We start from the raw sequence: 65,524 nt of genomic DNA on the forward strand, positions 1-65,524 counted from the left end.
AAACTAGAGTTATTTCAAATCCCAATTATAAAACAGAAGAAAGGGAACTAGTGCCATTGGGAGTACCTAAAAGGAATGTGAAGCTATGTTTTAGGTCCCTCTAACATTTCCCTCTGTTTACTCACTGGTGATTTACAGGTCACATCCAGCCTCCCATGTTCCTTTATGTAATGTCTGTGACTGCTTTTGGACCACAGGAGTTAAGGTGAATAGTTGTAAGTAGAGACCATATAACCTGAAAATATTCATTAAATATGTTCCCTTATGAAAAGCCTGCTGACCCATGCACTAGCATGTTAACACCGTGGCCAGGCTTGGTGGCACGTCTGTAAGCCCAGCTACTCAGAAAGCAGGAGGATCACAAGTTTGAGATTGGCCTAGGTAATTTAGTGAGACCCTGTCTCAAAATAAAATGTAAAAATGGGCTGGGAATGTAGCTCAGAGGTGGAGTGCCTCTGGGTTCAGTACAGAAAAAAAAAAAAAGGAAAAAATGAAAGACAACATCATGAAGACAGAGTCTGGGTCTTGTTCACTGCTTTATTCCTAGTATATGGAGTGCTGGGCGCTCTTTGCTCTTCTTCTGCTGTTTCCTCTACCCCCTCCCTTCTCTCTTGCTCCTTTGCTTCTCTGATAGGTATAGGAGGATCAACTTAGTGGTCAGTAACATTTAAGACTAAAGAGACCACCAAGCTGTGCTGGAAACCAAGAACACCTCTGCGGCTGAACGGCATGCCTAAAATATTGTCTGGCCAGGTGCTGTGTCTGCAGAACTCTGTGAATGAAGTGACTCCTGAAATCACCATGACACAAGATCATGGGGTTTGACTACAACAGGCTGTGCTCCCTTGTGAAAGCTAACAATGTACAAAATCAAGAGGAATGCTCTGGTCTAGGCAAAGCTTTCCACATGGAAGACCACATTCAAGCCTTGATATATATGGACACACCTGTTCAGAAAGCTGAGCATGTGGCATGGTGAGCTTCGAGGATGACCCCAAGGAGAGCACATTTTGGGGGGATCCTCATGCTATACTGTCTCAGTAACTTATAGTTATAAACCAAGTGAACCAACTACTAAATAATGAACTTCATAATGACCGAGGTTCAAATGTCAACTTCTTGGTTTCCTTGGAGTTCTACCTTGGCCGATGGTGGTGCAAAGTGGGCTGCCCCATGGCTCCCTCTCCTTTCCTTCCCTCCCCTATTTTCACAGGGTTTCATGTACCATGTGCAGATATCAGTCTGCATGGTTGAGCTCACTCTTGCTTCAGAAAGGGCTTGGAAGCAGGCTTTACATCATTTGGACAGAAATTTCAAAGTTCTGGGATCAGAGGTCATGTCTCCTGGTACCTGTGAACTCTGCCTGTGAGAAAGAAGCAGCTGGAAGAGGACCAGATTGGGACCTGCAGGGAAGGCTAAATGACCAGTCCAGGAATTTAATTTTTCTCAGACTTTGTTTCATTATCAAGTAAAACAATGGAAACAAAACAATTATATGGATCTTAGTTTTTGAATGCTGAGGTATTTTCTAGCTCTATAAGCCTATTTTTGCAAATCTGAATCTTTTCCTACCTATACTTTCTCAAATCTGATGATCATTTTGGACAAAATATGGTAAATAACTTTTTACCCTGTAAATATTAGGAGTAATTAACTGTTATTCTCAGGACAACTGCTAAGACCCTAAACCACCATACTGAGGAAACTTGAGCCTCAATTGCCTGGGATTAGGGAGCTGAGTCTTTATGGTGCCTGAAACAGCTGTCCTTTAAGGCTGACACCCGCTGTTGCCAGGGGAAATATTCTCCCTTTCTCCACCACCCCACAGACCTGCTGGGGCAGAACTGCCTTCACAGGGGCAGCAGTGCAAGTCCTCAGGCCATCACAGAGACTCTTTCCTCCAAGCCCAGAGCTTTGGTGCCCCACTTTTTTCTTCCTGTCTCTTAGGAAAGCTGGAATGACAGGCACACATGAAGCTCTCTGTGAGCTCTTTATTCACACTGAAAGAAGCTCCTCCTTTGATTACAGCTATTGCAAAACTTGAGCTCCCCAAAGAAGAACTGGAGGCTTCAAAAATCTGAAGGCAAGTCATATGCCTGGAACATCTTTTATGTGGTCTTGTTTTCTGAATTAAATCTGTCCATTTCTTCCCCTCCTTTTTTATTTTTTAGTTGTAGTTGGACATAATACCTTTATTTCACTTGTTTATTTTTGTATGTGGTGCTAAGAATCGAACCCAGGGTCTCGCATGTGCGAGGTGAGTGTTCTACCTCTGAGCCACAACCCCAGCCCAAATCTTCCCCTCCTTTTTGTAAATCTTTACTAACCCAGATGGGGGGAATCTTTCAATAGGTTAATTCACTCACAGGGAGATTTAGGCTAACCTGCCAACTTGAGTACTCCTCAAACACAAGCACACTGGGTATGGGCACTATAAAGCCCATGTACATATCCTAGAGGGAAAACTGCCTTGGTAAAGAGTAAATTTGCTTTCCTCCTCCACAGTCTTTTCTGACTCTTGGTGTGCTTTTACATGCCCCATGACTCATTCCCTTCTGACACCACTGCATAGGAAATGCTTGTCAACACTATAGGAGTGGCATGGTATTGCATGAATGAGGCCTTGACTTCTAAATTTACAAAGACATGTCAGGTTTCATCCAACCAATGAGCCACTCCTACCTGTCCATGCTCTTTTTTTCCTGTCCTAATTATACCTATGAGGTAGGCACTCAAATGTACTGGGCAAACAGATGTGAAATGTGGGTTCAGATAATACCCACTGACAATGGACAGTGTTTACATGCATCACCAGATGGATGTCTTCTTCAAACCCTCTAAAGACTTGACATGCAACATAGACACTAGTCCATTCACTTCCACCTGTATTGCGGAAAGTACTCTGGTGGCAATAACTCTCATGGAGGCTTATGGCATGACATGGAGCTGCAAACTCCCACAGAAAATGTCTGAAACCATTCCAGATGGTGCACACCAGGGAGATCAGTGAATAGGGTGATTTGTGATTAGGCTGCATTTTTTTCCTCCTTGAAAATTAAACTCACCTCACCATCCACACACACCACACATACACAGAAGCAGATTCACTTGAAATAAGAGCAATATTGAGGCTAAAGTTACAGCAGGCTGGACTGGGATTCTACTCCCATGGTATGTATGGAAAGATTATTCTGTTTAGTGGGGTCAGTATCACCCTCAGGTGTTGCAGGTGTGCTCTCCCTCTGGTTTCCTTCTGAAAGAGCCTCCTCCTGAGTTCACTGTGTTCCTTGTATGTTTGTTTACTGTTGTAGTGGATCAGTTTCTTTTGGATGACCACATGGGCAAAGGCTCCTGCAGTCCTGCTGCCCAGCGTTCCTTTCACCATAGGGAAGAGCAGTGTGGAAGGAGGTTAGATAGACTCTTACCATCTAAGTTTTCTGAAGAACTGGAGTAGCTGCTTTTAGACATTACAAGTTCTTTGAAGGAAGCCCAGCTGAGAGAACTGTGGTTCTGTCATATCACTGAGGCTATGGGCCATGTTTGTTTCCTCCTCTGTGAGGAAACCCTGAAGGATTCCCAGCTCTTGAGATTCAGGGTGTCCATATTCCTTATGCACATGCACACCCTGGAGTGCATGCACACTGCTATCTTAGAGGGAAGCCACATCCTCCGTGCTACCCCCAAAGGATGCTATGGTGTCTTTTTTTATATATATTTATTTTTTAGGTGTAGTTGGACACAATGCCTATATTTTATTTATTTATTTTTATGTGGTGCTGAGGATCGAACCCAGGGCCTCACACATGCTAGGCAAGCACTCTACCACTGAGTTACGACCCCAGCCCTGCTATGGAGTCTTTTGATTTGCTTTTTAGTCCAAGGAAGTAACCATGCCCTTACTGTCTTAAAGGTCAAGAAATCACAAGAGTGATTTGAGCTGGGGTTCAGAATAGCAGGCTCCAGATCAAACTCAGGAACCAAGTCCATGCCCCTAGAGAAGAGAACACCAAGTGACCTTTCTAACTGGAGAGACTCCATTCCTAAAGTGCAGGTGGAATTCCTGAACCAATCCCTGCTACAAGTGTGAGGGAGTGTGGGAAGAAGAGCTAAAGGCAGACCTTCCCAGTTCATTCAAAATGTGGTTTATCCACTTTTCTGGGTTAAAATCACCCATTCTCTTAAGGCAATGACTACTGTTATTGTATTCAAGGTTCAGAACATGCTTTGAGGTGGTGCAATGAGGCATCAGGAACTTCTAAACAATGAAATTAGTTTCATAAGGAAATGAATGGATAAGATTAAAAGTGCAGCAGGGAAATTGCATCAGTGTGTGAAAATAAGGATCAGAAATTGATCTGAGTTGTTCCTGACTTTAGAAAGCAAAGATGACCACATACTTAGAACCCATTTAGGATGTTTTTAAGTTGTCTGATCATCTGTCACCTACTCATCTATCAAAACAATCCCCAACTGTTTTTATAAAGTAGATGATTGAGATAACATAAAGCCTAATCCTAAAAGATGTTTTCCAAGACTGAGTCCTCTGACAAACTTTAAAATGGCCTTGATAAGCAGGTCTCTAGACCTTGTGTAGGCCTTGCTCACAGCCTGGGGCTGTGAGGCCATCAGCCTGCTGAACTTCCTGAAGCTCAGCTCTCCCATTTGTTCAGAAGCAAGCTGTGAAGATTCTCTAGAATGCGTTCAGAGAAATTACCCTTTTCTGTAGAATACTTTAAGGATAATTATTATTTTCTAAATGTATAGTTGTAGATGGACACAAGTACTTTTATTTTATTTATTTATGTGGTGCTGAGGATTGAATCCAATGCCTCATGCATGCAAGGCAAGTGCTCTACCAATGAGCCACAACCCCAGCCCAAGGAAAATTATTTTAAATTGGTGTAATATGAACAAGAATGTAAGTAAGTATCTCTTTCATGACAGGTTTATTTACATACAAAGGAGTTTGCTAACCTTTGTAAAGATAGTATGTCATAAAATTAGAGATAGGGTTTGAATTTAAAAATTTATTATATATCACAGTAGGTTTTCTAATATTTGTGAGGTAAAATATGACAAACACAATTTAAAAATTATGTCTAACAAAGGGGAAAGTTTGAAATTAATTGATGTAGGTTATAGACCCTCAGTGCCCCTGGCCTTGCCCAGAGGTGATATGTTAGCCCTTTAAGATGGAGTATGCCAATGGAGGCTGGGGGTGGGGCATGGGTGGACCCTGGAAATTCTAGGATACAATTTTGCTACTCAACTATGTATCTATGTTATAAAAAGAATTCATAATTTCAAGTTGCTTTCAAAGAACAGTTTCCACTAGGATCAACAGCAACTGTAAGATTTATAAGTAAAGCTGGGCACAGTGGCGAACACTTATAATCCCAGCAGCTCAGGAGGTTGAAACAGGAGGATCCTGAGTTCAAAGACAGCCTCAGCAATTGCGAAGCACTAAGAAACCCATTGAGACCCTATCTCTAATAAAATACAAAATTGGGCGGGAATGTGGCTGAATGGTTGTGTGACCCTGAGTTCAATCCCTGGTACCCACCCCCCAAAAGAAATTTGTGAGAAATGATGACTAGAAAATCAGCAAAACTAACCTTCCCTGAACAATTCTCTTTACTTGGCATTTCCGGGGTTTCTGGGGACTGGGGAGACAAAGTCTACCTTGCCAAGTGTCCATAACGCCTCTACTGGTCAAAAGGAAGGGGAACCGTTCATCACAAGCCCTGTTTTGGAAAGCAGTATCTCAGTCATTCACTAGATTTGGTTTTTCTTGCAATCAAGAAATTGGTTGAGAGGAATGAGAAATCTATGGAAAATGAGATCTTGCATACTTATGCTTTTTGGAAAAATGCTTTGATTTGATTTGGTTTATTCTTCAGGTAAGTCAGGGGAGAAAGGCTGAGTCAACCCCCTCCCTTTAAAACCCCAGGCTTAAGTCAAGTCACCTGAGAACTGGCACCTCCATGCTTTCTCTAGCGATCTCTCCTTCTGGGGAACTTGGAGTTGGGGTGTGCTTCTCATATGGGCACTGTGCCAGGGCAGCTACCTGGACATACCCAAGAGTTATTGCAGGCCAGGATCCACACCTTCTATTGCTTCTTCGTCTGTCATCTTGATACTTTTATAAAGAACAAAGAGCCATCTTCCTAAAACAGACATGGCCCTTGATCTAACCAAATGTGCCCATCATTGAAACAGATGCTGGTTCACTCCCTTCCTTTGAAATTCCAATGCATGACCAGATGCAGATATCAAGTATCCCAACAGCCAAAATGTTTTCATATTCTCTCCTATCTTCCATGCTTCTTTCTTCTAAAATCAAAGGTATTTTTGTTGTAAGCAAAAACACATGGGAAAGTTATTCTAAAAAAAATGTTCTTCTAGGGCTGAGGATATAGCTGTTAGTAGAGTGCTTGCCTTGCATGCACAAGGCCCTGGGTTCAGTCACCAGCACCACACACACAAATACAAAATGCTCTCCCAGTAGGGCATGATGATGCATCCCTGCAATTCCAGCAGCTGGGAAGGCTGAGGTAGGATGATTGAAGGTTTGAAGCTAGCACTCAGCAATTTAGTGAGGCTTTAAGCAGTGTAGTGAGACCCTGTCTAAAAAAGAATAAAAAGAGCTGGGGATGTGGGTCAGGCTTTAAGTGTTCAATCCCTGGTATAATAATAATAATAATATAAAAATAAATAAAAATGCTAGGTACAGTGGCACATGCCTATAATCCCAGCAGCTTGGGAGGCTGAGGAAAGAGAATCACAAGTTCAAAGCCAGCCTCAGCAATGGAGAGGCACTTAGCAACTCAGTGAGACCCTGCTCTAAATAAAATACAAAATAGGGTTGAGTATGTGGCTTAGTGGTTGAGTGCCCCTGAATTCAATCCCCAGTACCAAAAATAAATAGATAGATTTAAAAAAATGTTCTTCCATACTATCCAAATGGTTTCCAGATTACAACAGGAACAACAAGACCTTCAGCGCAAAGTGGTGGGGATGTAGCAAGGATGTGGTAGGGGCATGGTATGAGTGGAGCTCTCAGCAAGGAGGTATGTGTGAGCCTTGGGGCACCTCAGGCGCAGTGGGCCAACTGGGTCTGGGAGCACAAGATCTGCTTCAAGGAGTGGACTGAGAAAGGGCAGCAGTACTTTGGCTCACCAAAATGTGCACTTAAAATGTGTACTTAAAATTATTAAGCTGGCTCCAGCAGCTCAAGGATACAAAGGAAGGTCATGAGGTTCCATCTGCTGTTCAGCAAAGTTCACAAACACCTGGAGTCAAAAGAAGAGCGAGAGTAAGTAGATGTCTCCAGAAAAACAGCACCCTATACCAATCTACCCACTTAACTCTGTATTTTCCAATTAACATACAGCCCTACTGGGGTGACTGGTGCCCTGATCAGGGGAGGCTGGTACACGCACACAAACCCAGCCACTGGTGCCCTAGACAGAGCTTGCATCTTAGATCCCCGAGCCAAGCCAAGGAAGTTCCTGCTAGAAGTTTCAAAGGACTTTGGGTACAGATGTTGGAGTAACCAAGGCAAGGCAAATTCTCAGAAAGTACCTTCCTAATCTGCTAAAGAAGGAACTAAGAAAAGGTAGTTGACTCTTTTCTGATCTTCATTCAATGTACATTGTGGCCACAACTCCTGCCTAAGGAATCCAGTTTGGCCTTCACCTGCTCCAGGCTAATAAGAAGGTACAAGTGAGCAGGTAAGCCAGTTCCTCTTCAAGGAGTAAAGGGTAACTTGCCTATTTCTACTTCTTTGTTGAATTATCTTTGAGGGTGTTTAGTAAAGAACAATAACACATTTTTAAAAAATAACACACAAACAAAAAAAAAACCCAGATGTCCACTGATGAATTAATAGAAGGATAAGCAAAATGTGGCATCTAAACCCAATAGATTATTATTCAGTCTTAAAAAGGAAGGAAATTCTGACACATGCTACAACGTGGATGGGCCACGAGGACATTATGCTTAATTAAATTGGCCAGTCCCAAAAGGACAAATTTTGCATGATTCCACTTCTGTGAGGTACACAGAATAGCCAGTTTCAAAGAATCATAAAAAAGAATGATATTTGCTAGTGGAAGCAGCAGAGTGGAGGAGGAAATGGAACAGTACAGTTTAATGGACACAGTTACAGTTTTGCAAGATGAAAAGAGCTTTGAAGATGGGTGGTGGTGATGGTAGTTAATACTCCTGAACTTCACACTTAGAAATGGTTAAGTGGTAAATTGTATATATTTTACACAAACATTTTTTACCACAATAAAAAGTGTGGTTACATTGTAAAAATGCACATGGAACATATTTATCAAAACTCACCAAAATGTGCACTTAAAATAGGTTTGTTTATTGTATGCAAATTATATACCAATAAAGTGGATTTGAAAAGAAAAAAAGCCACCACCAAACACAAGAAAAAATAACATGTAAAGGAAAAACAATCGGAAAAACAAAGTCAGTGAAGTTGGATGATGAGTAATTGTTAGAAAACAATTTCTGATTTATCAAGATTTATCCTAATGGTCAGAGACAAGAGTATGTTAAAAATCGGGAATGTCATGCCTGCCTCTTGTGTCAACTGCAGCCCATGTTGGCATTCTGGCACATTTGTCTTTGCACAGTCTTCTCTTCTGTGCCTGGTACACTGGGGTGGACTTGCCTGATCCACTGTGGCCTATGTGACTGAGTACTCCTCCATGAACAGGCTGTCCTTGTGAGAGAGGAGCAGCTGGAAGATCCCGGCCAGGGAGGAGGAAGAGACCTGGAACTAGAGCATGTTGTAATGCCTCTCCCTCTGCACACTGCCAGGGGAGTCCCCTGGAAGAACTGCTCCACCTGATTCAGGTCAGGACACAAGTCATCCTTTAGGGATTTGATTTTCATTGTGATAATGTAGCCATCTCCAAACCTAAGGGATGCACAGTGCAGTTCAGGCCTGTCAGTGGATGGGTCAAAGGCAATCCCAAAATAAGAAGACTCATCGCACACTGGGGTTAGGCCCACATCATTTGCCATCTGTGCGTGTTTAAAACTAGGAGAAAAAAATGTAGTAGTCCTTGGAGAAACCTTTTGGTACCAGTTTTTAAAGGTCTGAATGTGTGTGGTAAAGTGGCACAGATTCTGGGCTCTTGATAAGTGTGTTAAATAAAATCCACAACTATAAACCCACTCTTTCCCAGGTTAGAAGGCATGTCAGAATGCAAGGGAACCTGGCAATATTATGATAATCTTGTTTTAACTGGTTGTTAGCTTCAGCATACAAACTGTAAATAAGGAATTATTTACAACAATTTATGAGCACAGGATATTCTACTCAAAAGAGTCCTGGCATCGTTAGTTTCTTATGAAACATGTAGTTATTTTTCAAACTTAAATGCATACAATATTCTAGAGAAGAAATCTGGTTTCCAAGTTGTTTGGTCTCCTAATCATTTTTATATTGGTTGTGGACTGTCATGAAATAGGCCAGGGAGGTCTTGGATCTGTCAGGATAAGTGAGGTGACATTAAATCAGTGTTTTAACCACAAGAAATTAGCCCAATACAGAGGAACTTCTTATCAGCACAATGCTTTCTGCTACCACTAGCAGGTGGGATGAGGGGCAGCAGGATCCTCCCAAGCATCCACAGAGAACACAGGGCCTGGTTCAACCCCAAAAACGGTAGCAAAAAGGACTCCCCCACACACCAGGCCTGCTTACTTATACTTGTGGTGCTGAATGGTGCCCAGACACGAAAAGGTGCCCTTCACCATGATGCTCAGCCAGGTATACAGCACCTCACACTCTTTCATGCTGTGGTACAGGAGAGAGGAGGTGAGGCAGTAGGCAGGGACTCCCACCCACCTTCCCCACTCTGGGCATCTCTTGACTGTGAGAGGTGAGAACCATGGCTCTCCCTTCTCTGAGGATGCTCACGATGGTGTTCCACACACAGCATGCGGTGCGCCTGGGGATCCGTTCTGGTGGTGGGCTCATCCTATGGGGTGGGAGAGAGAGTGGGGCGTGTGGACTTGGAGTTGGCCTTTCTGGGTCACTGCAGCCCTGGTGTCTGAGAAGGATGAGCTGACAGATACCTTCTCAGCAGTTGCCCAGCTCAGCAAGATGGGGGAGGGGCGCCCGGGTGCAGCACATGGAAGGCTGGAGGTGAATCAGAGTAAAGAAACATGATATACACCTCTAGAGTCCTTCAGCCTGAGAGTTGGTTACAGTTGATATAGGCAATGGTAGAATTATCCTTTAAAAAGGCAAAAAACAAAAACAAACAAAAAACCCAAAAAATAAAACGGAAATAACATAAAACTACAAGTGTGTAAGGAGAGGGAGATAACCCAGGTAACTTTTCGGCTACCTCCATATCCTGTGACCCATGACCTCATGAACCTTAGACTGCAAGGTCTGATTTAGTGGGAGATCAGCACAGACTTTATATGTGAAGGTTCGGCTATGTGGGAAATCCTAAGGGAGTTTAAATTAAAGACACAGACTCTAATTACCTTTAAACCAGCTCTAGAGGGCTTCTCATACCTTCAGCCTCCAGCTACCTATTAAAGTAGCAAGGTTTACTGAAGAGGCTAGCGAGAGAGAGAGAGAGAGAGAGAGAGAGAGAGAGAGAGAAACACGCGCCAGGGAGTGAACTTTTATTGGGAAACAAAACATTCTGGGGAAAATCCCATCCAATGAAGATTAAGGGGGGCAGTGTCCCAAGGTCAGGTGAGACGATTGGATCTTCAAGGGCTGTGGCATTTTATCTGGATTGCACCCTGCACAGTTCCTTTTGAGCCATCAGCCCAGTGTTTGGTTTGTAACTTTCAGGCATGGTCTGACTAGGAGTTGCAGAGTGCAATCCAGATAAAACGCTGCAGGGTACATTCCATATAAAATTGCTGCAGAATTCAGGACACATTTTCCTGGCGAGAGAGATGCAGACTTGCTTGGCTCTTAGAGTTGCCCACCCACTTCCAGTTGCAGTGCCCTCACAAATAGGTTCTTTCCCCTGAAGAACCAACCAGAATGATCCAGATTGGACTAATTTGGTGTCTTAAAACAAGGAACTTGTTTTTCCTTCTCTTGAGCTGTAATATTAACTCAATAGTTTTAATAACTATAATGTATATGAACAAAATCTGTGATAAAGCGATTCCTGGAGACCTGAAGCCTAATTCTGTAAGCATTGAATTTTTGTTGTTGTTGTTGTTGTATTTTGACCATTTTGGACAGAAATCCTCTAAAAATGTATATTACCTGGCTGGGATTGTGGCTCAGTGGTAGAGCGCTTGCCTAGCACGGGCAGAATCCAGGTTCGATCCTCAGCAGCACATAAAAATAAAGGCATTGTGTTGTGTCCATCTACACCTAAAAATATAATAAATGTTTAAAAATGCATATTACCATAGTCCTTTGTTTTCTTTCTCTCTTTTTTTTTTTTTTCCTTTTGGGTCTTCTAGTAACCTCTGACTTTAAGCCATTGAAGTCCATAAGTCCTTTTCTCAGCCCAAAGATATTGAGACTTTGTGTGCATAATGCTTGCAATGTCACATGTATTAGATATGATTTGAGCTGTTCCTAGGCAGTAGTGAAGCACAGTGGTGCATACCTGTAATTCCAGTGGTATGGGCCTAAGCAACTCAGTGAGACTCTGTCTCTAATTAAATACAAAATAGGGCTGGGGATGTGGCTCAGTGGCCAAGTGCTCCTGAGTTCAGTCCCCATTATACACACACCCCCACTCCCCCCAAAAAGCAAGCTGTGCCCTGATCTGAGTCACATCACAAAGTGACTCAGATCAATGAATAAAAGTTGTTTAGGGTGCAGTTTTCAGGCTGATCCTGACCCCAAGTTACTCCATTAATAAAGCAGTAGTTTGCCATGAGTTTCTCCAATTTGAGTATAAGTGCTGAGAAAAAATGATTGCACCTTGTTTGTACAACCAACAACCACCTTCTGAACAGTTCAAGCTGATAAATAAATTAACCATGCTAATAAAAATAATCACCTGTAAATTTACTGAATTAAATAACTAGTACATGGATTCATGGGCATACCAAACCTCTATCAGAAAAACCGAACCACTGAAAGAAGCAAACCCTTCACCTGAACCATAAAAGTAGAAGCCTAGGAAAATCACCAGAACAATAAACCTCTGATCCTCTGTTCTGGACTTTAGCTCAGCAGTTTCTCCTGCCCATAAAGACTACACATGGCTCACTCCAAGCTGGTATTCTGAGACTGCTATCAGTCTGGATCCTAGCCTAGAATAAGTTTCTTGCCCTGACAGCTCTGCAACCTAAATCACTTTTATTTGTTGGTTCTGGTTCACAGTCTTATCTGACCAACTGCAGTGACCATTGCTTTCTGGGCTTTCTGCCTTCCTTCCCAGTTCAGCCTCCTGAACCCTGTGGCTACCTTAATCCTTTTTTTTTTTTTTTTTTTAAGGTGGTGCTGGAAATTGAACCCAGGGCCCTTGTGCAAACACTCTACCAACTGAGCTATATCCCCAGCCCTTTGCTTCCTTTTGAAACCAGAGTTTCAGAAGAAACTTAATTCTGCAGGTGGGTGGGGCCTGCATAAACTACAGGCCACTGCAGTTGAGAAAGCCTGTTTTTATTGTTGCAGCTAATCACAGCAAGGGATGCCTAAGGTGTTAGCTCCAAGGGTCTCAGCTGGCAAATCCAGATTCTTCTCCATTCCTATGAAGTGGAGGAAGAGGGGACATGACAGGGGTTGTCAGTTAAATGTACTAGTCTAGGATCTTATATAGCTACTGGGTAGGGCACTGATCAACACCTTTGCTAATCAAGTATTAGAAAAGTACTAACTTAGTAAGACTGTGAACTACTTAGCAAGACCCTGTCTCAAAAAAACAAAATAAAAAGGCTGGAGATATAACTCAGTTGTAAAGTACCCTGTATGCAATCCCCAGTATCAAAAAACAAACAGCCTTGTGCAGTGACATATGCCTATAATCCCAGGGGCTGGGGAGGCTGAGTCACTAGGAGATGGAGTTCAAAGCCAGCCTTAGCAATTTAGCAAGGCACTTAACTCAGGGAAACTTTGTCTCTAAATAAAATATTTTAAAAGGGCTGGGATGTTGCTCAATGGTTGAATCCCCCCCACACCCCCCACACCCCTCACCCCCCCACACCCCCCCCACCCACCCACCCCCCTTCAATCTTCAGTAACAAAAACAAAAACAAAAAAAAAAAACTTGTACTAAATAAGTCAAAGCTATTCTTTGGTCCAATATCCTAAGTGGTCAACACTGTCCCTCACCTATATTTCTTATGGTAATTGTTACTTTTTTTTTTGCTTCTGCCAACTTTTCTGAATATTGTACTCATTTCTTGTTTGTTCCCTGTGACAGCTAAACCCAGTGTTTTAAAAATGGACTTTAAGGGGCTGAGGTATAACTCAGTCAGTGGTAGAGCACTTGCCTACTTTGTACAAAGCCCTGGGATTGATCCTCAGCATGACAATGCAAAAAAAAAAAAAAAAAAAAAAAAAAAAAAAATATGGACTTTAGACAAGGGTTTGAACCTTAGCTTATCCTTCTGTGTTCTGTATTTATGTGTAGTTAAGTAAATTTCTTCATGTTTATAAACCTCAATTTCTTCTGTAAAATACAGGTATTATTGCTTACTTCATACTGCTATTGTGGGAGTTAATAGAAGTGTTATTATCAAAATAGCTTCAGGCCTTGGATACTTTCTTAAGCTATTGCATGTTCAGACTTGCATTTCAGGCTCCCTTAACATTCTTGCCCTGGTGAGCTTTTTTGGTGCCTGGCTTATCTTTGACATCCTTATTAACTAGTTCAGTTCAGTTCAGTTCAATTCAGTTCAGGAAATAAGCATAATGAGTTTCTATGTGTTAGACACTGAATGTGAATAATATCCAAAACTTATTAGGATAGTACTGACCACAAGTAAAGTGTTGTTTAAGAGGACTATAAACAGAAGAATTGTGATTCTGTTACAGTGAAGTAAGTAAAATTATCTAGATATTCACAGGATGCCCCAACTTGCTATGGGACCAAAGAGAAGTGATTTGGACTTCTCTTTGGAGGAAGGGGGCAAGAAAATGCTTCAAGCTGGATACAGTGGCACATTTCTATAATCCAGCTACTTAAGGGGCTGAGATAGGAAAAATCACAAGTTCAAGGCCAGCCTGTGCAACTTAGTGAGACCCTCAAACTTGGTGTAACTCAGTGGTAGAACACCCCTGGGTTTAGTCTCCATTACAAAAACAAAAATAATAATAATAATAATAAATAAACAAACTAACTAAACTCAAGACAGAGAAGAAAATGCTTCAGGTTTGGGATGATGATACCGGAGCAGAGAATCAACAGTTGAGTGGAACCCATATAAAAACTATGAGATAGCAGAAAAATACATTTAGTGAAAAGCTTGAGGAAAGGAAAAGGAATAGGTATTATGAATGGTGTATACAGGGAAACAGAATAGTTCCACATTATTAGAACACAAATTGTAAACCTAGGGAAGGCTAATGAAAGTATTGCTTGCTTTTGGTCATCAACTTTAGGACTCATTGTGTGTGTGTCTGTATGTGTGTGATGCTAGTAATTGAACACAGGTCCTTGTTCATGCTAGGCAACTGCTTTACCACCACCCCTCATCCCTCTTTTTTTGAGATGGGGTCTTGCTCTGTTGCCAGGATTTCCTGACTTAGAATTGCTGGGCTCAAGTAATCCTCCTGCCTCAGTCTCCCGAGGAGCTGTGACTATAGGTATGCCTCCTATACCAGACAGGACTCATATCTTTACTTTCTATTCTATTTTCATTGTTGCTTTTGTCTGTATAGATGTTTTTTATACTGCACTTGATTTATTCATCCATTATTAAAATAATATGCTTTTTCTTGAATATGTTTTGATCAGATTTTTTTGTATTAAGTTACATTCTGCTTCTTAAAAAGTAGAAAAGTTAATTGAAAAGGAACACTAATGAGCTATCAGGTACTTGCATTTAAATGCTTTTTCTTCTTCTTCTTAGCTTTATCTAAAATAGGCTCAGTGGGAGCACTGAGGCATTTAGTGTATGTAGCCTACTAGGCACAGCAGGCCTGAACATCTCTTAGATTTCAAAAGATTAACCATAGGGAAATAGAAATGTATAATAGGCTCTGGCAGTGTTCAATAATCCAGTTAAAAGGATATTCTATATTTGATACCATAGATAAGACTTTGGTGAATAAAAATTTGCCCACTTACATTTCATTATTTGTTAGGAAAATGGGTGATGATGGAAAACATGCCATGCTTATGTTTTACTTTGTTACAAATCATTTAACTGGTTTCAGAACCAAATCAGCCATTTCATTTTCTTTACTTGAAGTCAATTTTTTAAAAATATATTCTTAGTTGTTGACAGACCTTTTATTTATTTATTTATTTATTTATTTATTTATTTATTTATATGCGGTGCTAAGAATCGAACCTAGTGCCTCACACATGCTGGGCAAGTGCTCTACCACTGAGCCACACCCCAGCCCCTTGAGGTCAATTTTTAAAATTTTGAGATATATTAATTACGTAGACATGTAGTGCTCAAACAATAATTCATTTCATGGTTAGAAACTCAAATTTAAATTTTAAAGCTGCAGGTTGTTTTTGGACAATGTCAATTTATTTTTTTATGGGCATGTGAGATTCAGCTTTTATTCAGATGCTATTAATTTTTGAGTTATATTATTTAGATTTTGTATCTTTTTAATTTGGTTTAACTTTTTAATGTGTGAACCAGATTTGTTTATTTACTTATTCTTTGTAGTTACACATGATGATAGAGTTTATTATGACATATTTATATAAACATGACATATATCTTATTCTAATTAGGATCTCAGTCTTGTGTTGTCTGTATAGATTTTTCATCATTTTCACTTTCATGCCTATTCAAGGTGGCAAAGTATATGTTACTATTTCATGATTACAAGTGCTTCCACTTCTCATTTTTATCATGTTAAAGCTTTCTGAACAAACTGGAACAATACTAAAGAATGTATTTACATTATAAAGCATCTTTTTCTTGCAGGTTTATATTTAAAATATTTTAATATTTCTTTCCCCCTACATCTACACATATTTATTGTGTACCTATTATTTTCTGAATGAATATCTATATATGTATACAGAGATAGAGATAGAATAGTGCCTAGCTATTATTATATACCAGGCACATCATAGTTTCAAAAAAATTGGTTGGGGGTATAGCTCAGTGGCAGAGTGCCTGTCTAGCACGCAGAAGGCCATAGATTGGATTCCAAGCATGGCAAAAAAAAAGGAAGAAAGAAAGAAAGAAATAAGGAAGGAAGGAAGGAAGGAAGGAAGGAAGGGAGGGAGGGAGGGAGGGAGGAAGGAAGGAAGGAAGGAAAGAAGTACACATACACACACACATACTTTAAAAAATTTGTAGCAGGGAATGGTGGCATGTGTCTGTAATCCCAAAGGCTGGGAAGACTGAGGCCAAGGCAATGTAAGTTTGAGGTAAGCTTGGGTGATTTAGTGAGACCCTGTCTCCAAATAAAAAATTAAAATGGATGTAGTTCAGCGGTAGAGCATTTCTGGGTCCAATATGTAGTAGCGTGCGCGCGCGCGCGCGCGCACACACACACACACACACACACACACACAAAACAAAACAGGGATATTCCACCATCTAGAAATTTTCTCAAGATCATATTACACAAAAATTTAAGGTCAATCATTCTACTCTTACAGTTACTTTATTTTTCTGCTATCCTTCCAACCATAAGCATAGTTTAAATTATTTACAATATAAGAGGCATAGCTTAATTTATACCAGCATTGTGTTAACTGGAAAGGCATAATATTAATTTCAGCCTGTCCATCACCAGAATAGGCTGCTGTGGAACTCCGGAAAATTAGGCAGTGGGATCACAAGTTCGAGGCAGCCTGAGGAACTTAGTGAGACACTGTCTGAATAATAAATAGATAGTTAAATAAATAAATAAATAGATGGGCTTGGATATAGCATTCCCTCCACCCCAACCCCAAAGTAATGTGTATGGGATCATTGCAGCCAAGAAGGGGTAAATCCCTCATAACTGAGTTCTTCCAGTCCAAACTCCCCACTTCCCCGCTTTCCCCCCATCTCCTGGTTAATGGCACTAAGGTTCATTGGTTGCACCGTTTTGGGCTCCTCTCAGCCTTAAGGTCTCAGAGTGGAAGCCGGGGTCATTTCCAACTGAACAAGTTTTTTTTCCAGAGTACTGGCTGATAAATGGCGCAGGTGCTAATAATATTTTCATGTCATCGACATTTTTAGGAGCGGGTTCGCAGCTTCCGAGATCCTTCTCGCCACTCTCTCTCAAGGTCCTTTGCCCTAAAGGACTTTGTCCTTCCTCTAGCAGATTGTCACTGTGGCATTCTCTGTAGCTGGTCAGTCCCGCAGAGGTCTACGGGGAGAAATCATCCCATTTGACTCGAACCCCCAGGAGGTGTCTAAAAAGAGCCAGTGCTCCCAGCAGTCAAGTGACGGGAAATCGGCACCGGCGTTTCCCAGCCGAGGAGCCCAGGCGCGATCTCCTTAGGCGCGAAGCTGACCAGTGCAGAGCTGGAGCCGCCAAAGCCGAGTCGGGAACGGCGTTTGCCCGGGCCGAGGCGGAAGCCGGAGCATTTGGAGGACGGGACCGCGGGAACCCGGAAACGCCTAGGCTGCACCGAGGTGGCTCCGACGAAGGCGGCGGGAGCTGGCGGCGCTGCGGGTCAGCAGTCGCGACGGACCCCTAGGGCTCGGCGGCCTAGGGCTCCCGGCGTTGCTGAGCCGCAGGTCCCAGTGCGTGCCGCTGACAGAGCTGCGCGGGAGGTGAGGCCTGAGCTTTCCTGGGGAGGGGCGGGTCCCAGGAGGACTGCGGCTGCGGGGCGGCTGGGCAACTCAGAAGCTGTGGGGTCTGTCTGGGTGAAGTGGAAGGTGTCGAGGACCTGAAGTACTAGTTAAGCAGGAGTGGGAGCAGATGAAGTGACACGTTGCAATTCCGACCGTCGACGTGTGGAATGTACTGGGTGGAGGAGGAAAAAGATCCTTAGAAGAGGGGTGTGTCAAGCGAATGAAAACGGCCCTGTGTGCTGTAAGCCTGAGGTGTGCAGAGAAGTGACTAGTCGGCCAGGCTGGCGGTCACTCATTCCCTCAGTGAATGTCCCCTGAGCTCCCGCTCAGTGTGTAACCCTGTGATAGGCACGGATGCAGTAGACCAGGATTTTGCGCTCAAGAAGCCACAGGGTCTTCAAGAAATGGAAAGGTTACCACTGGTAAGGTTACTGTGTGGACAAGGAGTGTCTGAGGCCGTGTAAAATTACCCTCAGAACAAGGGTGTGTGTGTGTGTGTGTGTGTGTGTGTGTGTGCGCGCGCGCGCGCTGAGTATTGAAGAACAGGATTTTCAGTAACATTGTAATTTAACCAACAAAAAGACCTCTCAATTCAGGAAGATCTAGTTCAAATGAATTGAAGAATAATAAATGTAGTGATGGACCTTGCTTTATAGTAAACCATTTCAATGTCACTATTTTATAATAGAAGCCTGAATCTTTTATGATATTCTATTAAATGCAAAAATGGAACCAGAGTTAAGTCTTTATCAGTATTGGGCTTTGGTAGATAAAGATTAAATTTGATACAGTTTCTCACTTGGTAGGCTTATTCACTGTTTCCTTTAAGGGGATAATAACTTCTAAACTTACATTTCTAATTCTGATTTTCCTCCCTAATTCTTCCCTGTTTCATTCCAACTATCGCTGTGCTAAGTGGGCTCCTCTTTGCTCTTTTATTTCCACTAAACCAACAGGTTCTAAACTGTACTTGCTGATTTCAGCCTGTTCCCCTTCCAGTCACTTTTCCATCATTGCCCTTTGGTTTGTTGGTGGTGCTGGGAATGGAACCCCAAGGTCTTGTGCATGCTAAACAAGTGCTCTGCCACTGAATTATACCCCCAACTCTCCTCAATTGCTTTTTAAATCCAAAGGTCTTATGCCATTCTTTGGTCATTCTTCTCTTAGAGTACTCAGTGACTCTATGTTAGCTACAGAATGAAGTTTCTTTCTTTCTTTCTTTCTTCCCCACTGTGGTGCTGTGGATAGAACCCAGTGTCTTATACATGTTAGGCAAATGCTGTACCACTGACCTACACCCCTATCTCCATTATAAATTGTTTATTTAGGGAGGTTCAAAGTCCTTTAAAATTTAAGTCTTTCCAAGACTCAATATGACCCTTTCATTATTTTTTAAAAATACTTTATCCCATTTAATCTATTTTTTTAGTTATACTACAGTTAGTTAATTGAATTGGATTTTCTGAACACACTGTATGCCTACCTGCCTTGGTCTTTGCTTATATAACTTCTTTTCCTACAAGGAAGGTCTTTGTAAAAATTCTGTTCTTTAATGCCTTATATGCCACCTCTTCCTTATGAAGCTTTCTGAAATCTACCATGTGTCTGAAATATTCTTTTTTTCTTTGTGCTGGGCTTTATAACTCTTATAATGCTTGCTAAATTTATACTGTATTGTGGCTCTTTGAGAATTTTATTATCCCTACTAGAATATAAGTTCTTTAAGGAAAGTAATTGTACCTTTTAAGTGTTTTAGCACTTTGGTACTTGAGCACAGTATCATGATATTTTATACTCTTAGTAAGGTTTTGTTATGTCTAGTGATATATTTAATGAAACAAACTTTTATATTCTGAAGATAAGGATAACTTGTTTTGTGTATAACCTTATGTCAGAGTTTCATTACTAATCAAATATTCTTATAAGAGATTGCCTTTTTGTTTCACATTTTAGTACCTCATTTGACCCTAGTAGTAAATTGTTGAGGTAGGACAGTTTTTATAGACCCCATTTTTATTTATAAAAAATGAATATTGAAGGTCAGGTCAGATAATTTGCCCCAGGTCTTATATACACTCCTTAGGCTACTTCAGTTATATTTGAAATGAATGTAATTTGTATCCTCTAAGGTGTCTTTTACTTAGTAGGAACTTAGTATGTTGAATGAAGGAATCCTTCATTCAATCCTTCATTCAACATACTAAGTTCCTACTAAGTAGAATCAATAGAAACAATCTCTCAGTTGAAAGCCCAATCTTATCATTCAGTAGCTAAGAAGTATGACTTTTGAGTTTCTTTTCTCTTTCTTGATTTTTTTTTTTTTAACCATGGATTGAACTCAGGGGCATTTGACTGCTGAACTACATCCCCAGACCTATTTTGTATTTTATTTAGAGATAGGGTCTCACTGAGTTGTTTAAGGCTTCCCTAAATTGTTGAGACTGGCTTTGAACTCAAGGTCCTCCTGCCTCAGTCTCCAGAGCCGCTGGAATATAGGCAGGTACATTAGCGCATGGCTTTTTCTGAATTTTTTAAGAGGAGTTTCTATTTTAATTTTAATCAACTGTGGGATTTTTTTCATTTGTCTGTGTATGTGTGTGTGAAATTATAGAATTGTCTATAATAGAAATAACTTGAACATCAAACTGGTAGTTAATAACATTCTTGGAAATGAATTTATTATTAAAGTTCAGATCAATATGAATTGGTAGCTTAACAAAAGCAGGTGTATGGTAAGTGTCTTCATCTTAATTCTTCTCATTAATGAAGGAGTGTAGTGCTGTGGTTATTTATTTATTTAGAGATGGGTGGTCTCACTATGTTTCATAGGCTGGTCTCAAACTCATGCCTTAAGTGTTCCTCCTTCCTTAGTCTCCCAAGTAGCTGAAAGTACAGATGCAGCACCGTGCCTTGCTTATTATGTATTTTTAGTTATTTTTTTTAAAAATGTGTTTTGGTACTAAATTTGAGAGTATTTGATGTGTAAATGTGAGAATAACTTAGAAGATAGAATGTTACTCAACTTTTCTATGCAGATTATCTGCCCAGAACTCTGTTTACCATCCATATTGGAGATACCTTATCAAATGAAATAAAAAATCAGTTTAAGAGAAATTGCTGTATATTTAGTTATACAAATTTTGATTGAAAAGGTATGGTATGTCAGGCAACATAGTAGAAGTTAGAATTAAGCTGAAACTTTTAGGTCACTTCAGATAAAATGCTAAGAAATACTTCATTCCACAAAGAAAGTATCTATTTATGATTTTATACCTACTCTGAGTTGTTTTTTTTTCTGTAAAAGTTAGATAAGAAATTTTTTCCTAAATTCATATGTGCTATAAAAACCAATTTCAAACATTACTAGTAGCATTCATGAGTAGATCTTATAAAGGTATTGAATGAATATTTGTAAAGCATGATAGTATATAATAACCACTTTATCTAATTTATATTCTTTAATCTTTATAGCTACTCTGTGAGGTACATACTGTTATTTAATGTGCTATAGTTATTAAATGGTGGAGTCAGACTGTGAACTCAGGCAGTTTGAGTCGAGAGGCAGACATTTTCATGTATAGTGGTGAGTTATCTGCCAATCCTTAGACATGATTAAACCACAGGCTTTACTGCACAGACCCTGTGCTTTGTTAATAGTCCTAAACCAGAGGCCTGTCTGTGGGGGTTCCAGCAAATCAGGTCTGGTCACTCACCCCAAAAATCAAATAGAAAAGGTTATAGTAAAAAGCAGGAAAAGAACCTTAGTCAATATGGTTGTATTAGGAAGGAAAGTGAGATCATATGTCCCAGCCTTGTCTTTGGAGTGCTTACATAAGCTTTTGGTTTTAGAGGAAAAATTGGGGAAGGGTGAAACTGCTGAGTCTTGGTCAAACTGTGGTATGGTCAATCATTTTTTCATTTCTGGTTCTATGAGGTAGTTTTGAAGAATTCTTTATCACTTGAGGGGGTGATTTCTGTTTGTTGCTCAGGATGCTTATTCAGATCTGTAATCCTGGAAAGGGGAAAGGGGCAATTTAGTTCCCGGGAGATATTTGCTTCTGGTTAGGGAGGCAGTTTCATCCTAGGGTGACTCCTCTGGGTAGGGCAATGACTAGTGACTTCTAAGTGTCACTCCAGGGGTCTGAAACAGGATGCTGCAAATCTTGCCTCAGTCTCAAAGGGAGGGCAAGATAGGTTGGATAAATTTAGGGCTAATAAACCTTGTATTACCAGATTTAGATGAACTTTCCATAAATGATTAACAAGTTTACGTGCAGAGTTGAATAGGGACCTGACCCAAAGTTTCAGGTAATAAAGGAGACAGACAAAAGGAAGGCAGAGGGCTGGGGTTGTGGCTCAGTGGTAGAGCGCTTACCCAGCATATGTGACTGGGTTTGATTCTCAGCATCACATATAAATAAATAAAAGGTTCATTGACAACTAAAAAATGTTTGTTTTGTTTTTGTTTTTGTTTTTGTTTTTAAAAAGGCACGCCAAGCTTTATCCTGCTTTCAGTTACCTATGGGCATCTGCAGGCCTATGCAAAGAGTCTGCTTTTGGCAAAGGCAGCCTTTCTAAGTCCCTATTATACTTTGAGGGAAATCTTGGGTTTTTATTTGAGGTCAGACAGGTTATGTTATGCAAGGCAAATGGTAATCTTAATATCTTAGAACCATACTTTCTTAATCTGTAAAAGAAATAATTCATCCTTTAACAGATTAAATGTTCTTTAAATGAGATAATGCTTGTAAAGCATCTAGCAAGATATCTGACATATAGTAGATATTCCCGGCTCTTTTATTAATTTAATTTCTCTTATGAAGTATAGTTATTAGAAAACATTTCATGGGAACCAGTTTCAGCCTGCATCTGAATCTTTTATGTGTAACACAAAAAGATTTAATTCACAAAGAGATCATTCTTTTGAAGATTTACATAACAGAGTCAATGCCTAATGAGTGACAGGTACTGGTAAGGAAATATAGGAAATACAATAATACATGATGTAAATATGTCAACAAATTAGTTTGATAAAATTTTGAGTGTTATTATAAAAGATGTACACAATGGCATGGGAATGTATTAGGAAAAGGATTCAGTCTGCTTGGGAAGACTTAGGAAACTTCACTCAGAGACCTATATTAGCTCTACATGATATATAGCAATTCTGCTAGTAGAAAAAGCAGAGTCATAGTTTTTGCATTGCTGGGTCTCACAATGATAAGCAGGTATTCTACTATTGACCTACACCTTCAACCCTGGAAAGATTTGTTTTGTTGCGTTCCCCCCCCCCCCCCCGCCCCCAACTACCAGGGATTGAACCCAAGGCCTTGCACATGCTAGGCTATCCTTCTACAGCTGAGCTAGTCCCCACCCCTCTGGAAAGAGGGTTTTTTTTTTTTTTTAAAGACAAATATTTGCTCAGAAAATGCATGAAGAATACAGGTAATAGTTTATGGCAGGAAATTTAGGCTGGGACCAGATTACAAGGAGCTATTCTATTTGAAGGAGTTTGGACTGTGTCATCCATTTAGTAAGGAGTCGGTTAAACTTTATACACAGGGAAGGAACATAATCAAGCTTACATTTCATTAAGATATCTTCTATATAGAGGATGGATTAGAGTTGAGTCTGAAGCCTGCCCCATCCATTAGCAAGCAGAGTGACGTGAGACTTGAACAGTAAATACTGAATAAGCGTAATTAATGTACTTCATGTTCTATATGATTTAAGTTCATAAGCCTGTAATATATATAACTATCTAAGAATGTGGATTTACCTGGGAGGGGTTGCAGTTTCATATTTAGAAAGAATGGTGGATGAGAAAAAAAGAAACTACACAGCATTTGAATTCTAGTATTGGAATCTTATTTTTAGGGGAGGTGGTAATCTTCCATTAATTATCCAAATATAATTACCAGTTAGGATAAAATCAGCTTATTCTATATATTCTATTAAGTTTCATTTAAATTTATTTTACCAAGCACATTTTCCTAAAATTTATTTATTTAATTTTATTTTTTTTATTCTAATTTCTTATATATGGCAGCAGAATGCATTACAATTCATATTACACATGTAGAGCACAATTTTTCATATCTCTGGTTGTATACAAAGTATATTCACACCATTCGTGTCTTCATACATGTACTTAGGGTTATGATGTCCATTTCATTCCATCCTAAAATTTATTTTTTAAAAAATATTTTTTATTTGTAGATGGACACAATACCTTTACTTATTAATTTTTATGTGGTGCTAAAGATCGAACCCAGTGCCTCACTTGTGCTGGGCAAGTGCTTTACCACTGAGCCACAACCCCAGCCCTCCTAAAATTTTATTTATTTATTTATTTATTTATTTATTTATTTATTTATTTATTTTGGTACCAGGGATTGAACTCAGGGCTCTTGGCCACTGAGCTACATCCTCAGCCCTATTTTGTGTTTTATTTGGAGACAGGGTCTCACTGAGTTGCTTAGTACTTTGCTGTTGCTAAGGCTGGCTTTTAACTTGCGAACCTCCTGTCCCAGACTCCCAAGCTGCTGGGATTACAGATGTGTACCACCATACCCAGCTTACTGTTTTTGAGTGGTATGAAGAAAATCATTTTAAGGACCCTCACCTTTCAGGCTTATTCTCAGACTCAATTAAATAGATAACATTCTTCTCCATCTCCCTTTCCCACTCCCCGCCCCTCTTTGTGCTAGGGATTGAACCCAGGTTCTTGCTTATGCTAATCATATATTGTACTACCGAGCTATAATCAGAGCCCCCTTATTCTTTATTACCCTCCTATACTTTAATTCTAAATATGTGAAAAATCTTTGAAAAGTGTTAGAATTTTGTTATTAATGTTAATGCTTAGGGAGCAACATTATTTTATAGAATAATTGTTATGTTTGATTTTCTGGATAGAGATAGTTATGTTTCATATCACATTGTTTGACATAAGTTACATATTAGAAACTGGACAATAAATTAATATTTAAAGGAGTCAACTTGAATACTGTAGTATAGACAAAAAACTTAAAATTGGCATTTTTTCTAGTTTATAAACTTTATATCTGATTATATGCTATTAATATTTCAGGTTATAAAAACAAAGATGGTAATAAAAATAGTGACAACCTGTATATTCTTTTGCCTTTTATGTTTTTTAAAATATCAATGGGTCTTAGTAGTATGGCTCAGTGAAAAAATTTTAAACAGTCTTCCTTCAAAACATTAAATGCTTTCTACCTGAATATACACACAAAATAGAGGACAGTTAATTTTAAAAAATACAGACAGGTCCTTGTACTAATTTTTGTGCCTTCTGTAACAAATTTCCACAAATATGGTGGATTAAAACAGCAGCAGTTTATTTTCTTACAGATATGGAGACCAGAAATCCAAAATCAGTATCACTGGGCTAAAATTAAAATGGCAGCAGGACTTTACTCCTCCGGTGGCTCTAGGGATCCATTTCTTTCCTCTTCTAGCTTCTGAAAACTACCAATATTCCTTGGCTTGTATCTGCATCATTCCAATTTTCAAGGCCAGCATCTTTAAATCTCTCTCTGCCCCTTCTTTTTATTGCCTTCTCTTGTGTATCTGTATTCTCTTCTTTAAAAAACCTTTTTCCTGGTTTGGGAATGTAGCTCAGTGATAAAAGGTTTGCCTGGCATGCTCAGGACCCTGAGTTTAGTCCCTAATATCTGACTCTCCCCACCGCTCTCTCTTTCACACACACACTCCCCAGATTAACTGAGGTATAAATGGCAAGTAAAATTTTTATATCTATATGAAGTGCACAATGCAGTGATTTGATATACCTATACCTTTTGAAACATTTCAATCAAATTAATTTATATGTGGATCACTGTATACCATTTGTGTGTGGAGGGGTGAGAACACTTAAATCTCCTTCCTCAAGCAAACCATACAGTATTATTCACTATACATTAGATGTTCATATATTCTCTCTTGTACATCTCTTAATCATTTTTTATGGTATTTAGTGTCTACCCATTTAATTCCTAGAAAATCTTCCCATCCCAAGACTCTTTATCTCATTTGCAAAATCCCCTTTTCCAAGGAAGGTAACGTTTTACAGGTTCCAAGGATCAAGACTTGATACTTCTGGGAGCTATTATTGAGCCTACCATAATCCTCAAACATTTCTGTGTGTAAGATATAGAGATTATAAAAATACATAGAATGTGGGATCATGAGATTCTATTAAATTATAAACTCAAATTGCCTTTTATTTCAGACTACATAAGGATCACATTTTGGATGTGCTTTTCAGAGATGTCGAGCTTGCTGCTAAATGAGGTGTGATTTTGTTTTAGGGCCATTGTAAGCTTTCTGATTGGTTCTTAGTCTGTGATTTTTAGGGCCTCGCATTCATTCTTTTCTTCCTCCAAAAATTCTAGTTAATGTAGAAGCCATCAGTAAAAACATTTATTCTTCTATTTCTAATTAAATATCTGTGTCAGCAACTTTTTATTACCCAAAATCTTATTCTGATTGCAGATATTTATGCACAAGTGAAAGTTGAAGTAACTCTTCTACCTGATGAACTACCAGTGTCTCCTTTACCATTAATCTAGTCAGATTTGAAAATTGATTCCAGATTCCTATCACCTTATGGTTCTGTTATCCTGGAACCACATTTGGTACCATAACTATCAGTTAGGGTTCAGTCAGGAAAACAATCCTTCAGTATTATGGGATTAGGGGTTTATAATAGGAACAAGACTTTTCATAATTGTGAGGGAGGCAGGGGAAGTAAAGGTCAAAAAACAGGGTGTTGGAGGATTACTGTAAAGTCACTAAGCAGCCCTCCTAAACACTGGTGTGGGTAGACAAGTCAGAGCTTCCAGAGGAATATAGGAATCCATCTGTGTCTTGCTGACAGAATAGGACCATAAAATGAAACTGGTGGAAGGGTTTATGGAAAGCTGTCACTTCTGTGTAGCTGTTTTTCTGTGTTCACAGAGTCTGGTAGAGGGCTGTGGCCTTTTGTTGCTCAGCGGGTCAGCAGTTGGAAGGAAGAGCTAACATAGGTCAAGGTAGAGAAGGAATAAACTGGAACTTATTAGCATCTGTTTTCTCAAACCACATTTAACACTGACAGTCTTGAGAGAGTGATGGGTCTTACTTCATTTCTTCTTTCCAACTCTTGTGCATATATTGTTTTTAACCAACTAGAATTCAGCACCATGCAGAGTATGGGTTTGGGGGCAATGTTGTTGGAGCTTAACCAAGTTGACATAAAATAAGATTATAATTTTCTTGTAATATTTTGTTTTGGGCCTCTTTTATTTTTCCTGTCATAGAAATTACACGCACTATTTTTTTAATTGTTTGAATAATGTGCCTTCATGCTAGAGAGTAAGCCTCATGTCTTGTTCATGATTGCATGCATAGTGCCTCATCATACTAAGTATGTCTTAGATGGCTTATTGCCATCTAGAGAATTGTTTGTTATCTCCTTTTTGTTGTTGTTTTTGTTTTTTACTTCTGTTCCTTCTCTTCTAAGTCTTGAACTTTTAGTAATGAGTGGTCTGCTCATCTTTTATATTAGTCTCTGTAATCTGTAGAATATCTTTAACTCCTGCCTTTTGTGGGAAATGACCACAGAAGAAAATGGTATAGCAGGGTAGCACATAGGTGGGGAAATGGGAGGGAGGGAAGGAGTACATTGTTACTTGGCACACACATTCTAAAGGGGTCTTAGACCTCTGTATACTAGGTCATTTTGTTTTCAAATCACTGACTTTATTTAAATAGTACAAGAATACAGAATAATTTTTATCTAAAAATTGGAAGACAGATTTTAAATTTGTATAATCGAAGAAATATTTGTATATTGATTTTAATTATATGTAGGTAATGGAAACTCTGCAGTCAGTGAAATAAGTTAAAAATTGATAGTAATGTAACTTACATACAGGTGATATTTGTCTTATATAAACAGACACATGACACCATGAGGAAGAAAGGAAAGGAGAAACAATGAAACATTGTTTAACTTAGAATATAATAGGAACCTGTAAATGATAAAGAGTTGGTTAAGCTGGGCTAGGGACGTGGCTCAATTACTTTTCTTCATTTCTTTCATTTACACAAAAAAGAAGGTTTTGGATTTTTCCATGTGATTTTTATGGATTTCAAGTACAGAATATTATTGCTTTTTTTAGTATTATATTTGTAAGCAAAAATAACCAAAATGGTTTCAGCACCATTATGGAAGCACAAATAACTGAGATGGATGCAGACCTCAAATGGATCAGCAGGGTTTCCTTTATTCCACAGTGGAGTCAATCAATCAGGCACTGAAGGGGCTCGTTTTCTGGGTAGGAAAATGGCTACCAGTTACAGAGGGGTTTGAGTTTTATAGTTAAATTACAATGAGGGTGGTTTAATTATTGGAGACTCAAGCAGAATGAGTTGGTTTGGACAGTCAGGAAAGAAGTTGTAAAAAGCCCATAACTCATTGTCACTGGGAAAAACTCTGAACTCAGTTTTCCTCCCTTATCTTCCTCTTCTGGGACGCATTGTTACCCAGAGCTTCACTGTTTGCTTTTCTCCTTTCAGGACTCATTGGCAATGGGAAAGGGCCAGCATTTCAGTATCCACCTTTCCCCTTCAGGACCAATTGTGGTTGGGAAGGGATGCTGGGAATGAAAGTTTGCTTTTTTCCCTCAAGACCTATCTTTACTGGGAAAGGATTTATGATTGCCTTCTCCCTCCCTCTTCCTCCAGACAATTTTGGGGGGGTTGTCATTTTCTATATCCTTCAATATCTACTTCTAAGGTAGTTAGAAAAAATATAATTATTAGTATCAGAAATGAAATCAATCATGATGAATTTTATCATTATTTAGTGTCCAGCTAGTTTTTAGATTTTAAAGTTTTGGCATCATGGAAGATAATGGACCAAAAAAATGCAAAAAAAAAAAAAAAATTCTGTATGTATTTAGTTTTGTGTTCATTTACTTGGAAAAATGTTAAAAGGTTTGTTTTTTACACCAGTCATTGTTTCTGACTAGTGAAGAATGCAGCCATACTTGGATAACACTTATAACATGTGTTTTCATAAATACTGTTATGTCCTTAATCTCTGGTAGATTATTATATTATACTAAGGGAGTATATTTCACAATTAGTGTTTAGTAAATGTAGTTCACTCTTACAATCAAAACTTAGAAATTTAACCTTTTATTTTTACAATAGAAAGAAAATTGATTTATAAACATATCTTAAAAATGTATGTTTTATTGCAGTTTTAAAACATTGACTAAACATTTAGGTTTTTTAAAAATTTTTAATGGCTGGACACAGGTATCAGCAAAAATATAGATATTGTCTCAGTAAAATGATAGGCTGCATACACAGACCTAAATATTTTCATTGGCTGTATATTGGTAAGCTACAGGAAGTAAGTTCATAACCATACTGATTTTCAGATTTGTCTAAACAGGATTTATTTTAACTTGAAAAGATGAAGAGAAAGTCCATTGTGATAGTGCATTCCTATAATCCCAGCTATTTGAGAGGCTGAGGCAGGAGGATCACAAGTTCTAAGGCCAGCCAGTGCAATTTAGCAAAGCTCTATCTCAAAAATAAAATAAAAAGGACTGAGGTTGTGGGCTGGGGACATAGCTTAATTGGTAGAATGCTTGCCTCATATGCACAAAGCCCTGGGTTCAATCCCCAGCATCACAAAAAAAAAAAAAAAAAAAGAAAGAAAGAAAGAAGGAAAAAGGACGTAAAAAGGGCTGAGGTTTTACCTTAGTGGTAGAGTGTTTGGCATTTAGCATGTGTGAAGCCCTATGTTCAATTTCCAGTATTGCACCCCCCCAAAAAAAAATAGAAATTATTAATTTATATGTTTTGAATATTTCAGAACTTAATATCTGTAATACTATTAATTGTATATACAACTGATTTCTCAGTAATCCTGATTAATTAAGGGGGAAGGTGGTAGAAATAGTGTACATCAATAATATATATATTATGTAATATAATATGTTGCCATTTGTGTATTTGTGGTGCTAGGGATTGAAACTCAGGCCTTAATGTATGTTAGGCAAGCATTCTACTACAGAGCTACACCCAGTCCTGAAATATGTGTGTGTGTGTGTGTGTGTGTGTGTGTGTGTGTGTGTGTGTGTGTGTTTGTGTATGTAATATTTAAAGCAACTCAGAATTGGGTGACTGAACTTTATAAAGCAAGGCTCTTTAGGAGCTACTTTAATTCCTTCTAGTATGTTTGAAAAACCTTTCTTCTCCTTGCCCCCCTCTCCTATTTTTTCATTGTTGGGGATGAAACCCAGGTTTTCACACATGCTAGGCAAGTGTTCTGCCACTTGGTTATGTTCCAGAAGCCCCCCACACACACACACACTTTTCAATTAAGACTGTTTAATAATTAGTGAGAATGTCTCTGACCTTGAAATAAGCTTACTAATTTTTTTTGTACAAAATGCAAAAGAACTTTCTAGTGAAGCCATTATCAAACTCAACAAATCCAAATGAATAGAGCTTAGTGAATGAAATTTTGTACATTTCCTCCCCATGTGTGAATTTTAAAATTACAAGGCTCAGCTTTATGAATAGCAAATTTATCCAACTTCAAAAGAAAAGTAGCAATTAGTAAGCAAGTGCAGGATCCATTAGGAAGGACCGGGAGTATAGCTTAGTGGTTTGAGCCCTTTCTTAGTTTGTGTGAGGCCCTGGGTTCCATCCTCAGCACCACGAAAAAGAAAAAGAAAAATATTTATTAGACTAAGATTTATTAGATTTATTAGACTAAAGATTTATTAGATTAAGCAAACCTAGAAATATTCTTGAGAGTAAGGAATGGACTTAGAAGTACTGGGAAGACTTTTGGGACTACTAGCAGTGTAAACCAAGTGCAGTGATGCATGCAGTACATGCCTGTAATCCCAGTGACTCCAGAGGCAGAGGCAGGAGGATCTCAACTTTGAGGCCAACCAGGCCAACTTAGCTAGACCCTGCCTCAAAAAAAAAAAAAAAAAAAAAAAAAAAAAACTGGGAATATAGCTCAGTGGAAGAAGGTTCTGGGTTCAGTCCTCAGTATGGTGGGCAGGGGGAAGGTACTAGCAGTATAATTGCTATATCAATTATATATCAGATCAGTCTAATTTGGGGTTAAGGGTGTAGTAGTGGTAGATCCTGCCCAGAACTTGCAGTTCCCTAAGTTGTAAATTATATAGTAGTTAATTCAAACAAACAAACAAAAAAAACTGAGGATCCAACCAAAGGCCTCATGCATTCTAGAAAAGAACTGTATCCCATCCTGTTGACTGGTGGGTGTTTTGTTTTGTTTTGCTTTGTTTGCTTATTTGTTTTGTTTTGTTGGTACCAGGGCTTGAACCCAGGGACACTTTAACTGTTTTTTAACAGCAAATCTTAAAAACATAAAATGGTTGGTCCCCCTCCCCGCTTTTGGTACTGCTGAGGATTAAATCCAGGGGCATTGTACCATTGAGCTACACCTTATACCTTCAGCCCTTTTTATTTTTTTATTTTGAGACATGGTCTTGCCAAATTGCCTAAGTTGGTCTTGAATTTGTAATCCTCCTGCCTCAGCCTCCCAAGTAGCTAGAATCATAGGTATGTGCCACTGTACCTAACAAAACAAGATTTTTGATAGTAGATCACATGAAGCTATGTATATGAAAGAATCTAATACTGTTTTTTCTTGATTATTGGTAAGTTTCTTGTAGGAAATTTTAATGAAACAAATAATATCTAACAAGCAAACAAATCTAAATATCCCCAAACAAACAAATTCTCTGGAAGCAAGAGGATTAAGAACATCTGGAAGAATAAAAGGGGAATTTGGGGTAAGGGAAAAAAATGTAAAAAGGACTAGAATTAAATCCTAAATGTGAAATTGTTTAAAATTTTCAGTTTTTGAAGTGTATGTAGTTTAGATATTCAAATTAAGAAATAATATTCATTTTATGAATCATAGAAATCTTTGTTTTGGCCAGTTTATATTAGTGATTTGTTATGTATTTGCTTAGTTTTACATATATTGTATTCCCAAACCAAATTATGTTATTTGTATAATCTTATAAATATGACTATTTTGATTATTTTCATTTTGAGTTTATTCTTCCCTTTCGTAGAATGGTAAGTTAAATTGTAATTTTTATACGGATTCTCATACAAATGATCACTTATTTGCATATGTTCTACTTTCAACTTGTTTAAAAAAATGCATTATAGCCTGAGCATGGCAGCACATGCCTGTAATCCCAGCTACTCAGGAGCCTGAGGAGGAAGGATCACAGGTTCAAAGCCAGCCTCTGCAATTCAGCAAGGCCCTAAGCAACTTAGTGCGACCCTTTCTCAAAAAGTAAAAAGGGATGGGGATGTGGCTCAGTGTTAAGCACTCTTGGGTTCAATTCCTGGTACCAAAACAAAACAAAACAAGTACATCATAAAAGATACTGTATTATGATTATGAATATTTATATTGATAATGTGTATGTTTGGAAATGAAAAACAAAATTTAGAAGTTATACTCTAGCTTAGAAACTAACCTCTAAAAATTTTATTTGCATAGGAGTTAGGGAATTGCTGTTAAAACCAGTACATAATATTATCTTGGTAGCATAGACTAAATAAAAGACTTCCTTGAACAGATTTGAAATCATTGTTTCCAGGAGAATTAGATGCCTTTGCCAAATATAGGTTGCTGGCAACTTACTCTCTTTCCATTCAGAGATAAAGGAACCAGGATGTCCCTAGAATTTTACAGTTGAGTGTAGTGTGAACCAGGGAAGCTAATATTTAACTATATAAGCTGATATTTCTAATCACTTAAACAAGTCTTCTAACTTCACTATTTACTATTTTCTTCCTTTTTAAAATGATGAGATTATATTAAATGATTTCTAAAGCATCTTCCACCTATAAACTGCTATAATTTTATTTCATATTAGATCCTTTGCTATTGCATGTTTACAAAAGTGAGATAAATGTTTGATGAATAAGTCTATGTATTCTTTCCTCTGAACTTTGTCTGTTGTGTAACAAAAAGGTATATTATATAATTTTTGTCTCTGAAATTAAAATCAATGCTTAATATATTTTCCAATAATTATGTATGTATATTTAATGGTGAACATATATATTTCACCATTAAAAATTTATCCTTATATTCATGGGTGTGACATTGTGATTGAGGCATATGTAGGAGCTGTCAAATTTAGTAGTTAGACTTTATTCCTTCGATAATAGGTTTCTCAGTAAAACAGAGATAATTAAGTGGTATAGAAGAAGGGGATGGTGAGCAAGGGAGAAGGGACAGGAGAAGGAAAGATGGTGGAATGAAACTGACCAAATTGTCCTTTGTATATATATATAATATGCCATAGTGAACTTTATCTTTGTTTTGGTTTTAGAGATTGAATCCAAGGGTGCTTAACCACTGATTCACATTCCCAGCACTATATATTTATTTGTTTATTTATTTATTTATTTATTTTGGTGCTAGGGATTGAACTCAGGGCACTCGATGGACCCCTGAGCCACATCCCCAGCCCTATTTTGTAGATCGACTCCTGAGCCATATCCTCAGCCCTATTTTGTATTTTATTTAGAGACAGGGTCTCACTGAGTTGCTTAGTACCTTGCTGTTGCTGAGGCTGCCTTTGAACCTACAATCCTCCTATCTCAGCCTCCCAAACCGCTGGGATTACAGGTGTGTGCCAGCTGGGATTACAGGTGTGTGCCACCACACCTGGCTTATTTTTTATTTTGAAAGAGGGTCTCACTAAGTTGCTTTAACCCCTAAGGGCTAAGGCTAGTCTTGAACTTGTGATCCTCCTGCCTCAACCTCCCAAGTCCCTGGGATTATAGTCATGCACTACTGCACCTGGTAAATTTTACCTTTATGTATATGTATAATGAATTAATTTTTAAAAACTATAAGTAAATACAACAAAGACCAGTACAGTAGAGGAAAGGGAACAGAGAGAGGGAGAAGGGGAGGGAAAAATGATGTACTAGGGACTAAATTGGAGCAAATTATATTCTAGGCATGTATAATTGTCAGAATTAAACCCAATATTATATATAACTATAATGCACTAATACAAAAAATTTTAGAATAGGTTTCTCTGTAATCATAAGTAGCCTAAAATAATATAGAAACTAAATGATAATTATTAAATCTGTTTGAGTATATCATATGCTATTACAATGACTAGTAGTTAGGGGGGAAATGATCATATATCTAGAGCCGTTAATGTGGCTTGATTCTGAGAACTATAAAGAGATATACTATAAACAAAGATTGTATTCAAAGAATTTGATGTGGAAGATGGAATCATGGAAAAAGATAGTTAGCTGAGGTGAAGAACAGAATAATACAATATGCTTGTCATTAATCCATGCAATCAGAAATAGAACCAAAGTTTAGAGGAAAGCATAGTGAGGAATGGTATTATTTAACGTACTCAATCTTTAGTTTTTTACTCTTTATCATTATTTTTTGACAGTATGGGGAATGAAACCCAGGAGCAGTATACCATTGAGCTTTATCTCCAGCCCTATTATTTTAATTTTGAGACAAGGTTTCGCTAAGTTGGCCAGGCTGACTTTGAACTTTAAGATCATCCTACATCAGCCTCCTAATATAGCTGGAATTTATAGGTGTCCATACCTGGTTCAATCTTTAATTATTAAAATCACCTTTATTGAGTTTCAATTTATACAGTCAAATGTACCCACTTAAATGTATAATTCAGTGAGTTCTGATAAATTTTTAAAAATATTTTTAGTTGTAAATGGACACAATACCTTTATTGTATTTATTTAAAATTTTTTGAAGTTGTAGATGGACAGAATGCCTTTATATTGTTGTTTGTTTTTTTTAATGTGGGGTGAGGGTTGAACTAGTGGCTCATGCATGGTAGGCAAACGCTTTGCCACTGAGCTATAGCTCCAGCCCTTATTTGTTTTTATGTGGTGCTGCAGATCAAACCCAGTGCCCAATGTGTGCCTATGAGCTATATCCCCAATTTCTGATAAATTGATAAGGTATATAACTACTATACAGAAAATTTCCATCACCAACAAAAATTTCTTGCTCTCCCTTTGCAGTCTACCATCAACTCCAGCCCTTGGCTGCAGGTAACCATATGTTTGTATGTATCACTTCATATAAGTTTTACCTTTTGTTTTCTGAAATTTTATAAAAATGAAGTTGTGTAGTATATACAGTTTCATTTGATTTTTTTTAGTATATGTTTGATATTTTTGATATTTTTTGATATTTATTTTTTTATTTTTTTATTTAAGTGTGTTGTATTTTCTCCTTATTGCTGAGTAGTTTATCTTTGTAGAACTATAGCACAGTAAGTTTAATAATTCATCAGCTGGTGGACACTTATTTAATTTCTGGTTATTATAAGCTTCTATCAACATTCATGTGCAAGTATTTGTGAGGACATATATTTTCAGATTTCTGCATTATTTTTCATCATCTTTATGATTCTAAAATTATTTCAAGATTGTTCATAATTGCTTCTTGCTGAATTTTTATGATAGCGTCTTTGAATTTTTTTTGGGGGGTACTGGTGATTGAACCTATGGCTTCATACATGCCAAGCCAGTGCTCTACCACCAACTACATCTACTCCTTCTTTTTTATTTTACACAGGGTAACTTTTTTTTGTTGTTGTTGAACTCGGGGGCATTCAACCATTGAGCCACATCCCCAATCCTATTTTGTATTTTATTTAGAGGGTCTCTCTGAGTTGCTTAGTGACTCACCATTGCTGAGGCTGGCTTTGAACTCAGGATCCTCCTCCCTCAGCTGTCTGAGTAGGTGGGATTACAGATGGGCATCACTGTGCCCAGCCTTCTTTGAAATTCTTTTCTGATAATTTCAACGTCTAGGCCACCTCTGCATTATTGTCTATTGATTATCTTTCCTCATTCAAGTTGAGGTTTTTCCTTGTTTTTGGAATGAGTATACTCATTTTGAATTGCATCTTGGCATTTTGAGTATTATGAGACTCTGGTTCCTACTTAAATCTGTATTAGTAGTAGGACACTGGGCACTGCCTCTTTGCTTATATTCAACTTGTTTATGGTAGAAATGGTTAATAGGGCTCTACTCCATAGTGTCTATGGTTGCAGATTCTTTGGTGGGTAGGGAAGGGAACTACCTCTGCTCCCATTGATCTGAGTGGTGATGGTCAACATAGCTCTGTGCCAGTTGAATGGGTTTTGTTGTGTTGTCGTAGGACTATGTTAGATCTGCTGTGTTAGTCTTTTGGTTAGAGGAACTGGGTTTTTCTTGTTACTACTTTGTTGTTATTGTTCTATTCCTATTAGTAATTCCAGGTTGTGAGTTATTGTGGCACCCAGAGTAGAAAATATAGATGGCAAAAAATCTCCAAGGAATTTGTTGCTGGGTTATTCCTGGAAATCTTATGTCTTCAGCCAATTTACTTTATTTTCTTCACCTTTCAGAGCCTTCTGGTAGTAGTACCTTTTTGTCTTTAGCTTAAGAAGGAAGAATAGTTGCTTACTTCATCTTGTCTGGAATCAGAAGTCTCATGTTGTATATTTGTTTCTGTATTTTGTAATTTTATTTACTTGCCCTGTCTATTTTGTTTTTCAGGCAAATGAAGATAAAACAATGTCTGCCAACCTAAAATACCTTTCCCTGGGAATTTTGGTCTTTCAGACTACCAGTTTGGTTCTAACCATGCGTTATTCTAGGACTTTAAAAGAGGAAGGACCTCGTTATCTATCTTCTACAGCAGTGGTTGTTGCTGAACTTTTGAAGATAATGGCCTGCCTTTTATTAGTCTACAAAGACAGTAGTAGGTATCTAGGTTTTTTGTTTTTATTTAGTGCAATTAATTTGATTTACGTATAGATGTAAACATATAGGTAACTACATATTTGAACTCTTGCATTGTCTGATTGTCCTAGTATTTAGTTGGGAATAAAGGCATTTTATCCTAATTTATATCATGATTCATGTCTTCTGATTAACACTATAAATATGAATCATCTTTTCTTACAATTATGGTATAATAATTTGGGAAAAGTAAATTCTATAATTCTGTAACTGTTAGAACTTATTACTAAAGATTTTTTATTTTATTTGCTGTATTGATTAGTTGGGCATGACTAACTTGATACAGTTTTCCCTTTGTTTATTTGTGGTGTTAGGAATTGAACCCAGGATCTCGTGCATGCTAGGCAAACACTTTACCACAGAGCTACATCCTCAGCCCTTGATACAGTTTTTTTTTTTAAGTATATTTTAAGTTGTAAATGGACACAATATCTTTATTTTATTTATTTTATTTTTGTGTGGTGCCAGAGATTGAACCCAGTGCCTCATGTGTGGTAGGCAAGCACTCTACCCCGAGCTACAACCCCAGCCCTTGATTCAGTTTTTTAAAAAAGTTTCATTGAGATATAATTCATGAACCATTCAGTTCACCCGTTTTTTGTTTGTTTTGTTTTGTTGTTGTTGTTTGCAGTACTAGGGATTGAATCCAGGGGTGGTCTAACACTGAGCTACATTCCCAACACTTCTTATTTTTATTTTTATTTTGTGACAGGGTATTGCTAAATTTCTCAGGTTGGCCTTGAACTTGTGCCTCAGTGGGATTACAGGCATGTTTTGTTTTGTTCTTTTTGGAGCTGGGGATTGAACCTGAGGTCTCAAGCATGCTAATATTCTGTATCACTGAGCTACACTCCAGCCCCAAGTCACCTTTTTTTGTGTGTGTACAGCATTGAGGATTGAACCCAGGGCTTGGTGCATGTATTCATCAATTTTAAATGTACCATTTGATGGTTTTTGAAGTATTTTGCTATCAATTGTAATAAATGTATGTAACTTAGAATTTGCCATTGTAATGATTTTTTAATGCACAAATCATTGGCATTAACCGCATTTACAGTATTGTACAAACATGGCCAATTTTCTGTTTCTGAAACAGAAACTCTGGAACTCTTGGGTAATAACTCCCCATTGGCCTTTTTTTTTTTTTCTTTTTTAGAGAGAGAGGGAAAGAGAGAGAGAGAGAATTTTTAATATTTAGTTATCAACGGACACAACATCTTTGTTTTTTTTTTTTTTGTATGTGGTGCTGAGGATCGAACCTGGGCCTCACGCATGCCAGGCGAGCGTGCTCCCGCTTGAGCCACATCCCCAGCCCCCTCATTGGCCTTTATCGCCATTCCCCAGTAATCTCTAATTTACTCTCTTTTTCTTTCTTTTTTTTTTTCAAGAGAGAATTTTAATATCTTTTTTTTTTTTTTTTTTTTTTTTTTAGTTTTCGGCGGACACAACATTTTTGTTTGTGTGTGGTGCTGAGGATTGAACCCGGGCCACACGCATACCAGGCGAGCATGCTACCGCTTGAGCCACATCCCCAACCCTACTCTCTCTTTTTCTTGATTCTGGGGATAGAACCCAGAGCCCCAATTATGCTAGGCAAGCACTCTATCACTGAGGTACATCCCAGCCCTCTAATTTACTTTCTGTCTGTATGAAATACCTAGTCCAGATATTTCATATAAGTTGAATCATAACATTTATAATGTTTTCAAGATTTATCCATGTTGTAACATGTATCAGAATTTTATTTATTTATTTAGTTAGTTAGTTAGTTAGTTGTAGATGGACAAATACCTTTATTTATTTTTATGTGGTACTGAAGATTGAACCCAGTGCCTCACATGTATGAGGCAAGTGCTCTACTGCCTAAATAAGAACTTTATTTCTTTTTATGGTTGAAAAATATTTCATTGTATAAATATATCATGTTTTATTTACTTATTCATATGTTGATGGACACTTGGGTTGTTTCCACCTTTTGGTTATAGTAAATAATGCTGGAATGAAAATGAGAAATGCTGCAGTAGATGTACAAATGTCTGGTTGAGTCCCTTCTTTTATTTCTTTTGAGTGCTTCTCAGCCATTTGTATATCTTTTTTTGAACTATATTTGACATGACTTGATAATAGAGTGAAAGCCAAGAAAAGGGAGGAGTCCAGTTTGGATAATGATTTTAGGTTTTAAAATTCCTGGGCACTAAAGATTGATATCTAAAAGATAGATTTGGAGGAAATGTAAGGCTTCTCTTTGGGCCATATTAAGTTTGAGACACATATAAAGCATTCAAATTGATATGTCAAATAGTAGAGGAGTATATGAATATGAAGCTCAGGGATTTTTCAGCTTATAGATTGTTTTAACTAAAAGTCAATTGTGGTAAAAAGGAAATTTTTTTTAAGTCAAGGATTGGCTAAGATAAGCTATTATATGTACTAGAAGAAAGAAGGGCCAAAGTCTGAACTTTGTTAGCATTCCCAATATGTAGAGGTCTAATTCAGAAGGCAGGAACAGTAAGAGAAGGACTGTAAAGGAGCCACCAGCAAGACATAAAAACATAATAGAAAGGCTGAGAAATTAGTGTTTTTGCTACTAAGGTCTAGGTGAATACAAGTATACACTACATTTAACATTGTAGAGCCAAAGAGATCTTTAGCATAAATGGTTACATTGTGGAGAGATGATAAAACCAAATTTCAGTGAACTAAAGCATGAATAAGCACACTGTGCACAAAAATAAATTCCAAGTGGACAAAATATTGACATTTAAAACAAAACTATTTTTTAAATATTTTTTAGTTGTCAATGGACTTTTATTTTATTTATTGATACATGGTGCTAAGAATCAAACCCAGTACCTCACACATGCTAGGCAAGCGCTCTGCCACTGAGCCACAACCCCAGCCCTTAAAAACAAAACTTTATGATCATGGTCTATGAATGATTTAAAACAAGATACAATACAAAAATAAGCCATAAAGGGAAAAAATAGATAATTTGGGGGTAGATACATTAAAATGAAAAATCCTGTATGTCAAACCAAGTAAGGAGGCTAATCATAGTTTGAGAAAATATATTTTTATTACATGTAACCACCAAAAATTAATAATCAGAATTACAAAGAACTCTGACAATTCAGTAAGAAAAGACAACAGCTCAGTAAAAAGGGGGTCAAAGGATATAAATAGGCAATTCACAAAAGATGAAACCTGACTGGCCAGTAAATACATAAAAGATGTCCAGGGCTGAGGGTATAGCTCAGTGGCAGAGTGTCTGCACAGCATGAGCAAGGCTCTGAGTTTGGTCCCTAGTGCTGGAAAAACAAACAAACAAACAAAAACCTGCTTAACCTCACTAGCAATCAGGGAAATTAAAACCAAGAGATATAATGTTATTGCCCTCAGGTTGACAAAAATAAAAAGTAACAATACCAGAAATTGGCAGGAATGTGGAGGACAGCCTCCCCTAAAGTACTTGTGAGAAAAGTATATGATAGCATCAATTTTTTAAATTTTTACATTCAGAACGTAAGCTGACATTTTAGATTTTTTCTGATAAAGGAAAAAATAGTTCAGTTACTTTTTATTTTTGTTAATTTTACTATTTTGGGTTGAGAAAAGGGCAGGTAACAGCAGTCTTTAAAATTCTTTCATTTCAAAAAATTTTCATATTAAAGTTTTCCTATTTTATATTAGAGAGAAAATCATTAAAATAAAGCATTAGAGTTCCTTAGAACTTCTCCTTTCTGGAGAGATTCATATGTCAAAGTTCTTTGGACTGTGTGTGTGCATGTGTGTGTGTGTGATTAATACTGTAGGTTAGTTAGCTCAAAGTCTGTTTCCAATTCCTTTCTCTGTTTTCTTTTTGTCTTTAATGTGTATAAAATAAAGGAAAATACGTGATTTCCCAGCTTCCTTATAGCTAGAGGTAGGTAATATGACATATTCCAGAAATGAGAGTAAGGTACCTACAAGGCTTTTGTTGTCTCTTCCTTCTTGTTGCATGAAACAAGAACCAGAGGTTCATTAGTCATTTGGTGAACCTGTTGGATATCATGCAGAGACAACTGAAAGTGAAAACTGTGAAAGTAAAAAGCCAATATATTTATATATTGAGAAGCCTGGTTCACTGAGCTGCTGTAGAAACATTAGATTTGGACTCATGCTATGTAAGTCAAATTGAGCTACTTTTATTTGGGTTTTCCATCCAAACCTATCCCTTTTCATGATTGAAGTTTTCATAATTATTAATTGCACAAATGGCTGATGATAAATGAAATGCACAAAATACAAATTTTTATAATGTTATATAGTAAAGCAAGGATAGTTGGTTAACATGTTAATACTTTGAGCCTTTAATTATCATAAATGTTTGTGTATGTGTGTGTGAATATATGAGCAAATTGGTTACATATCAGAAAGAATGTAAGAATAATGCTCTTTTTAATATGCTGCCTGTTAATAATTAACATTTGAAAAATTAGCATCATAAAAGTATATTTTAGACCTGAAAACATCCTAACATGTAGCTGAGTTTTGTTTTTTACAAATGAGGAAATTTAAGGTCTTGAGAGAATGAATGTACAACTTACTTAGAGTTACCTAAATATTGATTTTTCCCATTTCACTTGTTTATTCTAGAATGTAGTCTAAGAGCACTGAATCGAGTACTGCATGATGAAATTCTTAATAAACCTATGGAAACACTTAAACTTGCTATTCCATCAGGGATATATACTCTTCAGAATAATTTACTATATGTGGCACTATCAAATCTAGACGCAGCTACTTACCAGGTACTTGAAATTAATTTGAATTGTCCTTTTAAGTAAGAAACAAAAAAAGCATTAATAATATTGCTATTTTCTTTTTCAGGTCACATATCAGTTGAAAATTCTTACAACAGCATTATTTTCTGTGTCTATGCTCAGTAAAAAATTGGGTGTATACCAGTGGCTCTCCCTAGTAATTTTGATGACAGGAGTTGCTTTTGTACAGGTAACTATTCAAGATAAGTATAACTTTCATTTTTACCAGTCTTGAAACCTTATTTGCTTGGAGAGCATGGTTCTTTTATTTGTTGAGATAAATAAATGCTGACATATTTTTTGAGGGCTTCGTTCATGCAAAATGCTACATTGAGATCATCAGTGATTTAAAAAAAATAAAAATAAAATTACCTACTTAAAGAAATGAATAATCACAGCTCCTCAGGAGACTCCAAGTTCAAGGTCAACTTGGACAACTTAGTGAGACCATGTCTCAAAATACAATAAAAAGGACTGGTGATATAAGTCAGTGGCAGAGTACTTGCCTAACACATACGAGGCTCTGGGTTCAGTCCCCAGCACAAAAAAAAAGGAAAAAGAAGAAATGAATAATTTGGTTAGGGAAATAAGACACTATATAAAAACAGACCTGATTTTTACTGGATATGTAGAGTATTTGAGATTATTAGCTACCTCCTTAATGTCTCTCGGCTTCACTGATATTTTCTTTTCTGATTCTCATCTCTTTGTAATGATTCCTTATTCATTTCTTTCATGGTATTCTCTTCTTGATACTCACTTTAGATAATGGGGTGTTTATAGGCTTGTTTTATTCTCCTGGGTTATATCCTTATTTGTAGAGGTTTCATCTATTCTGCAAATTTTTTTTTTTGTGTGTGTGTGTGTGTGTGTCTGTGTGTTTTAACACTGATATGCTCGTGTCTCCTCAGTTTGTGTCATCAGCTCTGGTTATATAACATCTATAGTTTCAGATTTGTATACTGAAAGATCAATTGAGTATCTTCACTTGGTTGCTCAATAGACCACATAAACTCCGCATATCTAAAATTAAACTTTACCTGTTTCCTCACCAACCCTGCTTTTATTTTTATTTTTCCCAATCATTACTCAAGCTACGAACTGTCCTAAATTCTTTCTTCTGCCTGTACATCCAATCACCAAGACCTTATTAATTCTGCTTTCTAATTATTCTTGATTACATCCTTGTTTCCTTTTATCACTTGCCTAGTTTCATTCTTTCTCACATGGACTTTACCTACTACTTTTGTTGTTGTTCTTTTTTTTTTTTTTTAACTTCAGTCTAACCCATCTCTCTAAATCCAGCCTCTACTTAGTCACTACTATGATCTGCTTAAAAACAAGTCAAATTGTATCAATTTCTTGCCACCCAGAGGATTCCTATCACTTTCCCCAGAGTGTAATATGTTTATCTTGAATAAAGATCTTTAATAACTTATTTTAAATGGGTATTGTAAAAACTGTATCAAACCCATATTTTTATAGATTTTGCTTAATATAAGCTAAATAGTTATTGTTTTAAAAAGTGTTTAAAATATCAAGTAATTAATGATTCAAGTGGAAGATGGATGTGGCAGAAACTATGATGATAGGCAAATAACAGAAGTTTCAGGAACACTGACTTACAGGTTAATGTCCAGAATGATTAGCATGACAAAATAGACCTTCCCTATAACACCTTCCAGTCTAAGTTCATTTCTGCTGCTCCCCGTTTCAGACTTAACTTCTACAACTGCTGTGCTTTTTTGTGTTTCTGTGCATTGATCCATTCTCTATTGTGCAGCCAATGATTTCCCTCCTTTCTTTGCTTGGCTAACATTTGTTTTTTGCTGGGGATTGAACACATATTAGACAGGCACTGTACTACTGAGCTATATCCTCAGCACCTTCTGTTCATTTAAAAAGACTCAGTTGAGGTAATAACATCTACCAGAATACCTTCCTAACATACTAAACTTAGTTTTGTCTCTTTTTGTCTGCTGCATAGTACTTTGTACATATCTTTTTCCTAGTACTTCATATACACTTATGTACATGTGTCTTTACCAGTACAACTTAAGTTCCTAGAAAGCAGGAGTTGTGTTTCACTTTCCTTCCATTTCCAGAGCCTAGTTAGCAAAATTTAAATATAGTTTAAGATCAGGAAAAAACTGACATTTGTTTTTACATGATAAGTTTTCAAATGATTTTATACACTGTAAGTACATACTACTTCTGGGAAAACTTCAGAGATAAAGTTGGATTTAAGTTAGATTTTGAAAGATAATTGTTATAATGAAATACATATATTGTATATTTACATGCCAGGCACTTTACTTGATGCTTCCTCTATGTTATGTAATATCTGCTTAAGATAAATATTCTTTCCAAATTGAGGAAGAAGAGTTGAAGCTCCCAGGGGTTGTTAACTTGCTCAGAATCACCAAACCAGTAGTGGCAAGAACCAGTTTCAGTAGGTCTGAAGCACCAGAAAAGTCATTACAGAAAAAAAGATTTTTTTTTTTTAAAAAAAGTACAGAGAGATAGCTGTGGATAAGCGCAAGGTAGGTTAAGTAATGGCAATAAACTTACTTGCTTGGAACAAAGGGTTACAGAAGATGAGATTACAAATTGCAGATTGGTACCAAATTATATGTGGTCTTTAGTATCAGGCTAGGAGCTTAGATTTGCCCATTTTAGGCTATTAAGGCTTTGCTGGGGATTTGAAAGGGAAATCCTGTAGTCTGCAGGACACATTGGTGGAGAGAAAGTTTGAAGGAATGGAATTGGAATGTCCTATAGCAGAGATGGAAGAGGTATTATGAGGAGCCAAGTGTGGTGGTGCACACCTGTAATCCCAGTGACTCTGGAAGCTAAAACAGGAGGATTGCAAGTTCAAGGCTAGCCTCAGCAACTTAGTGAGGCCCCAAGCAACTTATTGAAACTTTGTCTCAAAAATAAAAAATAAAATAGGCTGGGACTGTAGCACAGTGATAAAGCACCCCTGGGTTAATTTCAGTTTAAAAAAAAAAAAGAAAAAATTTGTTGTGAGTAAGAATCTGTATGAATTTGAGACTAATAAATATCAGAGGAAATGGAGTCAAAGAGAGTAAAAGACAGGTTTGAATGGTGACATTTTTAATAGAAATAAAGTCTTTAAAATGTGTTTGTTTTGGAGAAAGAAAGTAAATTGAATTTTAGTCACATTGGCTTTAAAGAGATAACAAGCAACTGAAATCTTGAACCTGAGGTCAGAAGCTATGTCAGTGCTTCTCTGAATCAATTCTCCAGCTAGGGGAGGTGAGTATAAGCTGTGCTGTATAGCTGTTCTGTCAGTATGGTATCGATAAGCCCCACATGGCTATTTAAATTTAATACTTACAACAAAATAAAATTAGAATTTCAGTTCCTCCATCACACTCCCATATACCAAGTACTTAACAGCCACATGTGTATAGAGTTACCCTATTATACAGAAAAGAACATTTCCATTCTCACAGGAAGTCTATTGAGTAATGTAGATATAAAGATTGGGAAGAGAGGACCAAGAAAAAAAGCAGGCAATTTCAAGAGGAAAGGGATTAGTAATCGATATAGTCAGTGCTGCAGTGAAGGCAAGATGATGAACAGTTTTGTTATTACAAGTTATATAACATATTGAGAAGCCTCTAGTAGCCAAGAAAATAAACAGTGCTGGGGAAACTGAAAATTTATTTATGGTAGAATGAAATTTAACCCCTATCTCTCACCCTGCACAAAACTCAAAAGTGGATCTAGGATGTAGGCATTAGACCAGAAACCCCGTACCTATTGGAAGAAAATGTTGTCTCCATCATGTTGGCTTAAGAACCAGCTTCCTCAACAAGACTCTGAAAGTGCAAGAAGTGAGATCAAAAATCAATAAATGGGAAGATATCACACTAAAAAACTGCTTCACAGCAAAGGAAATGAGAATGTGAAAACAGCCTACAGAATGGGAGAAAATCTTTCCCACCTGCACCTCAGATTAATCTCCAGGATACACAAAGAACTCAAAAAACTTAACACCAAAAACAACAACAACAAAAAACCCAATCAATAAGTGGGCAAAGGAACTCAACAGATACTTCACAGAAGAAATAACCATCAGTCAACAAATATATGAAAAAATGTTCAGCACCTCTAGCAATTTGAGAAATGCAAATTAAAACTACGCTGAGATTCCATCTTACTCCAGTCAAAATGGCAATTAACAAGAATACAAGTAACAATAAATGTTGATGAAGATGTAGGGGAAAAGGTACACTTGTACATTGCTGGTGGGACTACAAATTGGTGCAACCACTCTGGAAAGCAGTATGGAGATTACTCACAAAACTTGGAATGGACCCACCATTTGATCTAATTATCCTACTCCTCAGTATATATCCAAAGTACTTAAAATCAGCATACTATAGTGACGCAGCCACATCAATGTTTTTAGAGCAGCTCAAATCACAATAGCTAAGTTATAGAACCAGCATAGAAGCCCTTAAACAGATGAATGGATAAAGATAATGTGGTAAACATACACAATGGAATATTAGCCATAAAGAAGAATGAAATTATGAATTTGCCAGTAAATGAAACTAAAGACTGAATGTTCTGTCTGATATGTGAATGCTAACACACAATAAGGCAGGAAGAATAGGAGGGAAGAATACAGTACATTGGATTAGACAAAGGGGAATGAAGGGAAGGTAGATGGGTGGAAATAGAAAGACAGTAGTAATGAATTGGACATAACTTTCCTATGTTCATACATGAATACGTGATCACTGAAACTCCACATCATGTACAACCACAAAAATGGATCCTAATTAGAATAAATTATTCTCTGTATATGTATAATATGTCAAAATACACTCTACTGTCATGTATATCTAAAAAGAACAAATTATCCCCATCCCTGCAAAAAAGTTAAGTTATAGAAGAATCAGAGGAGTGAAGAAATAGATGTAAGACAAAATTTAACAATAGTTACAAGGTGTCAAATGGTTAGGTTGGGGTCAGAAACATCCAAGCCATAGAGTACCATACCTGATTTATGACATTGGAGTTCCTGTGTTGAAACACATTTCCTTTCTAGTAAACCCAAGTTTTCCTTCATTTTCTGATGGCCCATATTCCCCTGACTGTGTTTGGGGTTCCCCTCCCAACAGCTTCCTGTTATTAAACTTGATTTAGTACATCTCTTTCCAGTTATCTATGCTTTTGCTGAGGCAACAGAGGGCATGTAGGAGACTTATACTTTCATCTACCTATATTTGTAAGGTAGTCTATAAAAAATTAAAGATTTTTAGAGGGGTAGAATACTAGGTATTGAGCCCAGTGCTCTACTACTGAGCTATATCCCAATCTTGTTTACCTTTTATTTGAGGCTGGGTCTTGCTAAGTTGCCTTGGTTGGCCTTGAACTTTCAATCCTCCTGCCTCAACTGAGTAGCTGATATTTCTGTGCACCACTGTGCCCAGGTTAATTTTTTTTTTTTAATAAGTGGTACTGGGGATTGAACCCAGGGCCTTGTGCATGCCAGGCAAGTGCTCTACCACTGAGCTACACTACTCCCCAGCATTAAAAAAAAAAAAAATTAAACTTTAACAGATTATCTTAAAGTAATAGGTTGGTCTCTGTAAAAGATGAAATATAAATACTTATTTTCCATTAGGGTATTATTTTGAAATTATAACTTGAAATAGTGATATATTGTTAATGTGGGGGGGGGGGAATCAAATGATTCTAAGAGTGGGCTCTTAATATGTACTTTATAAAGTATTAAAGTACTATAAGAATTAAACTTCAATTTTGTTTTTATTCAGTGGCCCTCAGATTCTCAAGAGATTGATTCTAAGGAACTTTCAGCTGGCTCTCAATTTGTAGGCCTCATGGCAGTTCTAACAGCATGTTTTTCAAGTGGCTTTGCTGGAGTTTATTTTGAGAAAATCTTAAAAGAAACAAAACAATCAGTATGGATAAGAAACATTCAGCTTGGTAAGTTTTAAGTCTTTTCTAATTTTTTTTTTTCCCTTTGCGGTGCTGGAGATTGAACCCAAGGCCTTGTGAATGTTAGCAAATACTCTATGACTAAGCCATACCTCCATCCTCTTTAGTATTTTAAAAAGTGATTATCTTGTTGGGTGTAATGGTACACATCTGTAATGCCAGTGGCTTGGGAGGCTGAGACAGGAGAATCATGAGTTCAAAGCCACGCTCAGCAACTGTGAGGCCCTAAACAACTCAGTGAGACCCTGTTTCTAGATAAAATACAAAATAGGGCTGGGGATGTGGCTCAGTGGTTCAACCCCTGGTACAAAAAAAAAAAAAAGTTATTATATTGTTATATTTACAAATTTCTGTACATCTTTTTAAATAAGTCTTGCATAAAATATGCTATTTATGCAAGTATCTGGCAATGTTTTTCCTTTTAGAAAAAAATGTATTTTAGGGGCTGGGGTTATGGATCAGTGGTAGAGCACTCGCCTCACACATGCAAGGCTCTGGGTTCAATCCTCAGCACCACATATAAATAAATAAATTAAATAAAGGTATTGTGTACAACTACAAAAGATGAATACTTTTTTAAAATCTTAAAAATTAAGGAAATGTATTTTAAAGCTGGGTGTGGTTGGCACCCACTCAAGAGGATGAGACAGGATTGCAAGTTTAAGGCTAGCATTAGCAAATTAGCAGAGGTTCTAAGCAATGTGGTGAGACCCTGTCTCAAAAAAAAAAAAAAATATTTAAATGAATGCCTTTTATTCAAGAATATGGAATTGTAGGTTTGTAACATAACATATAATCTATTCCTGTTCTTATCATTTGTAGCATTAGTAACTTTACCCTTAGTTTTCACTTCTTTCATATCAGGTGTTGCAAATAACTATTTTACTCCTGAAAAGGTGGATTAAGATACTTAAGTGGGGTTGAGGTTGTGGCTCAGTGGTAGAGTGCTCACCCAGCACATGCGAGGCCCTGGGTTTGATCCTCAGCATCACATAAAAATAAATAAATAAAATTAAGGTATTGTGTCTAACTACAACTAAAAAATAAATATTAAAAAAATACTTAAGTGGAGGAAGTTAGAAATGATGAACTTTTGGTTTCCTAAATATTAACATGCTTTTTAATTTCAAAGTGTTATGTTTTAGCTCTTAAATAATATAGTATTTTTCTAATGGAAGGTAAGTAGCTTAAAAGAAAAAGGCCCTATGGATTACCTTTGAGCAAATATTTAAACTATTTATAGTATTATTATGATTAAATCCTCATACAAGGATTCCAAAAATTAGTATTATTGGCTTATATTCATTTTGGATAGTGCTACTTAGAAAACTGCCATGTGAGAAGCAGCTGCTTTGCAAGTGAACACATTCTATTTTGAGTTTTTGTCCCTGAGAATTTGGGGCTTATTTTTGAAATCACTGTTTTTTTCTCCAGTCCACATCAATTTAATAGATATCCATTTTTCTCTTGATCAGCAGTCATATAGGCCTCTTCTGTTTCCTACACAGCAAATTGTTTATACTCCTAATGGCCCATATTGTAAGTCAAACTTCCCAAATTTGATTAATCATCCTTTCATCTGTTTTCCAATAATGTGGTAACAAAAAACTGAATCTTTATGTTATCAAATAGGATTTATTTATGTTTTTCTGCAAAATGTGTAGAAATGTATCATTTTTTCCCTTTCAGGGTAAATATTTTTAAAGCAAAATTTAATTAGCTTCTTTTTGTTCAGTTTGTTTAGAATATAGTTTCACAGACTTAAAAGCAGTAATCAGCTTAATTTACCATTTCAGAAAAAGTGTATCTGTAACAGAGTGCTTAAGAACACTTAGTTTTAAAGTCATACTACTCAAATCCTGATTTTATCACTTACTCTGTGACATTTCAGAAGTTATTTTAACATATCTGTGATTCACTTTCATCTATAAAATGTAGTAACTAATTGTTGGCTATGGTAGTACATGCCTTTAATTTCAACTACTTGGGAGGCTGAAGCAGAAAGATCTCAAGTGTGAAGCCAGCCTGGACAACTTAGACTGTCTCAAGATAAAAAAGACTAGCAGGCAGGAAACCCTGGGTTCAGTCCCCAGTACTGTAAAAAAGAAAAAAAAAGAAAAGAAAAGTGTACCTAACTACAGTACCCACTCATATACTGCTATGAATATTAAATGAGATAATACATGTGAAGTATTTAGGAAAAAGTGTCTTGCATATCCATGTAATAAGCACTAAAGTCATCTATTTATATAAATATGCAAATAGACAAGAAAAAACAAGATATTAAAGGTTTGTGTGAGTCGCCTAAAATTTTTTTAAATTGTAAGATAAAAATGGGAAATAAGTTAGAATTTATTTATGTTTCTATGGTGCTTCATAGATCTTGTATTTGTTTGATCAGATAGCACAATGCTTATGGAAAAAAATGGTGAGCGACTAAAAAAGGATTATTTTCTTTTCTTTTTTTTTTTTTGGAACTGGGGGTCAAATCCAGGGCTTTGCAAATATGGGGCAGAAGCTTTGCCACTGAACTACATCCCAGCCCTGAAAAGATCTCTTTGAAAGATACTTCAAAGTTATAGCTATAACTAAACATTATAAGAACAAAAATTAAAATAATATAGTAGCATTTTTCAAATATTGACTTGTCAAAGGTTAGCAAATTGATATGATCCATTATTAGCCAGAAAGTAGAAAACAACTTTGTTGGACCTCAATTTGGAAATGCTTACCAAATTTTTAAATAAATGTATGCTTTGATACAAGAATTTCATGTTAACAAAATCCTATAATTTAAAAAAAGATGTTCAAGGTTATTCATTTAAGCATTATTTTCATTGATAAAAAGAAAACAGAGACTGGTTAAGTAAATTATGATTTGATTAAATAGCATAGTGGGAAGGCTCATAGACTCTAAAAACAGGGGGAAAAAAATTAGACTCGAGCCACACTTCCTAGATTCAGATATTGAGTTCATCACTTACTAGCAGTATGAGTTTGGGGAGGTTGCTTCATTTGTAAAATGGTTGCATATAAGTATCTACCTCATAGGTAGTGAGTTGACATGCTTAAAGCTATTAGAACAATTCCTAACATACCATTATATACATATTTGATACCAGATAGTGTGACATTATGCAATTGTTAGAATATAGTAGGTCTGTACATGTGGACATACGAAACAGGTATGTATCCTTGTCTACTGTGTTAGTCAGTTTTCCATCACTGTAACAGATACCTGAGATAAACCAACTTATAAAAGACAGACAGTTTATTTTGGCTTATAGTTTTGGAGGTTTCAATCCATGCTCATTTGTCCCCATTGTTTCTGGCTTGTGGTGAGGCAATGCATCATGGTAAGAGTTCATAGCAGAGGAAGCTGTTGACCTTATGGTGGCCAGGAAGCAAAGATACAGGAAGAGATCAGCGTCCCAATGACCTAAGACCTCCTGGTAGGTCTCACCTCTTTATTTTATTTTAATACCAGGAATTGAACCCAGCAGCACTTAACCACCAAACCACATCCTGAGCCCTTTATTATATTTTATTTAGAGACAAGGTATTTTGAGTTTCTTAGGGCCTCGCTAAGTTACTGAGGCTGGCTTTGAACTCGTGATCCTCCTGCCTCAGTCTCCCAAGCCATTGGGATTACAGGTATACACTACCTTGCCCATCCTCTAGGACCTATCTCTTGAAAGTTCTATCACTTCCCAATATTGCCACAAGCTGGGGACCAAGCCTTTAACAGTTGGGCCTTTGGGGGATATTTTAGCTCCAAACTATAGTATATACTATATATGTTTTTAGTTAATTATAAAGTATTACTTTTATAAATTAAAATTTTTAAATTTTTCTACTTTCAGGAATTTTTGGAATTATATGCTAGCATTAATTTCATGTTCAAAATTAAGGAGAAAGCTGGCATTAAATGAAATTTTAAAGAGTTTTTCATATCCTCTTTAATTCCTTTTGTTATGGAAAGCTGCCTAGTTCTAGCTTTACAAAAAAAAAAAAAACATATCCCTGCTACCCTCTTTGACTGCATATATTCCAAAGATTGTCCATAGAGGTGGTTCCTATAGACATCCATAGCCTACCAGTGATCCTGGAAATTCCTTAAATCCAGTAGTCATACGATAGGCTCTCTTGTTAAGGTGAAGAACTCGGTAATGAATAAGGTATAATTTCTATTTTCTCTGAGCTGACTTTCCCCAAAATTGAGATTTCAGCAATACATATAGATTCTAATATTTCTTACCCCTCATTTTTTGGTTATTAATTATTATACTTTCAAAACTTCTAAATATGAAAAAAGGCTGTTACATGTGCAAGCTTTTATATATGAATGTATTAATGTAAAGATATCAAAATTTAGACATAGCAAAAGGAAGATACAAGATATGACATATACTGAAAGCAGGAGATTTTGTAAATATTTGAATGGGGCAGCCATATAATCATATAATTTCTGCAGTTATATTATTTTAGCACTCATTTGATAATGTCTATTCTTTTTAATATTCCCCGTCTTTGACTTTGTCTGTAGTCATGATATAGTACTAACTGTGTTACTTTGTTAAGTTTATATAAACCAAATAAAAAATTTAAGAGTAGTCAAATTTCATTTAAAAAAAAGTAACTATAAAACTTTTTGGGATATCAACAGAAACAATCTCTCTTCAGAAAAACTAAATGACATGATACAGACTTCTCTCTCTTTTTTTTTAGGTTTTTTTGGGAGCATATTTGGATTAATGGGTGTTTATATTTATGATGGAGAATTGGTATCAAAGAATGGTTTTTTTCAGGGATATAACCGACTGACCTGGATAGTAGTTGTTCTTCAGGTAAAGCATGTAAAGTCTTTTATTTAATGTTAAAGAGAATCAAAGTTGCTATGGATATTGGCGGGGAAGGCAATGGCAGGGGGATCCCTCCTATTAGTTCTTTCATTGTGTCTAATTTATTCAGGGAAGTTAAAAATACAACTGGTCTTAATGCTCTAATGAAAAACTCACTTTAAAAAGGGTCCTGAGTAAACACTGTGAAATGCAAGTTTAATAATAAAGCAGCTGAAGCTAAGGACAAATAAAACTTTTGATTTTTCTATAACTCATATTGTACAGAAAGTGTGTGGTCAGCCCCTGAAGATCAAAGAAACAGAGCTAGATATTTCATTCTAGTTTTTTAGCTTCATTTTTTAGTTAACATATTGAAATATTCCTGTCAAATTAGGTCAGTTTGTATTTAATTTGAATTTATTCAAGAGTCAAGTAATTAATTTCATTTTCAAAAAAATACTTATTGAGGACTGGGGATATACCTCAGTTGATAGCTTTCCTCACTTGAACAAAGCCCTGGGTTCAATCCCTAGCACCACCAAAAAAAAAAAAAAAACAAAACAAAAAAAAACCTTATTGAGTACTCTACTCTGAAGGACATAAAAATGAAGATACAAGTCACTGCTCTCAGAGCCTTCTATTGTTCTAGAGGTATTTGAAGTTGTAAGGAGAAAAGTCCTTGAAGGCTAGTGAAGATGTCAGAGAATAGTTTGGTTTTGAAAGCAGGAAGGATATTTCTGTTTTTAAGATACTGAAAGAAAGGAGACACGATGAGACAAAATTTGAAGTGCAATTAGGGTAAGTCAAGAGAATTTATGTGTGATATAATTTATCCTAGCAAAAAGGGGAAGTCATCTTCCCTTAACTAGGGGCTCAAGACATGAGCAAAATTTAAAAGATTTGGTATAACTGACTGATCTTAGGAATACGTAGAGGAATGACAGTGTTGCCTAGAAATAATGGAACTCAAACATTAATTTGTAGTAAACTCAATTGGAATAATTTGTGACTTTCTCTAAATAAAGCTACTGTCATTAAAGGTGGAGGGAAAGTTGTTAAGGTGAGTAGTCCAGATTTGGAAACTGATATGAAGTACAGGTTGCATATCCCTTATCCAAAATACTTGAGATCAAAGGTGTTTCAGATTTTTCATTTTGGGGAATGGACTCACACACATGCACATGTGCGTGCATGCGGCACATACACAAACATACACACACCTTATACACAAAATATTTGTAATGTACTTGTATTATGACTACCCATTACATGAGGTCAGGTGTGGCATTTTCTGCTTGTGGCATCATGTCAGTGCTCAAATGAAGTTAGGATTTTGGAATACTTTGGATTAGGGATGATCAACCTATACAGTAAAATCACTCTCCGTTTTTTGGGTTGGGGGATCTCCTTGAACCCAGGACCTTGCATTTGCTAGGCAAGCAATGTAACACTGAGCCACCACCCACCCACAACAACCTCATTTTATTTTTTATTTATTTTTTAGTTTTTTTTTCAGCAGACACAACATCTTTGTATGTGGTGCTGAGGATCGAACCCGGGCTGCCCGCATGCCAGGCAAGCGCGCTGCTGCTTGAGCCACATCCCCAGCCCACAACCTCATTTTAAAAATAGCCCCATCTGGAATTTGAGAGATTGAGTAGAAAGTTCTTCATGAATTTTTTTTTTTTTTTTTTTAAAGAGAGAGAATCTTTTTTTTTTTTTGGTAGATGGACACAACACAATGCCTTTATTTTTTTTTTATGTGGTGCTGAGAATCGAACCCGGGTAGAGCACAAGGCTAGTGGGTAGCTTAATGGTAGAGCACTTACCTACCATGTGTGAGACCCTGAATTCAATTTCCAGCACAGCGGAAAGAAAGCTGGGAAGGGAGGGAGTAAGGAGAGAGAGGAAACAAAGGAAGAGAAAGAGATGATTAAAACTAATTTAGCCCCCCCGCCATGATGTGCTGCCTCACCCACAGCTCAAAGCAATGGGGCCAACCAACCATGGACTAAAACATTCCAAACTGTAAGTCAAAATAAACCTTTTCTCTTTAAAAAAATAAAATAAAATAAAACTAATTTAGCAAGAGTAATCTGATGACAGTGAGTGGTAGATTAGGATGGAGAGAACCTAGAAGAAGAAAGCCAAGTTAGGAGGTTGCTGAAAGGTTAGTGAAAAAAATCTTTTTAATTATTTCTAAATATAAAAAATTATATCTTTTTTTCCTCAAAGATAAAAATATAACACTTTTTACAGTGACCAGTCTTCCCACATTTGTCCAAACAAATGATGTTTAATTAATAATTAGGTAAGGATAGATGTCTTTTCATAATGTGATCATACTCTATTACAGTAAGCCTCAGATAATTTTGGTAGTTTCTCTATGAGATACCTTTTGAAATATGTGGACTAGTGAACAAAACCTGTGAGTGTATTGTTTATGAGATGTTTAATATAAATTGCTTACTATAATAGGATTCGATTCGTAGGACAAAAGCCTAAATCTTCATTGAAAATGAAATTCTCTGCAAAGTAATTCTGTTTTTAAAAATAATCTCTTAAAACTTTTGTAGGCACTTGGAGGCCTTGTAATAGCTGCTGTTATTAAGTATGCGGATAATATTTTAAAAGGATTTGCAACCTCTTTATCCATAATATTATCAACACTGATATCCTATTTTTGGCTACAAGATTTTGTGCCAACCAGGTAAATTATTATTTTCTATTTCTTTAAATTCTTAAAATATATTTAAAATTAAGAATTCTTAAAGTAATTTGATATTTTATCCTATTATAACTTTTGAAAAAATTTTGAAATATAATTTAAAAATCCATTTATCTATTTTTAAGAAGATTTCAAACTACTTGAAAGGAAATCTTCCATTGAAAAACTTTTACACACACACACACACACACACACGTGTGTGTGTGTGTGTTATAAAGTGATAAACTAAGTCAAATATTAGTGGTATTGGGGATCAAACCCAGAGCTTCATACATGCTAGGCAACTGTTCTACCACTGAGCTACCACCCAGCCCTTTTTATTTTGAGACAGGCCTCTCCTGCCTACCACCGTGTCTAGCTCATAACATTTTTAATGCATAATTTTGGTAGCCAACACCAGGAGAGTGTATGAAATTCTTGAAGAAGTTTATATGGATAAAATGGCTCATCAGAAAACTCAGTTAAGTGGTTATAGAAGAAGAATTAATTATATTTTTCCTTTATTAGAGCAATGTTTTCGTTTTGTTTTTAGAGCAGGAGAATGACTTTGAACTGTTAATAGAAACTTTAAAAGCAACACTAGTCAAGTTTATATAATAACTTTTTAAAAATGTACATATAAAAAGTTAAGTTTCATTGTCTAGTTTCCATTCAGTTTGTTCATTACCAAAATAAGGTAGATTATATCTATGTATAAGTAGAATAAAGAGAAAATTAAGAACTTCCTGCATTTAAGCTAATTTATTTTTATAAATCAGGCCTGAATTTTGGTTATTGTTACCTTGCATTTTAAGCAGAACTTACCTTGGTTTAATATAAAAAATGAATTTTCCTTTTATCTGGTCAAATATTTAAAGAATTGAGACCTTACATTATTGAATGTATTGCATGCAAAATGCATATTTAGGTAAAATACAGCTAAACATCTTGCTTTGGGAGACATTGTGCAGGAGGTGAGAGTACAGGTTCAGGAGTCGGAAAGATCTGAACTTGAATCCTGTCTTGTCTTAAGGTTGTAGGACTTCAGGCAAGTTATTTAAACTTTTAAAACCTATTTCCTCAGGTAAAAAATGAAGATAATACTCCGATTTTTTAATAGGGTTGTTCTGAGAACTAAGTGAGATAACGTATGTAAAGCATTTAGCCAAATACCTAATGGAAAGTACTCAGTATTTGTTAGCCATGTAATGGCAACATTTTCTTCCCAAATTATAATTGGGTTTATGGTAAAGATATAAAAAGATTTTGTTTTGCTTTTAATCTGATTTTCTTTTTTTCATTTTTCCTTCTTGTCATTTAGTGTCTTTTTCCTTGGAGCCATCCTTGTAATAGCAGCTACTTTCTTATATGGTTATGATCCCAAACCTGCAGGAAATCCCATTAAAGCATAGTCAAAAAATTTTTTTAACTGGTTTCTCATGATGGTGCACTAGGAATCTCAACGTTAATCTTGCACAGAGGACTTCTACTGATTCTGTGAAGATATCATCATGCTGAATCTGATCATATTGTTCAAGTGGTTTGAAAATATACAGGCTTAAAGATAAAATGTTTGTACTGTATATGTAGCAAAACACATTATGCCTAGAAATCAAAACTTGAAAGTATTTCCAGGGTTTAGAATTAGAGAGAATATTGGAGGAAACTTGAAATCTAATTTTAAAAAGAGTTTACCTTTTTGATTGCTGCAGAAATGTCCTATGCACTCTTTGCAAGAGCACACAAATATCAATTTTTGCAAATTAGATCTACTTACTCTTATTAGATGTTTTTTACCTTATTCTTTCTGTACAGAAATATCAAATCACATGGAATAGTTGAAGTTTGAAAATTATAATTACCTGTTAAAGCTGTGAAAAACAGAAATATTTGAAAAAAAATTTTTCACATATCTGAGATTTTTATATTTGTATAAAGATTACTAAACTAAGGATTGCCAAATATTATTTGTTCAGTTACAAAAATTTGATAAGGTAGTATTCTCAATCTGGTTTGTCAGAAAATAAAATTCATATTTAAATGTAATATAAAGAAACATCTATTTCTCCATATACATCCTAAGATTTTTTTAGTGCTTTGAGATAGCTGAAAGCAATCCAGTCATTCCTGTGCTAGACTTTACTCTAATGGAGTTTTACCCTTGATCTCTTAATTGACTATCTTTTCTGTAAATCAGATAAATTCTTAATATTACTTTAAATTAAATTTTTGTGTTACTGAAAATTTAAAATGTAATTTAAAGAAATTAAATACTGATTTAATAATTTAAAATAATTATTGTCGAATAGCTCCATTTGGAGAATTTTGAACTATCAAGTTATACTGTATACAAATAGAAAGATTTTAAATTAATATTTTACTTATCTGTAGAAATTTCCTTTAATCAACAACAGTTGACAAAAACAACAACCAAAAATATTAGTTGTATAGGTATCAGTGGACCAAGACCAAAATGACTTTTCTTGGAGACATTCCTGTTACCATATTACACTATTTTAGATGGCGCCGTAAATTCAAGACTGGTCAGAAGAAATGTTTTAGACTTCTCATAAGCCCATTTTCCCCAGGAGTACTGTGATCACATGACTGGGAGAGGTAGTTGAATTCAGAGTTCCCTTTCTATTTTCCATGAAAGCTGCTGGGAAGGAGTCACCATTTTGCTTTAAAATAAAGGATTTTCTTCCCTATTCAACACTGGAGTTGAGGATGTGAATTTATATGTTATTTAATAAACTGGTTCAAAGGAGAGAGAATATATTAGAAATAGTAAGATGAATTGGTGGGCAAAAATACATTCTATAATTGATATAGGTTTAATTTAATTATTGACTATATGCAGATTATCTATTAAGTATAAGAAGTATTTTGCTTTATTTTTTCATTTATACTGTATATATTTTTAAAAGTCTGTTCTGATATAAAAACTGTAAAAAATATTTTTATATAGTTCTAATGGATTTTGTTAAATAGAATTTGAATGGAGAATAATGTTATCCCAAACCATTGGATACTCTTGGATAATTTGGACTGGCTGTGCTACCTTTGCTAATGCAATGATCTAATTTGGACTGCAGTGACCATCTTTTAGAGTATTTTGTTTGATAACCACATTTTGTTTTAAGACTGCAACAACATTCAGACTTATATCCTATTACTACTAAGAGAAATATAAATCTTGCAAACACAGATTTTAAGACTGAAAATAAAAATATATGTTCAGTTTACGGTGTTGTTTGGGCAATTATGTATTAATGCATTGTGCATTCAACAATTTTTTGTTAACTTAGTTTAGTCTGCCCCTATTCTAACACTTAAGAAATTACACAAGTAAATTATTAGATAATAGGTATGTTTAATAACATTTTCAGGTGTCCATAATAATATATTTTTGGAAATTTCCAACAAAGATTATAAAATGTAATTAGGAATTGTGAAAATGGAAAAATAGTCTAAAGTATATTTTTAAAGCAAACTTTCATTAGCCATAATTTATACTTTGCTTTTCTAATAGATTTGAAAATGTTATGGAGCTATGTAGTTTTTAATTTTTAATTCAAAGGAAGCAATCATATTGAAGAAGATGGATTTGGGTCCTAGATCATGTCATATATACAGATAATGCTATTTTATGTATTTGTTTTGTGTTTTAATGACCTTCAGGGGTCCTTATTGTATTAAGCTTTTATAAATATGACACCTGGATAATTTAAATTTCTGTACTTTTTTAAAAAGTGTATTTGTTGTCTCTCATCTAAGTTGTTCCATGTAAGAATGTATTACTTCTTGGGAGAAAAGTGCCAGTTGATAATTAAACTAAAAATTAAGAATGTAGTTATTGTGAATTAAAGTTTAAAATACAACAGGTAGGGGTTTCAATATTGCAGTATTATCAATTCTTTAATAAGTGATTTTAGAGAAGTCCTAAGCTACTTTTATGGTAGAATATATGGTACTTAAATATTTACATCAAATGTCACCAAATTTCATAGAAAAGAAAGGCAGTTTGCTATTTAAACTAGATTCTAATAACATGGAATCTAAAAAGGAAACTAATTGACATTCTGCTCTGTGCATTTAGTGTAATAATGACTGTTCTTACATATCAAATCATTGGCCTTTAAATGTCATTGTATAGTCTCTTTCAACTTAGGTTTTTTTAAGGGTTTAGCAATTCCTTATTTTATTTAAACATGCACAGAAAATATTTAATTACTATGGGTATACACTTTACATCAGTTGTTTATGCTCTATTGAAAGTAATCTTAAGAATTTCCAGGATAATTTAATTACAGGGCCAAGGAAAAAAGCTCCTTTATCAAAATCTGGTCCTATGTGCCTTGCCTTACCAAATACCTGACTTTTCTGAAGAATATTTCTGTAATTTGCAACTTTAGACACATAGGCAAAATTAGAATGTTCCAAGAATAACTATAATTCTGCTTTTGGTTATTTCAACATTTGTTCTTTAAACCCATTATCTAATAAAACTGAAATAGGTATAACTATAAAAAAGCATTAGGTAACAGTTCTCATTTAGATAAATTGTGGCACCATTGTATCATCATCATTCAGCTTTTGGAAACTTAACAGTTGTATATAACTGTCATTTTGTTGTCTCATTTCTTATAAGATTTAATTTACTGTAAATTTTTAAAATATTTTTAAATGGTTTGTATCCTGAATTTTTCAATGCCTATATTTTATTTGTTTAGAAAGATTCTTTTGGACTTGGGGATGTGATTTGTATATTTAAATTTTTATGGACAAAAGTTAAAAGGAATATATAAACTGATCTTTTGTTAAATGATTTTTTAATTGGAAAATTTCTCTTCTGTCATTGTTTGATATCCATTATTATCTATTTAATAGATTGTTGAAATAGATTATTTTCATAAATAACTCTAGATTTTCCCTATATTTCCTTATTCATCTCTGTGGCTGAACCTATGAATTAGTCTCATCATATAAATCAGAAATGAATTGCTGATGTTTACTTTTCTAGTTGACTTTTTATCACATGTGATTGCCCTTCCTTTTTTCTATCCTATGCTCTAACATGAAAGAATGGGTTTTATTTAAACTAGTTAGAATACATCTGCCTAAAAGTATTTTTTTGTTAATAAAATGTCTTTGCTAGCCTTAAGGTTAATTAAGTAAAGTAATTTGGTACTTTCTTTCTCCACAATTTGAATATAATTGCTTCTTTTGTGACTATCAGTTGAATGCATAGAGATTAAATATAATAAGCAACATATAGATTTTATTTCCATCTCTAGTACTGAAATAACTTTACACAAATGCTTTAAAAGATCACTAAAAAATAGTCCAGGTAATGAAGAAGAATTAACTCATATGAGCATGTTAGGAAAATTTTTCTTTCTTGCTAAGTTTATAAGAAATACTGACATAAATGAAAAGAACATAAATGTCAGGAAATGCCTATATAATGAGGACTTGATGGAAAACTGGTCAATAAAAATGTCAATTTAAACAGTATTTAAAAATTAATCACAAACAATCTTGAAATGCCATTACCTAATTTCAAGTTTGACAGTTGTTCTAAAAATGTTCATGATTTTGTCAATATGAGTTTATGAAGTTGGAAGAAAGTTGTAAACTATCAAAAATGGGTGGGTAACTTAAAAAGATTCCTGACAGGGAACTTTGATTGAAAGTAATGCTGATAAATGGAAGCAGAATGACAACAAGAAATACTTTTCATATTCCTGACATGGAACTTTTTCTTGAGCCAGGTTACAAGGTTAAAAATCAACAATGAGCTAGTCAGACCTGAAAAGAAGCCAATCAAAACATTTTGAAATTACCGAGAGGACTACTTGAACTATGTATTCACATTCACTATGGTTCAGAATAAACCTTGTCCTAAGTATTTATTGTGTTTTGAGATATTAACCATGGCAGTAGCACTTGTGTATAATTCATAAATAAATAATTATACACATAAAACAGATCACTAAAATAAGAATATCAGCATTTAAAAAGATACTTTGGTAACTTCTCATGAACAGCACTAACTGAAAATCTTTCATTTTATTTTTTATTAGAATGCTTCTTTTGTTCAAAATATACCAAAATCTCAAATCTAAGTGCTATGCAAACATATCTCAGAATCATCAATACTACTGCCTTTCAACAGAGTTAGATAGTAACCAGCTAGTCTTTCTTACTGTTCTTACAAAGATAATTCCTTCAAGGCAGGACACTAAGATTACATACTCTAGAAAATATCAAGGAAAACCCAAATTGCCTTCAATTACCAAAGATTTGAGATTTTTCTATAGTTAGAGACTATGTCTAGGTGATTGAAAATTCAGGGTTTCCCAAATCCATCCACTGGTTTGATGATTTGCTAGAAAGAACTAACAAAGCTATTATACCCACACTCACATCTATTACAGGGAAAGGAAATATAAATTAAAACCAGACAAAGGGAGAGACACATAAGGCAAAGTCTAGGAGGAGTTCAAACTTGGAACTTCCAGGGTCCTCTCCCTGTAGAGTCATGGACAACATTATCTACTTCTGGCCACTATATGTGACAGTATGCAAAAGGAAGCTCACCCCAGCTGAGGTGTCCAGATTTTTATTTAGTCAGTATGGTTGATTCTTTGTCTATATGAATAAATTCTCTACAGCCCCTGACCTCACCCTGGAGATCTTTCTGACATCAGGCTCCAAGGGCTCACCATAGGTCATGTTTTTAATATAAACTGTCAGTCGTGGTCTGAGGAGCCCAATATGAATAATAAAGACATTCCTATAACTGGGACCTCCCAAAAACTTGGGCCAGAATTTTGTTGAGGCCAAATTCTTTACTACACAGTGACTGAATAAAATGCCCCTGAATTGATGGGGATGTTAAAGCAGTAACAATTCTTGTTTATAGAGTCTTAATTTATGCACTGCTACTTATAATTTTAGAAATTTTGTGAAATGTTTCTAAACATTTCTGGGGTTGGAAAAATATGTATAATCAGGGGCTGGGGTTTGTGGCTCAGTGGTAGAGCGCTTGCCTAGCATGTGTGAGGCACTGGGTTCTATCCTCGGCACCACATAAAAATAAATAAATAAAATAAAAGTATTGTGTCCAACTACTAAAATATAAATATTAAAAATGTAAAATCAGATACTATACTAACTAGCATATATGTATGTATATATATTATATAAAACATACTATTCTCATTTACTTTTCACTTCTGATGTTTAATGATAGTTTTATTAAATGCTGAAATATTTTAAAAGACAAATTTGAAATTTGGCTTATAAGGGCCAGACATGGTGAAATGTTTATAGTCCCAACTACTTGGCAGGATGAGGTAGGAGAATTATTTGAGCCCAGAAATTCAAGGCTAGCAGGATTCAATATAACCAGACACCTCCTCAAAAATGGACCTAAGGATCAGTTGTTTTTTTTTTCACTACACGTTTATTTTCACTTATTAGTTTAGAATTTCTAAAATGCTAAGATGCCTTCTTTTAAAATAATAACATGGTATTCCTTTAGAAATACAGAGTTGACCGTAAATGTACACTTTCTTTTTTTTAAAGTAGAACTCATTTGGGATAATCTAAAAATGCACTCGTAAGTGTACTTTAAATATGTAAGAAATTTTAGTTCAATGCAAGACATTGCATACATAAAAGTAACCTAATAATTGAGGAGTTATTAAGTTTTTTCTTTAGGCTAATGATAATGTTTTATCCTACTTGGACAGTAGATTCAATTTAATGTTATGATGCTAAATGCTTTTCCTAATATAAGCATACAGCTCAAATAGATTTTTTTGTTTGTTTACTTTTGGTACCAGGGATTGAATCCAGGGATGGATACTTTACCATTGAACCACATTCCAGCCCTTTTTTATATTTTATTTAGAGACAGAGTCTCACTGAGTTGTTGAGGCTGGATTTGGACTTGGAATCCTCCTGCCTCAACCTCCCGAGTTGCTGGGATTACAGGCATGCACCACTGCCAGGCCTCAGATAGATCTTAATATAGCAAAGGTATGATAATATTTTCTGGGAGGCTCATAGGATTACAGAAAATCATGAACCATATGAGCCCCTGTTTTATTTTGTCACTGTTCCAATAGTATTGCTATAAGTTCTAGAATTTTTAAAACTGAAGCATTATTTTTGTATAATATACATAATGCTTCAAATTTTTAATTTCTTTACATTATTTGTATCCATGTTTAGTTTGGTTTTTGTTTTCATACTGTTGCTTTGTGTGTGTTTGTGTGTGTGTGTGGGGGGGGGTCATGGGGACTGAACCAGGGCCTTGTACACCCTAGGAAGTGCCCCACAGGTGCTCTACCACTGAGCTACATCCTTGGCCCTTGTTATTTTATTTTGAGGCAGGGTCTCCCTAAATTACCCAGGCTGGCTTGGAACTTGTGGTTCTCCTGCCTCACCCTCCCAAATAGCTAGGAGTACAGGGGTTTGCCACATGGCCTAGCACAACTATTGCCATTTTGATTAATTAGGCTATGTCAAATTGAGCCACGTGAGCTTTAAAAAATTCATAGTTTATCTCCTCAGTGCACAAAGATGTGATTGTTAAGGAACTTTTTTCAATTTAAATTTTATCCAGCTTTTTATTTTGAAATATACATAAAAGTTAAGAGAATAGCATATCACCTAAATTCAACAGTTATTAACATTTTGAGAGTTTTGTCTCTATTGGGACATTTGCCTGTAAATACTTAAGCATTCATGTTCTAAAAATGAAGATATCTTCTTACTTAACCTCAATACCATTATCACACAATTCAAATTCTAATTGCATCATCTAAGTTAATTCAAATATTTCCAACTGTCTCAAAAATTACATTTTACAGATTTTTGTTTTTGAATCAGAATACAATTGATGTTTTTGTTTTATATTTGTTTATTTTAGTCTAGAAGACCTCTCTCCTTGCACACCATAGCTTTTTTCCTCAGGATAAGACTTTTGAAGAAAGTTACTGGGCTGCTATTTTGGATCTGTCCTTTGTTTGGCTTGTTACTTCTATTCTTTGTATTTCCTTTGAACTGGAAATCAAGTATATAGATTTGATTAGGTTCAGTTAAACGTTTTTAGCAAGAGTATTTCACAAGTTATATAGATTTTATATAACATTCTATTAAAGGGTACATAATCTTAGATACTCATTAATTTTGGTAATTGATTATTTGGTTAACGTGACAACTACTTGATCTCTTCACTGGAAAGGTCCTTTATTCCCCCCTTAGTAATCTTTGGAGTAATATTTTGGCACTGTGGGAATATTGTTTCCCAACAGCTTTTGTTCAGTGGCTATAGCACCAATTAATGATTCTTTTTATTTGATTGTTTTGAGACAGACATTTGCCATGTTGCTCAGACGGGCCTTGAACACCTAGGCTCAAATGATCATCATTCTTCGGTCTACCCAGTAGCTGGGACTACAGGCATGCACCACAGTGCCTGGTTCAATTAATGATTCTCAATTGATTCATTTATTACATTGGAGGGCAAAATGGTGATTTAAAATGCTTTTCAAAAAAGTCTCTAATTTTATTCTACCTTTCTTAGTTTATCTTCTATTATTTATTTATTTACTTATTTATTTTTTGGTACCAAGGATTGAACCCAGGGGTTCTTAACCACTGAACCACATCCCCACCCTTTTTCTTTTATTTTGAGACAGGGTCTCGCTGAGTTGCTTATTGCCTCACTGTGTTGCTGAGACTAGCTTTGAGCTCACATCCTCCTGCCTCAGCCTCCCAAGCTGCTGGGATTACAAGCCTGTGCCACCACACCAGGCTTATTATCTTTTATTTTTTTTTAAATAGTATTTTCCTTCCTTTTCCTCCAGTGCCTCTTTTTTCAAATATCACTATGTCTTCATGAATTTTTTAAAAAATTACTCAATGTATTATATTATAGTCAATTAGTTCTTTATATATGTATGTGTGTATATATATGTATATATGTATATATGTATATATATTTAGTTGTAGATGGATACAATACCTTTATTTTATTTATTTTAATGCAGTGCCTCACACATGCCAGGCAAGCGCTCTACCACTGAGCTACAACCCTAACCCTCAATTAGTTTGGTTTTTGGCAGTGCTGGGGATTGAATGCATCTGAGGCAAGCACCCTACCAACTGAGCTATATCCCCAGCCCTCAATTATTTCTTTTTGATAACACTTTGAGCCTTTATACTGCAAATGTCACTACAAGCTAGTGACAAATGACACATTAGCAAGTTCTGCCTAGCTTCAGACACAAGGTGTCCCAGGCTTACCTTATTCTTTTGTTATTTCAAACATGTCATTGCATCTAGG

The 65,524-nt window shown here is 36.1% G+C and overlaps 1 protein-coding gene and 1 non-coding gene across 3 annotated transcripts; one reads left to right on the forward strand and one right to left on the reverse strand.

Annotated features, from left to right (window-relative positions):
* The first annotated feature begins 17,740 nt into the window (after positions 1–17,740).
* Slc35a3 (solute carrier family 35 member A3) lies at positions 17,741–59,936 on the forward strand. Of its 2 annotated transcripts, none has more exons than XM_076861672.1 (8): positions 17,741–17,880; positions 36,566–36,770; positions 41,447–41,601; positions 41,681–41,803; positions 47,430–47,601; positions 52,342–52,460; positions 55,031–55,164; positions 56,483–59,936. In XM_076861672.1, the coding sequence occupies exons 2-8, from the start codon at positions 36,584–36,586 to the stop codon at positions 56,571–56,573; spliced, it is 981 nt and encodes a 326-aa protein (XP_076717787.1). In that variant the 5' UTR covers positions 17,741–17,880; positions 36,566–36,583; the 3' UTR covers positions 56,574–59,936. The 2 variants fall into 2 exon arrangements, with proteins under 2 accessions (XP_076717787.1, XP_076717786.1); XM_076861671.1 differs by lacking the exon at positions 17,741–17,880 and adding an exon at positions 35,042–35,067.
* On the reverse strand, positions 47,105–47,176 carry Trnaa-ggc (transfer RNA alanine (anticodon GGC)). Its single transcript has one exon. It is a non-coding gene; the product is annotated as a tRNA-Ala (tRNA).
* Positions 59,937–65,524: the final 5,588 nt, after the last annotated feature.

Source organism: Callospermophilus lateralis, chromosome 7 (assembly GCF_048772815.1).
Source record: "Callospermophilus lateralis isolate mCalLat2 chromosome 7, mCalLat2.hap1, whole genome shotgun sequence".
Taxonomy (NCBI): domain Eukaryota; kingdom Metazoa; phylum Chordata; class Mammalia; order Rodentia; family Sciuridae; genus Callospermophilus; species Callospermophilus lateralis.

Coding starts and splice junctions, on each gene's coding strand:
- Slc35a3 (XM_076861672.1), top strand. CDS start 36,584: ATGTCTGCCAACCTAAAATACCTTTCCCTGGGAATTTTGGTCTTTCAG. Junction 41,602..41,680: donor TAGACGCAGCTACTTACCAG/GTACTTGAAATT, acceptor TTTCTTTTTCAG/GTCACATATCAGTTGAAAAT. Junction 55,165..56,482: donor CAAGATTTTGTGCCAACCAG/GTAAATTATTAT, acceptor CTTGTCATTTAG/TGTCTTTTTCCTTGGAGCCA.